Source organism: Beta vulgaris, chromosome 3 (assembly GCF_026745355.1).
Source record: "Beta vulgaris subsp. vulgaris cultivar EL10 chromosome 3, EL10.2, whole genome shotgun sequence".
Classification (NCBI taxonomy): domain Eukaryota; kingdom Viridiplantae; phylum Streptophyta; class Magnoliopsida; order Caryophyllales; family Amaranthaceae; genus Beta; species Beta vulgaris.
In genome coordinates, this window is record NC_079204.1 from 56,226,435 (window position 1) to 56,298,523 (window position 72,089).

General features: G+C 35.1%; 4 protein-coding genes across 6 annotated transcripts; 2 read left to right on the forward strand and 2 right to left on the reverse strand.

Moving 5' to 3' along the window:
- The first annotated feature begins 8,909 nt into the window (after positions 1 to 8,909).
- LOC104889715 (uncharacterized) lies at positions 8,910 to 11,602 on the forward strand. The gene is made up of 2 exons (XM_010675009.4): positions 8,910 to 9,184; positions 11,097 to 11,602. Exons 1-2 carry the CDS (start codon positions 9,062 to 9,064, stop codon positions 11,379 to 11,381), a joined length of 408 nt encoding a protein of 135 aa, XP_010673311.2. The 5' UTR covers positions 8,910 to 9,061; the 3' UTR covers positions 11,382 to 11,602.
- Positions 11,603 to 17,358: 5,756 nt separating this feature from the next.
- On the reverse strand, positions 17,359 to 22,611 carry LOC104889716 (uncharacterized). Its single transcript, XM_010675011.4, has 10 exons — positions 22,159 to 22,611; positions 20,777 to 20,936; positions 20,456 to 20,517; positions 19,991 to 20,150; positions 19,784 to 19,904; positions 18,944 to 19,025; positions 18,745 to 18,848; positions 18,211 to 18,289; positions 18,070 to 18,120; positions 17,359 to 17,760 (listed from the first exon to the last, which is right to left on the reverse strand). The coding sequence occupies exons 1-10, from the start codon at positions 22,450 to 22,452 to the stop codon at positions 17,677 to 17,679; spliced, it is 1,197 nt and encodes a 398-aa protein (XP_010673313.2). The 5' UTR covers positions 22,453 to 22,611; the 3' UTR covers positions 17,359 to 17,676.
- Positions 22,612 to 29,835: 7,224 nt separating this feature from the next.
- Positions 29,836 to 33,280, forward strand: LOC104889717 (ras-related protein RABA5d). The gene is made up of 2 exons (XM_010675012.4): positions 29,836 to 30,429; positions 32,641 to 33,280. Exons 1-2 carry the CDS (start codon positions 30,099 to 30,101, stop codon positions 32,952 to 32,954), a joined length of 645 nt encoding a protein of 214 aa, XP_010673314.1. The 5' UTR covers positions 29,836 to 30,098; the 3' UTR covers positions 32,955 to 33,280.
- A 1,933-nt stretch (positions 33,281 to 35,213) lies between these two features.
- Positions 35,214 to 53,136, reverse strand: LOC104889718 (DNA topoisomerase 3-beta). Of its 3 annotated transcripts, XM_057393213.1 has the most exons (16): positions 52,927 to 53,136; positions 52,758 to 52,814; positions 51,248 to 51,351; positions 50,841 to 50,934; positions 47,093 to 47,192; positions 44,212 to 44,455; positions 43,596 to 43,661; positions 42,106 to 42,268; positions 41,864 to 41,983; positions 41,017 to 41,096; positions 39,673 to 39,951; positions 39,317 to 39,485; positions 38,138 to 38,266; positions 37,835 to 38,047; positions 36,711 to 36,890; positions 35,214 to 36,241 (listed from the first exon to the last, which is right to left on the reverse strand). In XM_057393213.1, the coding sequence occupies exons 1-16, from the start codon at positions 52,945 to 52,947 to the stop codon at positions 35,615 to 35,617; spliced, it is 2,646 nt and encodes an 881-aa protein (XP_057249196.1). In that variant the 5' UTR covers positions 52,948 to 53,136; the 3' UTR covers positions 35,214 to 35,614. The 3 variants fall into 3 exon arrangements, with proteins under 3 accessions (XP_057249196.1, XP_010673315.1, XP_057249197.1); XM_010675013.4 differs by lacking the exon at positions 43,596 to 43,661 and having other exon boundaries at positions 52,927 to 53,135; XM_057393214.1 differs by lacking the exon at positions 52,927 to 53,136 and having other exon boundaries at positions 50,841 to 50,929; positions 52,758 to 52,781.
- Between the last annotated feature and the right edge of the window lie 18,953 nt (positions 53,137 to 72,089).

Sequence of the window (72,089 nt, forward strand, 5' to 3'; positions counted from 1 at the left end):
TCGAAATTTCTTTTAAAAATATCTTCTAACTACTTGGATTACAAGTTATAAACTTAGGCCCAGTATATAATTTGGGCTAGAATTTATTTGAAAACCCCATAATTTAATACAAAGGCCTATTTGAAACCTTTATAATTAATAAAAGCCTTTTTAGTATATAAAACCTTTTAAAAAGATATAACTAATAACTTACTAAAAATACGGAGTATTACAGAAAGGGCCAAGGGGGTTTCGAACCTGTGAATAAATTGCACATTTGCACCTTCTCATTTTTATTACGAGACACAAGACAACGGTGCATGATAGTCTACATTATTACTCCCTCCGTCCCAATTTATTTGTTACATTTACTTTATCACAAAGACCAAGGAGGGAGTGGGGATCATTGCCATAACAAGAATTAACAAAAAAAGTAAATAGGTAAATTGTGGGACCTATGTACTATATATGGAAACATTTACAAAAACAAGGAGGGAGTGATGACAAATTTGTAAATAAAGTGTGGGACCTATGTATTATATATGGAACTATTTATAAATGTAGCAAATAAATTGAGACACATCTTAATGGCAAAATGTAGCAAATAAATTGGGACGGAGGGATTACAGGACAAACAGAAAATATAACTCACACTTGTGAGTTGTGAGTTCTGTCACGTAGAAGAAACTTAAGGTGAAGTCTACATCTATCTCTTTTCGAATTCGCTGCCATAAAAAAGATGTGTGGCTCTCTCTTTCTCTAACACAGTATACTACAAGTAGTGTTGGTATCAGTGTTGACAAGTCGTCTTCCTTGCATTGTCCCACATATTATGTAGAGCATCATTCATTCATTCATTCATTCATTCATGTCTCTTCAACTCTTCCTTACCATTTGCCAAACCAGAACATTTTTCAGGATTCTTTTGGTGTGGCAGAGTAGCACACGTTTGTCTTTCCTCCTTCACCTTTAACTAATTTAAAGTCTTTGTCTCATTCGATGTAACTTTGTGATCTATGAAATGGAGTACTAATTTTCGTTTCTAAATACGTGTAATTTGACTTTTACACTTGTTAATACACAATTATGACCATTAATATCGCAAATTAAGTATTTGTAAAAGTTATAAAAAGTTGATATTATATAAATATGTAATGAAATAAATCCAACAATATTTTATAGGAGCATTTTTATTTTTTTACTATATAACTAGTGAAAATGTACGGTCAAAGTGAGGTGTGTGAATAGTGTAAAAGTCAAAATGTTGCACTTAAAAATAAACCGATGAAGTATTTTTTTAATTGTCTAATATAATTCTAGTGGGTGGATTATTCGATGAGTAGATAAATCAATCTCTATATTATACTCTAATTAATACATCTCAATGAGTACTTTATTCATATCTAATTATTATTATTTTTACTAATACACAAAAAAAAAAAATTAAACGTGTATTGGCAAACATGGATATTAAAGTAGGAAGAATAAAGAAAACGAGTAGTAAGATGAAGAGACTCAATTAGTCATTAAATTAATAATGTCTGAAATCATTCTACCCTATATATACACTTGATTATCGTTAGAACTTAGGCTATGTTTAGTTCATTTGAAATTTTCTGATATGAACTTATCTGATCTGATCTGAACTTATTTTCTCTGATCTGATCTGATCAGATTACAAGATTTTATCTTTTAAAATTTTCTCAATATATAATAAAAAATATAGTCATGTGGGGTCTTGTTTGATTCGTCTCAATGAGTACTTTATTAATATTCAATTATTATAATTTTTACTAATATGTAATAAAAGACATTTAATAGTAATAATGATTTTTAAATATAAGCATGATCTGAACTGATCTGATCTGACTAGATCTGAAATAAACAAAAATAAGGTGAACTGAACATAGCCTTAGAAGATTAATAATACACTTTTATTATTACTCCTAAGAAATACAATAATGATTGAAGAAGATTGGTGTACACTCGAGTCTTTGTATAACGTTATTCTATTTCATTGTTTGAGGTTGACTTGGAGTAAGGCCCATTGAAAGAAATAGAGTCGCACTTCTAATAGATTGGATTGTCCTCAGTGTTGTTTCATAACATTTTTTTAATTTTATGTTGTTGAACTTTCACCTTTGATCATCAATATATAATAATACTAAATTACTAATTAACATCATAACAATTTTTAAAAGAGTCTAACTTGCATACTTGATGGTTGGTTATACTCATGCGAAGTGCAAGTTTAGTAGGGTCTTTCATTTTACCAACTTTAAAGAAAACACACTTAAAAGTTGTACTCATTCCGTTCCTTATTTGTTCTTCCTAATTTGGCTTTTTTTTCTCCCTAAAAGTATTTAAACGCAAGAACAAAAAGGAACAAAAAGGAACAAAAGGAATATAAGATACTTCACATAAACATGCATGTGAGATTTCATTTTTAATATGTAATCACTATATTTATAAGATCAACTTTTATTTTTTATATCCTAATTAATAACGAATTTAAAATATGTCACGACATAATGATACTAATCATATAAAGAAACATTAATTTAACGACTACATTAGAACAAAACACAAATTTAAGAGATTGTACAGCTGGAAAAAAGGCTATTCATCTAACCATCCCCACAATCAAAGACGACGATATACATTAACAAATCTAACCTTTTTTATTTTGAAACCTTAATACAACTAGGCAAGGAAATAAAATGTCGTCATACCTTTTTGTTCCGTAGAGAACCGTCAGCTAAATAGCCTTACTCTATACGAAACACGTAACACGTGGCCAAAGAGGAGCAATTACTAACCATCCCCACAATCAAAGATGACGATGTATGTCAACAAATCTAACCCTTTTATTTTAAAACCATAATACAACTAGTCAAGGTAATAAAATGTCGTTATACTTTTTGTTCCATAGAGAACCGTCAGCTAAATAGCCTTACTCTATACGAAACACATAACACGTAGCCAAAGGAGAGCAATTACCGATTCATAAGGTAATAGCAATTACCCAAGGGCCAAGTGTGAAGTGTCCACTAGTCACTAGTCACTAGTCAGTACTCAGTAGTTTTATGTTAATTGTTAATGTTAAGTGTTAACATCAAAAGCCCAAAACTTCTGCCATTCTTCTCTACCTTCAAAGTTCAACGGCTTCATAAAAAAGAAAAAAAAACTTCAACTTGAGAGAAAATGGAAAAAAGTGAGGAGAAAAACAGTGTAAGTCTTGAAGATTTGAAGTTAAAAATGGCGGATTTTGCTAAAGAAAGAGATTGGGATCAATTTCATAGCCCAAGAAATCTCCTTTTAGCTTTGGTAATTTACTACACTTTTGCTACTAATATTTTCAAAAAAAAAACCCACCTTTATATTATAAACCCTAGAAATTCTTATTCTTGTTATTATAATTTTTTGGGTTATTCAACGTAGAAAGATTATTTCTTTTGAGTTTTTCCCCTAACCCTTTTGTAGATTTCTCCTGTTATATGCATCAAAATTTTTGTGTATTATTTTAGAGGATTTTTTGCTGTAAAGTTTTTATTTTTAGAATATCATATTAAATGAAGCAAAACCCTAGATTAATGTGATTATTGGAGGGTAAATATTTGATAGAATAAGTAAGAAACATGATTTTGGTAATTTGTAAATGTAAATTATTGGGGTTTCTGGTTTTTTTGGTGCAAATTAAATCCTGGGAAACTTACAAAATGATGAAACATGTTTATTGTAGAAAAATTAAAGGGAAAAACTATTGGGTCAAAATTAATTATTGGGTCTCTGGGTTTTGCCTAGAAAGTTGATTGCTCTTTTGGAAACTGAATCTTCTTTAAAGGGAAAAGGAGAAAGGTAAAATTTTGAAGAAAAAATGTTCTTTAAAGAGTATATAATTATTAGGTTAGTTTGAATGGCCAGTTTAACATGAATAATTTGATTTTTTGAGTGTTTAGATTTAAAGTTAGTTGTCATAAGTTTGGAAAATCAAGATTTTGAGAGATGAAAGTTGGGAGATTGAAGTTAAACCCCACAAATTGGCAAATTAGTGTTCCTTGTTGTACTTTATAAAACTAGGTAGTACGCGAGCCATACTCGGTTGTTCTAAATAATCTATGTGAAAAGATCGAGAATTAGGCCCTGTTCTTTTGGACTTATTTTCAGTGCAGTTCAAACACTCTCTCATGTTCAGCTTTCTCCGAGTTGAGTTTCAGTTTAGTTTCTCTCAGTCCAAAAGAACGGGGCCTGACTACCCTTAAACTCTATCTTTCAATGTAGTTGTTCAAACAATTTATATTAGTTAACATAAATTTTTATTTCAATGCAAATGCTTAATTAATACTTAAGATTTCTATTTACTATTAGTTCCATAGTCAATTATATGATACACCTTAATACTTTGGAGGGAAAACTTGCTTTAGTGGCTTATGTTTTACTAGTAGAGTAAGATAATAGTGAGCAGTAGCAATGCAATGCTACTAGCTAATTTTCAGTCTCATGCATAATGATTGAAGATTTATTTCTTGAGAGGAGATAACACATATACACTCCCACTCATTTTAGATTTTCTCTTATGACTAAAAATTTCTCCTATATTTCAATGAATTTGAAACTCTTGGACTATGTTAGGTCCGTTGATAAAAATTTAAGACTAATTTGGCTAGTAACTAGTTCCAGCCGACAAATGATCACATATATATATACACTATTCATTTGTGACTTTAGGGTTCAAAGCTATGGATGATTGTCTCTTTTCACTCCTTAGTGAAGTATTGGAATATAATTTGTAAGGGTTATGATTTAGCTAGCCCTTTTTTGAACATAATTAAATCAAATAGAATCAAAGCTGTGAGAGAAATTAGATGTACTTACTTAAACTGAAGTGAGTTGATTAAACTAAAATTGTGTCCAAAACAATCAGGTCTTAGTTGGATGTGATGATTTTAATTGGCCATGTTTGGTAATGGCTTTTTCAGCTTTTCGCTTTTCAAATTGGTCAAACAACTAAAAAAGATGTTTGGTTTTTTGTATTGGCTTTTGGCTTGTTGTCTCAGAAACTCTCTAATAAACAGCCAACAGTCATAATTAATTTTACCAAATACTTTTGCAAACACCTGACTTAAACAACCAATATAAAAAGCTAATGTTTTTAACCCGTCAAATCAACCAACTAAACCAATCAAAATAAAGACAACAACCAATCGTCAATTGCTAAACAAACTCCATCATAAAAGAATAACACATAGTAGTAGTGAATGAAACAATTGCACAATTGCGCAATTGCACAATTGCAAAAAATTTGTCTAGAAGGGGCTCAACTATTCCCCATTTACTTTAATAAGTCCCAACTATGAATTATTTACTGCATGTTCCAAGTTTCACATCTTGTGACTTTTATAAGTCCCGGTTTACTTAAAACCTGTTAAGAAGGTTAAATTTTTTTAAATGTGGGACCCACTTCTTCTCTTTCATTCACTTCTCCTCCACTGCATCAGCGGCCGAAAACAGGGGTTGAGCCACCCCTGTCGCCGCCTTCCTAACCTGACCTATAATCTCTCTCTTCCTCTCTCCACCCAACCCACCACAAGCCACACCCCTCATTCTCTCTCGTTCACCCTTGCCCTCTCGCCTTCTCCTTCACAAAAGAAGGCGCCACATAAGGCCGGAAAACAGGCCAGAGCCACCCTTGCCGCCACCTTCCTAGCCCCTCTCACTCTCCCGTGAAAGAAAAACTCAAACACCCACACCCTTCTTTCTCTCTCTCTCACCCCATCACACCTTTCCTAACCTGACCCATAATCGCCACCTTCCCAGACCGATCTTCCTAACCGGTTGGTGAACCCTCGCCGATGTCGCACTGACGCCCAGCTCCCCTTTTTCCTTTGCCGGAGTTTTCTTCCCCTCTTTCCTTCGCTCTGTTCCCCGATTCGTCTGTGTTGTCTGCTGTTATGTTCGCTGCTGCGCTGAACCGCCCGTCGTGAAGCCGCCGCCCTACTGCCTAGTCTCGCGTGTTCCATTACCACTCGCCGGACTCTACTCTTGCAGCCATGGTAATGAGATGGAGAGAAAAAGAAATGAAATATGGGGATGTAAAAACTCACGTGCTCTCATTAAGCTGTGAGCATGTGACATTCAACCTGATGCTATAGCAGGTTGGTTACCTGTTGGGTCTTATAAAAGTCACAAGATGTAAAACTTGGGTCTTATAGGGAATAATCAAAAGGTGGGACTTATTAAAGTAAATGGGAAATAGTTGATCCTTTTCTAGACAACTAATCCTTGCAAAAATTGCACCTACTCATTTATTATTACAACTTTACAAGACACAAGACAACGGTGCATGATAGGGGCACCCCACAAACAGAAAACATAACTCACACTTCTGAATTCTGTGACGTAGAAGAAACTTAAGGTGAAGTCTACATCTATCTCTTTTCGAATTTGCTGCCATAAAAAAAGATGTGGCTCTCTCTTTCTCTAACATACTACTACAAGTGTTTTTGGTATCAGTGTTGACAAGTCGTCTTCCTTCCATTGTCCCACATATTATGTAGAGCATCATTCATTCATTCATTCATTCATTCATGTCTCTTCAACTCTTTCCTTACCATTTGCCAAACCAGAACATTTTTCAGGATTCTTTTGGTGTGGCAGAGTAGCACACGTTTGTCTTTCCTCCTTCATCTTAAACTAATTTAAAGTCTTTCTCATTGGATGTAACTTTGTCTATGAAATACTAGTTTTTCATTTGTAGAAATAAGTATAACAGTTTGACTTTTACGTTTGTCAATACACAACTTTGACCATTGATATTTTTAATTATGTAGTTGTGAAGGTTATCAAAAGTGGATATTATGAAAATATGTAATGAAATAAATCCAACAACGTGTTATAGGAGCGTTTTTGTTTTTTCACTATATATTAGTGAAATTGTACGGTCAAAATGAGGTGCGTAAATAGTGTAAAAGTCAAAGTTTTGCACTTAAAAATAAGCAGATGAAGTATTTTTTAATAGTCTAATACTATAATTTTAGTGGGTAGATTATTCAATGAGTAGATCAATCAATCCCTAATATTATACTCTAATGGATTGTGAGAAGTATATATATAGGGTGAGATTCTCACAAGCACATTCTTACGGGAGAAGTTGAGACCTACTTTAAAATGAGCAAAAATTTTTAAAATAAGCAACAAAGACATAGAATGAGTAAAAATATAATATGAGCAAAAAATATAATATGCCACAAAAAATATAAACAAGCAAACAATTTCTTAAAATAAGCAGAAGTGTATTATAAAAAGCAAAAAGTTGTTAACATGCATGAGCGGAGAGGGGATAATTCTCACAAATGTTCACTATAATAATAGTTTTCACACAAACCTAAAATTCTCAAAAAATATATAAACCAAAACTTATGTACTGTTGATTTGATGTGAATATATAATACTCCCTCCGTTTTCTTTTGTTCTTTCTATTTAGAATCTTGATATTATTTACAATTAAAGATAATTTTTTAAATTATTTTCAGCATATGATTAAAAAATATAGTCACGTGGGGACGTGGAGTATTGTTTGATTTATCTCAATGAGTACTTTAATAATATTTAACCATTATTATTTTTACTAATACACAAAGAAAAATACTTAAGATCAAAAACGTGTATTGGCGAACGTGAATATCAAAATAGGAAGAAAAAAAAAAGGAGTAGGAAGATCAAGAGACTCAATTAGTCATTATATTAATATCTGAAATCATTCTACTCTATATATACACTTGATTATCATTAGAACTTAGAAGGTTAATAATACACTTTTATTATTGTAAGAAATACAATAATGATTGAAGAAGATTGGTGTACACTCGAGTCTTTGTATAACGTTATTCTATTTCATTGTTTGAGGTTGACTTGGAGTAAGGCCCATTGAAAGAAATAGAGTCGCACTTCTAATAGATTGGATTGTCCTCATTGTTGTTTCATAACATTTTTTATTTTTATGTTGTTGAACTTTCACCTTTGATCATCAATATATAATAATACTAAATTACTAATTAACATCATAACAATTTTTAAAAGAGTCTAACTTGCATACTTGATGGTTGGTTATACTCATGCGAAGTGCAAGTTCAGTAGGGTCTTTCATTTTACCAACTTTAAAGAAAACACACTTAAAAGTTGTACTCATTCCGTTCCTTATTTGTTCTTCCTAATTTGGCTTTTTTTTCTCCCTAAAAGTATTTAAACGCAAGAACAAAAAGGAACAAAAGGAATATAAGATACTTCACATAAACATGCATGTGAGATTTCATTTTTAATATGTAATCACTATATTTATAAGATCAACTTTTATTTTTTATACCCTAATTAATAACGAATTTAAAATATGTCACGACATAATGATACTAATCATATAAAGAAACATTAATTTAACGACTACATTAGAACAAAACACAAATTTAAGAGATTGTACAGCAGAAAAAAGGCTATTCATCTAACCCATCCCCACAATCAAAGACGACGATGTACGTTAACAAATCTAACCTTTTTTATTTTGAAACCTTAATACAACTAGTCAAGGAAATAAAATGTCGTCATACCTTTTTGTTCCGTAGAGAACTGTCAACTAAATAACCTTACTCTATACGAAACACATAACACGTGGCCAAAGGAGAGCAATTACTAACCATCCCCACAATCAGAGATGACGATGTATGTCAACAAATCTAACCTTTTTATTTTAAAACCATAATACAACTAGTCAAGGTAATAAAATGTCGTTATACCTTTTTGTTCTGTAGAGAACCGTCAACTAAATAGCCTTACTCTATACGAAACACATAACACGTAGCCAAAGGAGAGCAATTACCCATTCATAGGGTAATAGCAATTACCAAGTGTGAAGTGTCCACTAGTCACTACTCACTAGTCAGTACTCAGTAGTTTTATGTTAATTGTTAATGTTAAGTGTTAACATCAAAAGCCCAAAACTTCTGCCATTCTTCTCTACCTTCAAAGTTCAACGGCTTCATAAAAAAGAAAAAAAAAACTTCAACTTGAGAGAAAAAAAAGAGAGAGTGAGATGGAAAAAAGTGAGGAGAAAAACAGTGTAAGTCTTGAAGATTTGAAGTTAAAAATGGCGGATTTTGCTAAAGAAAGAGATTGGGATCAATTTCATAGCCCAAGAAATCTCCTTTTAGCTTTGGTAATTTACTACACTTTTGCTACTAATATTTTCAAAAAAAAAAACCCACCTTTATATAATAATAAACCCTAGAAATTCTTATTCTTGTTATTATAATTTTTTGGGTTATTCAATGTAGAAAGATTATTTCTTTTGAGTTTTTCCCCTAACCCTTTTGTAGATTTCTCCTGTTATATGCATCAAAATTTTTGTGTATTATTTTAGAGGATTTTTTGCTGTAAAGTTTTTATTTTTAGAATATCATATTAAATGAAGCAAAACCCTAGATTAATGTGATTATTGGAGGGTAAATATTTGATAGAATAAGTAAGAAACATCATTTTGGTAATTTGTAAATGTAAATTATTGGGGTTTCTGGTTTTTTGGTGCAAATTAAATCCTGGGAAACTTACAAAATGATGAAAAATGTTTATTGTAGAAAAATTAAAGGGAAAAACTATTGGGTCAAAATTAATTATTGGGTCTCTGGGTTTTGCCTAGAAAGTTGATTGCTCTTTTGGAAACTGAATCTTCTTTAAAGGGAAAAGGAGTAAGGTAAAATTTTGAAGAAAAAATGTTCTTGAAAGAGTATATAATGATTAGGTTAGTTTGAATGGCCAGTTTAACATGAATAATTTGATTTTTTGAGTGTTTAGATTTAAAGTTAGCTGTCATAAGTTTGGAAAATCAAGATTTGAGAGATGAAAGTTGGGAGATTGAAGTTAAACCCCACAAATTGGCAAATTAGTGTTCCTTGTTGTACTTTATAAAACTAGGTAATACGCGAGCCATACTCGGTTGTTCTAAATAATCTATGTGAAAAGATCGAGAATTAGGCCCTGTTCTTTTGGACTTATTTTCAGTGCAGTTCAAACACTCTCTCATGTTCAGCTTTCTCCCAGTTGAGTTTCAGTTTAGTTTCTCTCAGTCCAAAAGAACGGGGCCTGACTACCCTTAAACTCTATCTTTCAATGTAGTTGTTCAAACAATTTATATTAGTTAACATAAATTTTTATTTCAATGCAAATGCTTAATTAATACTTAAGATTTCTATTTACTATTAGTTCCATAGTCAATTATATGATACACCTTAATACTTTGGAGGGAAAACTTGCTTTAGTGGCTTATGTTTTACTAGTAGAGTAAGATAATAGTGAGCAGTAGCAATGCAATGCTACTAGCTAATTTTCAGTCTCATGCATAATGATTGAAGATTTATTTCTTGAGAGGAAATAAGACATATACACTCTCACTCATTTTAGTTTTTCTCTTATGACTAAAAATTTCTCCTATATTTCAATGAATTTGAAACTCTTGCTGAAATTGGGAATTTGAGCTTTATGGATGATAAAATCTTGTAGCTTGTTTGGTGGATCTTGTATGAAACTTTTCATTCTGATATTGATCATATTTTTACTCTAATTTATAAGAAAAATTATATCGTTCGAGATAGTAGTCTTTTATTTCATAATTTTTACTAATACAGAATTGAACTAATTTGGTAATAAATAACCGCAAATTGGACGTTTTAGTTTGATTTGGTCTAAAAAATTTTGGTTTGATGTGGCATGAGTCATTAAATAAGTAATGAGCTCCTAAATAAGGTAAACAGAAGATAGCCTATAGTACAAAAATTACCCATGTATCGGACGTTATCATGTCAATATTATAATTTGAACCTATGTTACTTAGACACAGATTGAGTGTCTACTCGGATACGGGTGTCCAAGTATCCGACTCGGCTATTTTGTAGAAAAAATTCAAGTTTTTAGGTAAAGTGTCGTGTAAGACACGACACGACACCCGTTTTTGAGGTAAATGAAGGTGTCATAGTAACACTGATTTGAACCAGTAAATGTAACAACTAAGCTGGATGTGGGGTAGTACACTTGTTTGCTAAAATGACGATCGTCGATTCGTTCTTTTTTTCCAGGTTGGGGAAGTAGGAGAATTGTCTGAGATATTTCAGTGGAAAGGGGAGGTGCCAAGAGGATTACCAGGTTGGAATGAAGAAGAGAAGCAACATTTAGGAGAAGAACTATCTGATGTGCTACTATATCTTGTAAGACTCTCTGATATATGTGGGGTTGATCTTGGTAAAGCTGCACTTAGGAAGCTTGAACTAAATGCCCTTAAATACCCAATTAACCTCTCTAAGGGATCTTCTAAGAAGCTTAATTACAATGCTGTTGCTAATCACAGTCTTAATGAAGCATAATCTATTCTCATTTGACTCTCACCTTATCTCATCTGTCCTTTTTAGCCCATCTTTTTTTTGCCTTTTTTGACTGACCCCTTCCTTCTTTTCCCTTTTTGGGTGGGTATTTTAGTAATTGTGTTTTGTGGTCTGTTTTGAGTATAGATTCTACTATATGAATCTTGTGTAAAGTATAATACTATGATCTAATTGTAATTCAGGATTCCTTTATTTCTGATTTATATGGGTATCCTCTTTTAGCATTTTTTTGGATATACTCCCACTGTTTCAAATTATCTGTTATATTTTGACTTTTACGCTTGTCATAGCATAATTTTAACCATAAATATATTTATACAAGTATTTTTTTAGCAAAATCTATCAAAATGCGCTGGCACTCATCCAACAACATTTTAGGTAACATATTGACCTTTGTATTGTATATAATTGTAAAAGTTAATTAGATTAATATTACCTTTATTTGAATTAGCCCGCGAATAGCGAATTATGGTCGGTTTTGGTTCATTTTGGCTCATTTTGAGCGAATCGGCGAGAATTCAAAAGACGAATCAGATAGCGAACTAGATAACACTGTTTTTCGATGTTGTGTGATTAGAAGCTCAGTTAAATCTTGTCAAAGCTCCACTTGAATGTTATCTTTTTGAGGGACCACTTGAATGAATCTGACTTAAGCTTGAACTTCAGCTTAACTGGTTAAAAGGTTTTATTTTTGTTGGGATCTTCAAGAGCTCTTCTTGTAGATACTCAACATAAGACAGCTCCCATGACCCCATGAGCCATAAGCCACAGAATTTGGCAATCAACCTTCTCCATGTGACATGTCATGTTTCACCCTCTTTTTTGGGACCAATATAAGATATGACAGATTTTGAAGGATCATCTTGGAGAATCTTCACATTATTAGGAATTTTTATTTAGTAATCTTTTTAGTATCTTGAGGAAGGATAATGTAAGATTTATCTCAAAATATTGTGGTAAGTATGAGATAATAATGTTATAAATTTTGCAAGCAGAATTGTTAGTTTTGCTATAGCTCCTCACTTAAACTTGAATTACTTGAGCTTGGTTTGAACTCAAACTTTGACGCAAGCTAGATGTTTCAAGCTCAACCCGAGCTTGGATTGGGGTTATACTTCGTCTTATATCATTATAAGATTTTTTAGTAAAAACACCCTTATGTTTGGTGATTTTTAGAACAATCCCCCTTATGTTTTTTTTTTTTGAAATGCACCCCCAAACGTTTAATAAAAATTTTGGTTGCACCCCCAAAACCTAACTTCCGTCAAATTCAAACGTTTGTGGGGGCTTTTTTTCCATTCTTCCTCCTAAATGTTGTGTGAAATGACATTTATATCCTTGGGTAATAAAACCCTTCAACTAACCTCTTCATCTCTCTCATTCAATTCCTTCGTTCTCTGAATTCATCTCTCTCACTTGCTTCAGTCAGAAATTTTCAACCTTTGGCTTATTGTCTTGAATCCTTGCTATTTCACTCTTTAAAAACGTTACTTCATGTGTCAACAACCTCTTCTCCAGCACCAGTTCATTAGTGACCACCTTCTGCCACTCCTCCTGGTTCTTGTCAACCCATCCAAAGAATCCACACCCTTCTCTTCCAGTATGAACATCTGAGAATTTGCAGGCATAGAAACTCCTCCGAGGATTGTCATGCGTCCATGACCTCAAAATCTTAGCAGGAATTCGACAATTGCAGTTGGTTGCCATAACCCTAATTGAACAATTAACCCAAATTAATTGTAGCAAATAAACCCTAGAATCGCAAAATTGCCCAAAATTTAATGCCTAGAAATGAATGTAACACTTACTTGATTTGAAGGATGTCAGGAATTGTCAATTGAGAGTGGAATTGCAATTTTCTGTTCGAAAATTTGGATTACCAGCTTCAATTTGGGGATGTCGGAAAATGACCATTGTGAGAGAGGGAATGTCCTGATTTGGGGATGAAGTGGTTGTTATATAATAGCTTAGGTGGGCCCCACAAATGTCTGAATTTGACGGAAGTTAGGTTTTGGGGGTGCAACAAAAAAAATTATAAAACGTTTGGGGGTGCATTTCAAAAAAAAAAACATAAGGGGGATTGTTCTAAAAATCACCAAACATAAGGGTGTTTTTACCAAAAAATCCATTATAATATTGTTCGTGTTTCCTTTTCTAATACAACATTTTTCTTGATTTGCCTAAAAATCTTTTGAATTAGTTTTTTTTTTCCCTTGTTTATTCAAACACAAAGGTTGAATTGTCATATATTTAATGCTATTTCACCCCTTATTCTCCATCCTATTTCCTATAATTGATTTTTTCTTCACAACATTAAATGTTTATCATTTCATTTTCAACTTACCCTAATTTCGTAGAAAATGAGAAACAAACACTATAATATAGGCCGGAGGGACTAGCTTTCATAGGGTCAAGTTAAGCTCGACCTCGGCTTTGTATGTTGTCACTCAAGTGATAACTACATAAAAGCCTACATTAGGTGTTTAGCCATTTAGGTTGTAAGTTGTAAGGGCCTGTTCTCCCCAGCTTATTTTCAGTTCAGTTCAGTTCAGTTCAGTTCAGCTCTTGACAATACTTTTACTCTCACATATCACTATTCATTTCAGTTTAGTTCAGTTCAATTCAGTTCAGTTCAGTTCAGATCAGTTCAGTTCAATTCAGTTCAGTTCAATTCAATTTAGTTCAGTTCAGTTCAGTTTAGCTGTTTTATGCCGAAGAGAACAGGCCCTAAACCTTAAATTGGCAAACTTCATACCAAAATTGGCAATAACTTTTGCACTCACTCCAACTACTACACTGTTTACTCAAATCTTAGCAACAGTAACTTTTGGCAACTGTTTAGAAGAAGCACAACAACCCAACTGTTTAAAAAAAAAAAAAAACAACTTTTTTTTCTTTTCTTTTTTGGTGACGAGAAGTGAATGGCCAACTCGGGCTATATGAGTGAAACCCACATTCCATGTAACCAGGTTAATATGAACTCTGGAGGCAAGGAGATAGTTTCTGTTAAATATGGGTCTGCGCCGCACCCATCACAAAGAGAAAGAGTCCACTTTACAACACAAAGGAGGTTCCACCTTAAAATCATATGGCGATAAGGGGAGTAACCCCTTTGCATTATAAAGTGAACCCATCTCTCTTATTTAATCAATGTGGGACACTCACATGTGGTGTGCGCTATACATCATAGCTTCAACACTCCCCCTCACATGTGAGGTCCCTTTTTCAATTGGCCCAGAGTAATTAACGGTCCCAGTCGTGGGCCTGACTCTGATATCATGTCAAGGGACCAACTCAACCAAAAGCTTAAGCTTTTGGTTGAGTTGGTCTTTTGACAATTACTCCCCTTATCGCCATATGGTTTTAAGGTGGAACCTCCTTTGCATTGTGAAGTGGACTACTCTCTCCTTGTGATGGGTGCAGCCCAGGCCCATATTTAACAGTTTCTCCCACATGAATACATTGTTATGGTGACAAGTCTCGAACTCAAAGCCTAATATATCACATGTGATGTGACGCTTAAACCATCCTACTCTTAAACCATCCTACTCTGGCTCGGTAGGGTAACAACCCAACTTATTACACTTTGTTTTGGGATGTGATGTGCATGAACACAATCTGGGGTGGCGTGAGCGTGACTGTACAGGTACAGTATCATGGCTGTGAGCTGTGTTGAAAATCCCTACTCTTTGTTAATGCACAGTAACAATCTCTTATCAGAGATTTGGTTGCAGTTTTTTTTACTTTCTTGACTTTTCTTTCTGTACTCTGTCGAATCAATTTGTTGTACCTTCTTAGTTCTCCTAGTGAGATCTTTTGGAGTTGATATATCCAAGGGAGTTGATATATCCATACATAATTTTTATATTCTCTCTGTCCCGATTTAGTTGCTACATTTGCTTTATCACAGTTTACGAGATACAACTTCAAACATCAATATTTTAAGTTACATATATAAAAAAATTATAAAAATTATATATTTGGAAAATACAAATTGGGATGAATCAAAGAAGATCCAACATGACTATGTTTTTTCTTATATATATGGAGTAAAATATAGTCAAAGTTATGACGTGAATAGTGCCTACGGTCAAAATGTAGCAACTAAATTGGGACGGATGGAGTAATATTTTAAAAAAGTTATTATTTGGTTGATATAAAAATATACGGAAAGTTGAACTTTTTTGTAAGTAAAATATAAGATGATGTTGTTTGAGTGACAAATATCAAATACTTCCTCCGTTTAGTTTTACTTGCAACGGTTTGACTTTTACACTATTCACCAATTCTACTTAGTTTACATTTGGTGATTTATAGTTAAGGAAAAACATATTCATGTGGGATCTTATTAGATTCGTCTGAATGTATATCTTCCGAATATATACTTTTTATAATTTTTATTTATCGGTAATTAGACTTATTGATGGTTGAAAATATGCATTGGCAAACGTGAAAGTCAAACTGTTGCAAGTAAAAAGAAACAGAGGAAGTATGTGGGAAGTTGCACTTTTTTGTGGGCCCTTTCATCTCCTTTTACATGACTTACTTCATGATTTGGGTTATAGAATGTTCAAACATGAATTGGATCATTCTATGACCCTGTTCAAAATATGAAAAAACCATCGATTGAATGCTAAGTTTTTTTTGACCTTGCCGGATGACCCAATTTTATGGCCAATTCTACCATAAGTGGACATTCTCTTAGATAGCAGTTTCTACGTTTGGTTTACAAATTTGTTTGCAGACCAAGGCTATATGATGAGGAGTTACAAAGTAACAAATATATTTGTAGTACTAATAATTTGATTGGCATTGTCTTTTTAGAGGTCTTTTATAAGGTAATTTTCCGTGGTGTATTAGGAAAACAAATTTTTTATGGTGTAGCAATCCATAAATCATTGCTTCTTTTGTAAAGAGAACTCAAATGACATGATAAGTTGTTCAGAAAAAACTTCTAAGAAAATTGGGGACAAAAATAACAATTTCAATGAAATTCAGGTAAGAGAATATTATTACTTAGTAAAAGGGTGAAAGATCAAAAAGTTTGTCTACATATTTTTATAATTACATATAACTATAAGACTTTATTATGTTTATTTTGAAACATTAAGCGTTGATATTGTAGTGGATTAATAGTTAAACTCCCACATTTCATTTCAAAGGTCATATGTTCGTATTCTAGTAACTACAACTGTGCATATTTAGAAAATCCTCCATCTATGACGATTATTCAATCATTACAACTGTGAGCGATCACTCATTTCGTCAGTTTTGCATCTCTTCGGTTGGTTTATGACGATTATTTGTCATATAAGGCCAGATGTTTCTGTGTTTAAATGAACTCTAATTAATTATCATGTACTCTCTCTGTTTTTATTTATTTGCTACATTTTTCAAAAAGGATTGCTATTTTTTATTTGCTACATTTCCTTATTAGGAGACTTGGCCCACCAAAAAGTAATCGTATTATATTTGTTTCCCTTCTTTTTCCACCAAAAAGTACTACTTTTTTCCCTATTCTCCACCCTATTTAATGCTAAAGGGGTCAAAAAGTACACTAAAAAAGAATGAAAATGACATCTCCTAAATTCTCGTATAAACCAAAATGTAGCAAATAAATAAAAGCGGAGGGAGTATATGTTTATGAAAGCAAAGTAAAGAAACTCTCTCAATTACAAAAGCACAAAGTCATTGTTCATCACACAAAAACCATTCATACACTTGTTCTCATTTAACAATTATCATAGTGACGTGATCATCGTTGTTTCTTCTTTGTATCTCGAGAGTGAATTTCATGTAACCCATGCTCAAAGTAAGGGTCGGAATATTACTTTTCGAATCGCACCTAGAAGATTGTTCATTGTTATTTCTAGTAGTTAAACTCGTGATCCTTGTAACTTGTTGGTAGTAATCCTAACAGTTATCATCCATCCTAAATGCAAGAGTAGAGTGGGAAAGATAACAGAAAACATATCATTTCTATTAGAATATGATGCAATTTCTAGTCATCAGTAAGGGCTGAGACATTAAGCAGCTACTTAGCTACATTTGCTCTCTTTTACCCTGTTTGTTTTTCCTTCTTTTTGGGTATGCCATATCACCATGACACCATCTATAGTTCTATACCAATTAATCATCTAAGACCAAAGAAGAAATGAAGTAAGCAGATGTGGGAAGGATCTATAGATGCACAAAAGTATTACATGCTCATATCTGTACTGTACACCGGCAAAAACATAGCTCTGACGTTCCTGGATGAAGACTTGGATATTTCAAATCACGGAACGCGTTCAAGAACCCGTTGTAATGCTTTTTTGATACCTTCCTGATCAAGTGATGTTGTCATCTGTATTTCCTGAACCTAAACCAGTGAAGAAGGAAAAAGCTTCAACAGAGAGTTGTAAAATATGAGGTGCTTTAGTATTGGGGGGGCTGGGGAGGGGGAGAGAGTGGACATTGTAGTTATATCCCTATCTCAGAGATGAGCAAAAGAATCCAATCTCGGGGCATTTCTTCCGAAAAGACGCCACACCCAAATTAGTCAGGAAATGTCCACAAAATCCGTGTATGTTAGAAACATAAATACTGCCCATGAGTTGGATGCCTTTTTGCCCATCTCTATGGAGGGGGTATCACTCCTCTGTGAGGATGAAGTTGCCAATTCACACACCTGCCTTCCGGCACGAGCAAGTAAAGTGTATTGGTTATCAGTTGCTGGTGCCTGTCAATAACATTGAAAACAGGCTTAGAAAATGATATGGAAAGAAAATGGGTGAGTATATTGTAGATGGTATGAATGAGAGACACTAACATTAGAAAGCCAGAGTTGTAGATCTTGTGACACAACCCGTTTCTCAAAGCCTTGCCGTCTGATTCTGACTTCACTTATTCTGCATAAATAATGTCAGAAAAGTAAACCTCGAAGAATGGTCAAAAGTCGAGAATTCAGTAGCAGGAATGAATCCGTGCAAAGAATCAGGAAAGACAAGAAAAGAAAAACCATTTGTAGAAAACTAGGTCATGGTGAAGTTGTTAATGGTTTAATGTTGAGGGTCGGAGTATATTGCATGTTTATGTCTAGAGTTCTAGACTCTAGACTGACCTTTGTGCCTCATATGAGCCAGGCTTATCAAACTCAACTTCATGAGTTTTGGATTAACTTAAATAACCAATTATTCGAGCATCAACTATCAAGCAAGCAAGAAATTGTCACTGCCTAAAACCAGAAGAAAACCATTCGCTGTAAAAATGTAAAATGCTTGCACATTTTAGAAAATTTTGACAAGTTTCAGATGTTGGCTTCACACATATTAGAGTATATAAAATCAGGATATGGAAGCAATACCCCTCTTCCATTAATAACTCCTTAAATATTTCCTCAAGCCCTGGAAGTGGTTGAATATCAAAGCTTTCACTTGTGCTTGTAGAACCAGGACTTGTTGCGCCATCCTGTTTAGAAATTCAAATAGAACTCCTTTCTTAGATTGGTCGGAGGCATTTTTAACCCCTGAGTGAAGGGAAAAGTGATTTGAAGTTGGACATACCTGAGGAATCACTTTGTCCAAGGTCTCGAGCAATGGGTCTTCCTCCAGTTGCCTGATTGACAATGTGATTCTCGATTTTTCCCTGCATTTATCTTCTATAAGATTGGAGCAGTATAGTGGAGTTAACAGATATAGCATGCACACACATGGGGTAAAAAAAAGGTACAGCAACGTCAACAACCACTCAATGCGGATTCAAGCAGTCATCAGACTAGGTCCAACTTAGGCTCTGTGCTCCTCACCTTCTTTGCACTAAATTCAGGGAAAATGATTTCAAGTATGTTTAGACAAGTTAAGTTCAGATCTACCTCTCCAAATAAAAAAGTTAAGTTTGTAGCTAATAAGTTCAAATAAGTTAAGTTCAAGGCCAATAAATTCCGATCAATTTGGATCAGGGCGAATAAGAGCTATCCAAGTTCAAACTACAATTACAATTAGTTCTACTATGTTGAGTTGAGGGCCAATAAGTTCAGATAAGTGAAGAGCAGGTAAAGAGAATGCTGCACTCTTAGGCAATGTAACTGATGAATGATGACAAGTCTGGATTAGTAGAAACAACATTTTTCAAAGATCAGCAGAGACAGTTTACGGAAAGATAATAGAACAGAAAAAGGTTTATAAATGTTCACAGACAAGATTGTTTTCTTCCTATACCTTATGGTTACTCTTCTCCATTCTCATTTCACAAAATGAATGATCAACAAGCAAAAAGATGAACGGTTTGATCGATGACCACAAAACAAGGAGATGCAAGATATTGAGGACTGCGATTTTCAAATTTTAGTGAGCTACCGACCAAGCACACACTTTAAGCAGATTGTTTTAATTAGCGGTTTTTACCTGTTGATGTTAACAACCTTAGCCCTCACCATATCACCCTCCCTTAAAACATCTCTAACATCTTGAACATAGTCCCATGAAACCTCCGAGACATGTACTAAACCAGTAAGATGGTATTTTCCTGCATTTATAATTTACATAGATCAGGAAACCTAAATATTCCATGAGAAAACTATCACAGTAACAAAAGATTCAAGCCATTCATACCATCAGGAAATCGCAGATGAAGAAAGGCACCATAATCCTCAACCATACCAACCATCGCCTCAAAGATGTCCCCCTCATTAATCTTCTCAGAATACTTTGACCAAGCGGCCTCTTTCTCAGAAAAAATCAACTTCTTGCTGTCCTCATCTGCCTCAATCACCTGTTCCAAAAATGACAGCGAAATGTATGATAAAAGTAAAACCTCAAAGGTTTTTAGTACCAAAGCTATTTTCATTCTGCAAATTAAGATATAATGATGCAATATTAAAATGAAATTCAGAGTCACTGAGAAGGTTCTACACGGACTTCTACTAACTTAAGTTTTGAGGACCATTTTTTCTTTCTACTTTTTTTTTTTCTAATGCTGCCAGAAGAGCATAAAAACTTACTCATGGTTGTATTTTGTAAAGAAAGACCAGATCCAAGAACACAAAAGTTTCCAATTGAACTGCTTATATAAGTTACCTTCATGTCGATGACAGACCCAATAAGTCCTCTTGCAATTTGTTGTATTGTCTTCTTTTGCTCTGCATCAAGAGCCAGCATAACAATTAGCAAATTTACCGTTCCTGTTACTAAATCACAGTAATATACAAGCAATTATCCAAACAAAGATGAAAACTTAATGCGATAATTTACCAGATTTGTATGGGAAAGTTGTGCATTCAGAGTTTACATAATTAGTAAGTCTACTAGAAAATTCATACAGCTGTAATTAGAACCACAGGCCCCTTTCTTTCATGAAGTGTCCTCTACATATCACATACAAGAAAGGAAGTGAAGTACCTTTACAAGAATATGATGGGCCCAATAGTGGAAAAGGAAGAAAACCGACAAGCGAATAGAAACGCACTAACAAGCCCCCATTGTTGAAGCCTTCAACTCTTCCCTCATAGATGGATCCTGTTTCTTTGTATTTCTTAGCTGCCTCCCAGTCAGCAGGCCTCTATTTCTTCATGGCAATAGATGCATTAGGATATAGAAATAATACAACCATCCAACTCCAATGGGAAAAATGAAGCTTCAACATTAACAACATATATATTACCCCAATGCCTCTAACCAGGCCACAGGGATAGTCTCTCATCCCAAATACAAAGAGATTATTTCAATTGACCCTTAATCTAATGCACATCGACGTATGCTACTTTTACAATATACAAGAAGCGTAGAGAATAGAACGAGCCATTTTATTTTATACCATTACTCCCTCCGTCCCAATTTTGTTGCAACATTTGTCTTTTCATGGTCTTCAAGAAAAGACACCTTTGACTACTTAAACCTTAATTTACGTGTTAGTAAAAATTATAAAAGTTGATATTGTGGAAAATACACATTAAGACAAATTTAGCAAGATCACACACTACAATCCTTTTTCTTATATATTAGTGAAAAACTGTGAGAGACCATAAAAAAAACAAATGTTGCAACTAATTCGAGACGGAAGGAGTATCATACAAAAGCCTAAAAACAGTAGAGTTTTGACTCAAATGCTAGTTAACAGCCAACACCAAGCTTCCTCTAAAACTAATTTCCATAAAATGCCCTGTAAAATTCATCCACTAACACAAAACTCTAGTAATTCAGGATTTCAGACGAAGTTCCAAAATTCAGTCAGTGGCCTTTTCCAATTCTCAAAAACTAAACAATACCATCCTTTTTTCTGATAGTTGGTATATCCATTTAGACTAAGGGCACGTTCTATTCACCTTAAAAACTTAAGTTTAACTTACAGATAAGTTCCGATAAGTTCAAATAAGTTTTAACACCTTATAATATGAACTTCAATACGGGCATGTTCTCTTCGGCATAAAACAGCTGAATTGAATTGAATTGAAAGTAAAAGTATTGTCAAGTATTGTCGAGAGCTGAAGTGAACTAAATTGAACTGAAAAAAAGTTGGGGAGAACAGGACTACGTTCCAAACTTCCAATACAGTAGAAATTCTCAAACAATAAACTTTGCACCCATTTCAAACTTTATAAGGCATTATTACAAACTTTTTAGAAGTGGGTATACTAAAAATACTTACTTTAGTTAGCAATTTCATTGTAAAATCAAAATCCCACCTCCCACAAATAGAAAAATGCAATCTTTTCCATCAATTATCACCCAACAAAAGCTAAAAAATCCAAAAACTTAAAAAATGAAGTTGAAATAAAACTCACCCGAATTGGGCGAGTAGGTTCAGATTCAGGAGATAGAGAAGATTCATCCATATCTTCATCAACTTTAGCATCTGAAGAAGCATTAATTTGAGCTGCATAAACTGGGTATCTGTTAATTCCAGATTTTCGGTTGAAATTCAAGAGATTATTATTAATAATACATGGGATGTAATTGTATGAAACATTAGAGAAAGAACATGAACTAGAAGGTAATTCATTAGCTGAAATTTGTGAGTGAAAACAAAGATTTGTCAATGAACCTACTCCTAAAGATGAAACATTGAAAATTGGCATTTCTTGAATTTTTTTTTTGGCCTTTTTTTGGTTGAAAATTATTGATTTTCTGGGTTTAGTGGGATAATGCCATTAAAGAAGTGAGCTTGAATATGGTGTGGCTTTGATTTTCAGAAACTTCTTTTTTTTTTTTTGGGTGATGAACAAAAGATGATGTGTTTTTTGTTTATGTGTCCTAAATATTAATTTTTCTTGAGCTATGTGTCTCTTTTGTGCCCACAAAAATTGGGTTATGCCCAAATATATTGAGTTATGCCCAAATATTTTGTGTAAGTCATTTTAGGTTGAGTGGATGTCCTTGACTTGGGTTGATCCACTTGTGAAGTCTTATGGATTATCCATTGTTCATGGATGTGAATTCAAGCCCTTTTCATTGCTTAACACTTTTATGTATTTTTAGTTGCGATTTCGTTAGATTGATCTCGATGTTCATTTTCGATATTATTTCATTTTTGGTATTATTAATTAATAATTTAGGTTCTTAGTGATACATAATTGAAAAATATTAATGGTTAAAGTTATATATTGGATATTGTGTGAAAGTAAATCCTACTTTTCATTTAATCATGCATTTCAGCTGATCTCAACCGGTATTATAACTATTTAATCTATCCTCCCATATTTGGTATGGGATTATTTGTCCCATATCATAGTATTTTTGTAATTTGACTAGTAACTTGATACAGCATAACATTTACTCGATATGATTAGATGTAGCTAAGATATGATATAATAGCTAACTGATATGATAAGATAATATTAAAATATGATATACTAGTCATCTAAACATCAACTAGATTTCAACTAACAATACCCAAATAAAAATATATGAATTTTTTTTAAAGAAAAAATTATAATTTTTTAATATTAATTTTTGTCATAAAAATTACTGAAATGCCGTGATATTAGACCATATCGGGTATAAAAATATCATTGCTCATACTCGAGTCATTTCCCAATTATTCAAGCACCGCTAGGCTTTAACTATTAATTCAATAGTTATATAACTATTCTGGACGACTAAATCTTTTGTAGTCATATTCATACTGTATTTGTTTACATTAAATTATTTTTGAAAGTTGATCAAAGGTAAACATAAAATGAATTAAAACTACAAACTCTATTATGTTAAATAAGTTTTTTTAAAAAAAGAACTATGTTAAATAAGTTTTTTTTTTGATAAATTTGAATGTGAAAAGCGCATCCATAATATGTTCATTTAGAATTATATAATCATTCATGCCTAATATATAAAACAAGGATGTTTAATAAACAAATATACATAAGTTTAAACAAATGTACTTAAGTTTAAACAGATGTACTTAAATTTCTAATAGAATAATAAGGACACAATTATTAAAGAGTTGATGATGAAAAATAAAGAGTGAATTTTGATGACATTTTCTTTTAACTTATGTGAATATGTGATATAAATTTGATGTTAGCCCCAATAAATTTGTTCTATTAACCTTTATATATTGGTTGAAACTTGTAAACCCTAGTAGCAACTTAAAACTTTGAAGTTCACAAACATCTATTGCCAAACAAGATCTATAATCATGTTAAGATATGTATCTTATCATGTAAAATTTCACATATTTACAAGATACACCAAGATTTTACATGATATACCATAATATGGCATTAAATTACCTACAAACTTGATTTTCACCTTTCTCATAACTTTATAAATAATGTAATTATTTGCTCAATGTCGAAACAATTTACTTTATTTAATACTTCTTTTGTTTATAAATAGTTGCACTATTTCATGTTTACACGCTTGTTAATGTATCATTTAAACATTAATATCTCCAATTATCAATAAGTAAAAATTATAAAAAATTAATATTAAAAAATACTTCATCCGTTTCTTTTTAAGTGACACATTTGCATAGTGTTTACTATTCACAGTTTAAACTTTAATTAGCTTTGGTGATTTATATTTTAGGGAAAACATAGTCATGTGGGATCTTGTTAGATTCGTCTGAATGTGAATTTTTTTAATATTAACTTTTTATATTTTTTACTTATTAATAATTGACGATATTAATGGTTAAAATAATGCATTGGCAAACGTGAAAACAAGAAATGTGTCACTTAAAAAGAAACGGAGGAAATATACATTAAGAGGAGTATAACAATATCTTATACGGTTTTTTCACCATATACCCCTGACAAATTTTTTTTTGCACCATATACCCTTTCAAGTTTCCAAATTCACCATATACCCCTCACCTACTGTACAATAGCATTAATTGCCCTTTTTGTTAACAGACGTTAACTCGCCGTTAGTGTTTTATTACAACTTTGCCATTAAGATTGGGCGCCATTATGTTGGGAGTTGGAGGATGACAGTTGACAAAAAAAACCACGCCCCTTCATCTCTTTCTTCTCTAACTCTATGTTCTACTAGAGCTTAGGCATCCATTGAAACCTAAATCCTCTTACCCACTTAGCGAAATTTGAACACTACTTTGTGCGCAATTGTGAGAGGTTCATCCCTGCACCAAAATTTCATCTTGGGTCTTCTTCAGGAGAGAAATAACGCGAATTTTCTCAGTTGCGAAAGTTGGTTGGAAGTTCAAAATTTTCGAGGCGTCTACTTTTCGTTCTAAGTAAGTTCTTTATCCCTTTGTATGTGTTGTTGAACATTGTGTTTTTGGAATGTTTCTGGTTAGGGTTTAATCAGTTTTAGGGTTTGTTTGTTGCGGTTTTTATTACAAGTATTTCTTTGCATTTTTTCCCTTTTTTTCCTTTCATTCAAATGTTCTATGCTTATGTATGTTGGAAATATGTTGGTTTTGTTGTTTTGGCTAGGTAGGATGGGTTCTGTGTGGTTGCTTTTGCATTATAACAGTAAGGATTTTGATGTGAGGGTTCAAGACACTGACTTGTGTCACTTGATGGGGTTGTATGAGGATGTAATGGAGGAGTCAGCTAAGCAGGATGTGTATCTCCCTAAGGCATTTAGGTTACTTGTCCATAATCCTAGGACTAATAGAAAAATGGAGATTGAGAGTGATAAGGACTTGGAGAGGGTTTGGTCTTTTGGTAAGGTCACAGACACCATTGAGATGTGGGTAGAGGAAACAAACAATCCTGGTATAGTATTTAGGGCATATGTTCAATTAAGGGAACAAGCTGAGAAGGAAAAACTGGAGAATATAAGGAGAGTTCAAGAGATTTTAAGGAAAGAACAGGAAGAGGAAGAAAGGAGGCAAGCAGAGGAAGAGAGAAGAAGGAAAGAAGAGGAAGAGGAGAGGGAAGCTGAAGAGGCAAGGAGGTTCTGTGTTGCAATTGAGGTTCCCATCCTATCTGTGGATGATGTTAGCATATGTGAGTACATGAGGGTGTTTCAAACTGAGGGGGCTGATGAGTGTTATCCTGGTCCATCTCAGCCCACTGCCTCACCTAGTAAACAACCAACAACAGCACCTACACCTACCAAACAACCTACACCACCAACACCTTCACCTCCTTCACCACCTAGAGCTCAAACACCACCTCCACCTCCTTCACCTCCTAGAGAACCAACACCACCTCCTTCACCTCCTAGAGAACCAACACCAGCTCCACCTCCTAGAGAACCAACACCAGATCCACCTCCTAGAGAACCAACACCACCTCCACCTCCTTCACCTCCTAGAGCAACAACACCACCTCCACCTCCTTCACCTCCTAGAGCAACAACACCACCTCCACCTCCTTCACCTCCTAGAGCAACAACACTGCCTCCTCAGTCACAAACCCCCTCCAAGAAAAATAAAAGGGTTAAAACCACCCCAGTTAGGAGACCTAGAACTAGGAACCAAACTCAAAGCCCTGTCTCAAACACAGAGGAGCCTCCAGTACCACCTCCATGCCTGAACATAACAGTACAATTCCTGCAAAACCAAAAAAAGCACCTAGGTCCAGACCTGAGGGCTTTAGGGTACCCAAAAGCACAGCCAAGAAATTTGGGACCTATGTGCCTAAGAAGAAGAGCAGTGGAAGGGAGGGTACAGGGAGGAAGAAGAAGCTTCCAGTGACAGTAGTTGATGAGGAGAGTGATGATTTGGAGAGTGATGGGACCTACTATGAGTCAGGTGAGGGAGAGAGTGGTGATGATGATGATGAAATATGGATGAGTGAGTTTGTAGTTGAGGAAGATCAGATTGAAGCTGATGAGTCTTGCATTGACAAGACATTTGAGGATTGTCTTGATGGAAGTTCTTCAATGGATAGAGTTTACCAAAATGGAAAGGTATGGGTTGACTCCACCTTTGGGCACATAAAGTTAGAACAGTGGTTGATATTTCCAACCAAAGCACAGTTCTTGGAAGTCCTAAGAGATTATTGCATCCAAGAGGGGTTTGCAATAACAGTGGACAAGGCTGACACAAAGAGGTTCACTGCCTCTTGTTCAATGGATGGATGTAGTTGGAGGATACATGCCTCAGTGATTGCTGACAAAATCAGTTGGGCAATCAAGACATTGAAGGGGGAGCATAAGGCATGTGGTAGGTTAGAGGAAAATCCTATGGTGAGCTCTACATGGCTGTGTAAGCACCTTGCTGACCACATAGCTGCAAACCCTGATGTACCAGTGGAGGGGTTACAGAAATTAGCTTTGGAGAAGTTTAGGGTGAGGGTGAAAACAAGGTTGCTATACAAGGTCAAAGTGATGTCAAAGGGGTTCTTATATGGGGGATTTGAGGAGTCTTATGGTTTGTTGCCAAGGTATGCAGAGTTCATCAAAGAGACAAACCCAGGCTCCTATGCCCTTGTCACTTGGACTGGGAACACTGCATCTGTTGCCCCAAAGTTTGTGGCTTGCTTCTTCTCTTTTGCTGCACAGTTCAGGGGATTCCTGAGAGGGTGTAGGCCTATTATAGGCATTGATGGGGCTCACCTAAGTGGATATTACAAGGGTATACTACTGTCTGCCTTGGGTATTGATGGAAATAATGAGATATTCTTGATTGCTTATGGAATTGTGGACACTGAGAGCATTGAAAGTTGGACCTACTTCTTCAGAAATCTACAGATTGTGTTTCAACAAGAAGGGTGTGCAAGAGAGGATTGGACCTTCATCAGTGACAGGATGAGGGTGAGTTTACTATCTGTTTTGCTTTTATACACATAATGTTGTCAACTGATTTCCTAACACATTAAATTCTGTTGGTTAGGGTGTTGAGGCAGCTTTGCATTCAGTCTTCCCTAGGGCAACAAGAAGAGTTTGTTGCCAACATCTTTACATGAATTGCAAGAATGCTGGCTACAGTGGCACAGCATTCCACAAGCTCTTTTGGATAGCAGCAGATGCATACAACAAGTATGTATTTAACAAGGCTATGAAGGACATACAAGCATATAATGTTAAGGCAGTGGAGTATCTGGATTCCACCACTGAGCAATGGAGCAGGCATGTGTTTGACCACAAAGTTTGTTGTGACCATAACACAACAAACTTTGTGGAGAGCTTCAATGCATGCACCAAGCCTTATAGGGATCTCCCTGTTCTTACCCTATTAGAAGGTAATTTATTCTCTTCTTCATGATTTTCTTTAGTGTTTACATCATGCATGGAACAAGCTCACTTATTATGCTTTTTCATTCATTCTAGCTATAAGGCATTGGTCAATGAAGAGACTTGGGGCTAGGTTTGCTAAGGCTGCTGATATGGAGGCAACACAATTGACTGATTATGCACAGAAGATTTTAGCAACTAGGGCTGATGAATCCAAGTTCTGTTATGCAACATCTTGTGGGGGTGGTGAATTTGAGGTGAGGGATGGAAATGTATACTTTCCTTGCAAGCTCACAGATAGGACATGTGAGTGTGGTAAATGGCAAGGGTGTGGAATTCCATGCAAGCATGCTGTGAGGGTGATGTTTCATGAGAGGCTTGAGCCTTCTGATTTTGTGTCCCCTTACTTCAAGGGTGAGGCTTACAAGCAGACTTATGGGGAGCACATTCACCCTATGGCTGACCCAAGCCACTGGCCAGATTACAATCTGCCAGTCATTACCCCCCTTCTATCAAGAGAGGTGCTGGTAGACCTGCCAAACAGAGGAAGAGGGGTCCAAATGAAGCACAAAAGGGTCAGAGGCACAGTAGTGTTAAGTGCAGCAAGTGCAAAGAGATTGGACATAATGCTAGGACTTGTGGAGGTGGTGCCACAAAAAAAGCTAGGAAGGACAAAGCCTCTACTTCAACTGCCCAAGCTTCACAGCCTAAACAGAAGAAAAGAAAGGCATCTGAGGCTACCACTACTTCAAAGCAGCAGACAAAAGGGAAGAAGACTAAGAAGAATTGAAGATTGAAGGGTTTTTTTTTGTGAATTGGGGCAATATTTTTTGCATAGCTACTTTTTGTCAAACACTGTTATATGATCAATGTGAAGAAAGTTTTTGTAAAGCTACATTAGTACTAAGTAACAATATTTCACTTAAATATTACAAACATTAGGATTACAAACATGAGTATTCCTACTTTTATTGCTACATTAAGTAATTTTTGTTGTTGTTTCAACTTTTTCTTCAATTGCCTAATTCTTCCTTCATTTTTGTTATTAACAGAGCTTTCCCCCTCTTCCCTACTTCTTTCAGTGTGCTTGAATCCTACTCCATCGCTGCTGCTATCTTGATCATAGCTTCCTTTGCACCATCTAAAATTGTTGCATGCGTCACATTTGTAGTACAACCTTTGAGGATTTCTTGCAGTTTCAGAACTTCTTATTGCATATTTTCTCCTACAAATGCAATAAGAGTTAGGGACCCTTATGTATGAATTATTGTAATTTGAAGAGCATGTATTTGAAGGAGAACTCATGCTTGATGTGAAGGGTTTCATTTGATATAGGAATGCCTTTATATAGAACCCTGGCAGGCCTTTAATCTTCCTAACGGCTAGTTTTTTAAACTGGAAAAGTAGCCGTTATAACTGCCAAAACTTTTAGGGGTATATGGTGCATTAAGTTTAAGAATAGGGGTACATCATGAAATAAGTTTGTCACTAACGGGACCTAACGTCCGTCAACAAAAAGGGTAACTGGATGTATTTTTTCAAAGGTGAGGGGTATATGGTGAATTTGGAAACTTGAAAGGGTATATGGTGCAAAAAAAAATTTGTCAGGGGTATATGGTGAAAAAACCGTATCTTATATGACTATGTTTTTCCTAAAATATAAATCACCACAAACAATCAAAGTACATGATCTTATATGAATAGTAAACACTAGTAAATGGTGCAACTATTTCTAAACGGAAAAATAGAAAAGTACTATTATGCTTTAAATTAATATTTTTTCCCTTGTAAGTTGCAAGAAGATTGCCTAATTGAGTAGTAATTTTCAGGCAACCCAAATTTGCGCCTGTAAATGTACACAACATCAATGTCAATCCCTCCAAATGAAAAAAGTACTTATGTAGCAACCCCAACTAAAAAGGTCCACTCCTCTGTTTCTCTTCTGACACCCTCTCCACCCTCTCTTTCCTCTTTCATTTCTCCCTCTTTTCAAAATCTAACAGAAGCCCACTTCCCCAAATTCTTCACTTTCCAAAACCCAAATCCCAAAATTCTTATTATTTTCCCCTAAAAAGGTGAAAAAAGAGAAAGAAATCCTCTTTCCTCTGTTTTTTTCCCAAAAAAAGGGGGAAAAATGTCATCTGATGATGAAGCAGAGGAGTACCTCTTCAAGATAGTGATAATAGGAGATTCAGCTGTTGGGAAGTCAAATTTATTATCTAGATATGCAAGAAATGAATTTAACATGCATTCAAAAGCAACAATTGGTGTGGAATTTCAAACTCAAAGCATGGAAATTGAAGGAAAAGAAGTAAAAGCTCAGATTTGGGATACTGCTGGCCAAGAAAGATTCAGAGCTGTTACTTCTGCTTATTATAGGGGAGCTGTTGGTGCTCTTGTTGTTTATGATATTACTAGAAGAACCACCTTTGATAGTGTTGGTCGTTGGCTTGATGAACTTAACAGTAAGTGGTACAATTTTTGTTTTGGAATTTTGTTTTATGGGGTTGCTTTTTTAGTTGATTGACTGATCTGGGTTGTTGATGAAATTGTGTTCTTTTGAGGATTTGATTGAATTATTTTGAATTTTTTGTGCTCTTTTATCAGATTTGAGCTAAGTTTGTATATGGTTTAAGATTTTGGGTTAGCATTTGCTTCTGACTTGATGAACTTGGTAGAAAGTTGACATCTTTTTTTGTTGATGGATTGATTCTTTGATGGGTCTAGTTATATGATTTAGCACTTGGATCATATTTCAAATTGAAGTTGTGTTTTTTTTTGAAGGATTGGCTTGAATCTTTTATGGGTTTGTTTATTATTTAGCTAATTGATCTGGGATATTGAGAAAGTTCTGTTATTTAGGACTTGTTTGAAGAAATTGACTCAGATTCTAAGCAGGGAATTATTTATTTGGTTTATTGTTTTAATTGTTAATGGAATAATGTTCTTTTGAGAGATTTGCTTGAAGCTTTTGAATTTCAGATATTTTGTTTTTCGGAATTTAATTGCAGCATGCAAGTGGTTGTGGTAGGTGTCTTTTGCTGGTGTTGTTTCATCTATTGCTTTGTTTCTTAGTGCTGGGACTTTTTGGTAATGGTTGTTGTATGATTTGTATCTGCATTAACTCAGTATAGTTTGGAGATTGATGAATAATAGTGGTTGCTACTTAATGTCATGATGAGCAGTGGTGATCCAATTTGTGTCTCAGTCTGTGCTACTCTTAAGTCTTAACTTAGGCACTTGTGTCAAACATGACTACATCAGTATATAGTATATGTCCATGTGTTTAACTCGCGTATATGGTGAAAAAACGGTTGTTTTTGGTCCAAATAAAGTGTCAATTATGAATACGCATGTTGGAGTATTTAGGATTTTATACGGGTATTTGAGATAAAATGAAGAATTAAAGTAGTGAAACTAGAGGAATAGCATAAAAGTCCGTCGATGTTTTTGATCATCGACAACACCACCTTTATGACTAACATTTGCTTAGTGTGGTGGTTCTCTTTGGAAGTTTACTTTTAAAAAACTTTAATGGGGTGTTTTGGAATCTCTTGTTTGTGGAGATTTGGAACTTTTAAATGGGTGATAGTAGAAGCTGCTTTTACATTCCTAATTCTTCAAAGAGAGGACCTTGAATATTTTGGTTTTGATTTTTATGACATTTTTATCATCATTCATACACTAGGTAAATCTTTAAAGATACCATTTACCAATTTATCTTGTATTTTGCTATTATTGGTGTTTATGTTATTTCATCATCTATTTCATGTGACCTTTACCTAGTACTGAGGACTTTCAAGTGGTAAAGGTCCATCTAATCACTCTTACTTTAGGCTGATTTCATTAAAGCAATGTGTGTTTCTTATGTTCTGCTATAAGCGCCCTTCTTTACGTCTTCTTCATTGATTGTCTACCCCTACTGATGGACCATCATGCCAACAGTGTGAAAGATGCTTACATCTCTACCCCAATCAACTCAAAAGAAAAAGAAGGAACATAAATAGTATCATAAGAGAGCTAAGAGAGGATTGCTTATATGTTATCCGGACTCTTCATTTCACCTAAAATACTTGTGTCAAACCCAAGGTGCTCTTTAATAATAATATATAATTGGTGAGAATAATTTCATTACTGCCATCTCTCAGGGCCCTAATACAACCAAATCCCCCACCCCTTTAAAACGATTAGATCTCATGACCTAGGTCATTGGAGATACCCCTCGATCTAGTTCCTAGATACTTGAACATGGTCTTGGACACTTCATGTTGAACCAAAAACATAGAGATTTTCAGAAAACAGCCGAGTCCAACACTTAGGACTTGTAAACATGTCCAACATGATCACCAATAGTCAAAGTACCATAGGAGATATGTTATCAACGAGTCTCATTCAGACTCTTAGGTTTCAGACTTGTGAATACTAGTATACTTCTAACTGGTCTGATCTCCTGCACTGCCTCAAAAGCTAATTGACATTGATGTCAACAATGCCATGACTGTGAGATAAAGGATACTGGAAGATCATCTTCTTTTCTATCAATGTGTATTGACATTAGTTTAGAAGTTTATGCAACATATATGATCTCTCAAAAACCTGTGTGTTAAAGCTTAGCTACTTCTTGTTTACAGAACAATCATAATCCTTTTTCTCAACCCTTGTGGGTTCTTCTGCAGCTCATTCTGATACAACTGTTGCAAGAATGCTTGTGGGAAATAAATTTGACTTGGACGACATAAGGGCAGTGAGTGTCGATGAAGGCAAGAGCCTTGCTGAAGAGCACGGGCTCTTCTTTATGGAAACATCCGCAAAAGACTCCACCAACGTAAAGACAGCTTTTGAGCTGGTGATCAAGGAGATATACAGCAGTGTAAGCAGGAAAGTTCTCAACTCAGACTCTTACAAAGCTCAGTTGTCTCTTAATAGGGTAAGCCTTGTTAATGATGATAAGAAGCAAAACCAAGGCTATACTTCTTGTTGTTCTAGGTAAATTTTCGCGCGCACAAACGTTCCGAACCCAGAAATTTATCATTGAATCACTGAACTGTGTTTTTCCTACAGTCAGTGTTTTTTTTTCCATTTTATCTTTGATTTTTTCTCCTATATCAATATCAATATCAAAATTTTGTACTTGAACAATTATAATTTCTGAATCATATTTGAGTGGTATAGTGAAAGATCATGACACCCCTCAGCTTAAATTAAAGGGGGTGATTCTCAACCTTGTTCTTGCTCCATCATGAGAGATCACATTATTGTATTAGTATATGATCAATTTTTAATGATTTATTTCGAGTTAATGTTCTTTTACATACAGCTAATGAGTGTAAGGGAACCACGTTTTTGTTGGCAATTATTGTGTGTCAGATTGGTCTCTTTCATTATTCTGACTTCGATGTTGAATGTTTGTGTTGATTTTCCATTCTTTTTTGTTTATTCTTTTTGGTTGGCCTCCTCTTATTTTATACTCCCTTCGTTTTTTTTTTAATTTGCTACGTTTGATAATGCACAACAATTAACGCAATGTCACTTTTAAGCTTTTGAGAGGGTCCATGTTTGGCCATTTAATGTAGTAAGAAAAAAAGAAACGGAGGGAGTACTACAATAATGCTTCTAGACATAGCAAAATTGTTTATTATTAGTAAATGTTCTTTGGTATACTACAAAATATTCAAATGGGAGTGGATTCATTGAAAATACTCGGTATTTCTAAGGCTATTTATTGCTAATTTGGAGCTCTTTTTATTGTGCAATTTTTGCATATATGGAGGTTTTAAATGAGCAATGAGCCAGCCTTTGGTATACCATGCTGACGATTCACATAGGTATATGATAAAAGTATATTCATTTGTTCTTGTATTAGAAGTATTTTTTTTTTTTGACAGGGTATTAGAAGTATTTGTATGGGTACTAGGAAGTGTTAGTGTTAATACAAAATTTTCTAGTACAAAAAAACACTATTTAGCACTAATATTGCATGTTAGTGTCCAAAATACATCATACAAAAATTATTAAAAGAGACGGTCTAATTTTAATATAAAAGTAGACCTAGTCACTAAATGAATTAAACTAGTCACCGAAAGAAATTAACCTAGTCACTATTGATATAAGTCTCTTTTTAATATTAGACTTACCATTGCCTGATTTTAATTTAAAAGTAGGCGGTCTCTTACAAGACAAACTCTACATCATAATAGTCAGTAGATGAACACTCCTCATGTCTTCTAGCCTTATTGAGATATATAGGAACACAAGTCAAATTTTTCGTCGCTGATTTGTATGTTTCCTTATGAAGTGAACCAATCTCAGCAATGAACATATAGTGCAAACTTGGGCATAAAAGTCTTGAAAGAAAAACTATAATTGGCTTCATTTTCATCAAGTAAAATAAAGGATCCAGGACTTGTTGCCAAGTAGGCTCCATATCGAAGTTACAAAAGTGTTACTTATATAGACTCATGTGACTAAAGTTAAATTACCTAAATTTAGTCAAATAGCCTCACTCATTCGAACAATATTTTAAAATCGCATGTTCATTCTAAATTACACACCCTTATTTACGTGTGGTTTCTTTAAAACAAAACACCATCAAGATATGCAAATATTGAGACTTTATTCATCACCATTCTTTAAAGTTCACACCAAGCACACATAAGTATTGTCGTTGACCTCTAAAAAATAACATGCATTCACATTACATGCTTTTTTAAAGAAAAAAAGCTAACTAGCATCTTTGTTTACATTTGAACGCATGCGTTGTTCTCATTATGCTAATTATACAAGGTGTAACTTTCATTATACTTTCTCCACTAATCACTATGCTTAAATATATCAACATCCAAGAAATCAAGCATTCAATAGATAGAGACAACATAACATATCAAAAATTATTATAAGAGACGGTCTAATTTTAATATAAAAATAAACTTAATCGCTAAATAGATTAAATTAGTCACCGAAAGAAATTAACCTAGTCACTATTGAGCTGATTCTCTTTTTAATATTGGACTTACCATTGCCTAATTTTAGTTTAAAAAGTAGACGATCTCCTACAAGACAAACTCTATAAATATTCCCTAATTATCAATCATTTCAATTTTATTTATTGCGCAATTTTCTTTGTTCTTTCCCCTAGCTTGAATTCACATTTTTCCATGGAGTTGACAAAAACAAAGCCTCGTAAAATTCATCTCCAGATTCAAATCACGCATTAAATAAACAATAAGCAATTAAACACCAGCGCCCAAAGTTCAAAAAGCTAAAACATGTGGATATATGAGCAACCCAAATTTGTGGTAACGCAAACAATCTGTGAAGCTAAGCAAAGGTAAACAAAACATGTATTGATTCTAATTTCTGAGCCATAAGCAACCAAAAGAGATTATCAAAGTAGAATGAAAAAGATTACAAGCAAAAAAACAACCTCGTCGTCATTAAGAAAACAAAACTTGTACTTGTGCACCAATCTAGAAGAGCAAATCCGCGTTCATGTGAATTAAAGAGCTCATAACGTCTCGTTTGTGACTTGGGGTTGGGATTCCATCGTCTTTTCCCTGCACCAGCAGGGTTTGGTCCACTGGAGTGTACCGATAAAATGTGAGGGTATAGTCTAGCTAAATCACCTTACCGACAAAAAAAAAGTACAATATCTCAGAAATCCCGAAAACTCATCTTGGGATCAACATCTTTCTTCCCACCTCTTCCCCTCCCTCTTCCCCTTCCTCTTCCTCTCCCACCAAAGCGCCGAAAAGAAGATTTCCCATGCTTCATCTCGATCAGTGAATGAAGGAGATCATCGCAAAGAATACATCCTGCATGCAAGGTAGCTCCATCGGCCAACGGTGTGTTATTCTTATTGAAGTCGACTTCAATGATAGTAGAGTCACAGTCAGAACACCGTTCTTTGGTTGTTGAGATCCGATGAGCGCCTTGAGGTAGAAAGACGAGGCAGTTACACATGTTACAATAAAGGCGCCACTTCGGAGCACTAACAGGGTCTAGGACAAGTGTACCCGTGCACTCTGGGCAAGCACAAACACCTTGGGCTATCAGTGAATGCCGACATGTAGGATGAGGGCAGAGGAAGCAAGGCATTCCAGCACCTTTTCCTAGCTTGCCTGGACCAGTCTTGGCTGCGCCAAAGAGTTTGTCTACACCTTCGAATGGAGGATTGTTGTAGCAGTAAGGGCATAGAGGGAATGACTTGCCTTCTGGACCAGGCATTGAGAAAAGCAAGAGCTCAAAGTTGTCCAAAGGACAAATCAGCTCTTTGTACAGCTACAAGAAAAGCAAGCATGGAAACAGATATAAGATAACAATGTAGAGGACGAAGCACAGGTTTAAAAGAGTAATGAAAATGACTATCAGGACACGGACAAAAAGTTAATCAATTAAATCGCCCACCCAAGCCTGAAGGAAGAATGCAAGGAGCATGCTACGCTTCAACTTTGTTTGACCAATTGCTTTTATGAGAGAAACAGGTGCAGGGCCAGGAATACTAGGGTAGAGATCTCATACATCCAACTACGAGTCTATGACTCAGGTAGTGCAAGTTCCATGTATCATAACTTCATAGTTCGAGAAATCTTATGTAAGTTGGCCGGGAAAAAAAAAAAACACATGTTGACACCATCCCTTGCCGGATCCCAACTTCACATCAATTAAAGGTCTAATTACCTAGCACAAAGAGAGAGAGACTCTGCAACAGACCAAGTACACTGCACAAGGGAAAAATAGAAAAAAAAACCTTAATTGAGCCTTTTTGCGGAAGGTAGTAGACATCTTCGCATGTACCGCAATAGAGACGAGGTGGTTGTGAAGAAATATGCTTCATATACCTTGCACACTTGCCACATTTACTCAACGCACGCCCTGTCTCTGATAGAGGAGAGAATTGGGCTTCAAATAGTGCATCCATATGTTCAATCTGCACCAAGATACAAAATCCAAAGATATTTTTTGATAGTCACAAGCTTCTACCAAAGAGTTTGAATTAGACAGTTTTCCTAACAAAAAATCCACGTCGTTATACCTTGAAACTGACTTGTCCTAAATACTTGACCTATTCCAAAACTAAATAACCCACATCAAGATTGACAACAACAATGTGAAAACCTTAATTCCCATAGGCTGGCGTTGACTGCATGAGCCAAGAAACCCAAATATGAGTATATGACACAACTCAGATATAAAATTGACTAATATTGATGGAATTTTATGATAAACTAAAAAAAACCCAAATATTACCAGACCCAAATAGAAGGGAAATTCAAACCAAATTACTCATTGAATCCAACTTGATCTCAACAGCTGTTAGCCACTCTACACATGATCCCTACATGTAGCAACAAATATACAGGAAATTGCATGGATCATACATCTTACAAGAAAGATGATGGTTCCAATCTCACACAATCCCTATAGTAATATTCATATTTGTTAAAAATTAACTTCAATTCTCTCCCCATACAACAAGCAAAACGGGATAATTTTTCCTCCTTTTTTTTAGTATGCTTGGCAAAGGCACAAAAAGGTGATTCCCATAGATTACTCTTTGGTGTATATGATTAAATTGTAATACGAGAATGTTCAGAAATGGCCTCTTCCAAAAAGGCTAACTTGAAACAAGATTGTCAACTTGCTTGGTGGAGCCTTTTTCGGGTTTTCCCTCCTTCCCCTAGGACCCCAACCCTAGGATAACTTGGGACCCCATCATAAGTCACCCTAAAGTTGTTAACTTTTTCATTTCCTTTTCCCCCCTTCAACTTACTCAATAGTCTATAAGTGGATATTCCCAGTTGGATAAAGATTTGCCATGGGTCCTCCCTTCAAATGCAAGGATGGTATGATTGGGAAGAAAAGAGCACGCACCTGCTTAACAAAATACACGTACTTCTGCTTAAATTGTTCCAGAACATGCTTCACAACCAGTGAATGATCTGCTTGACCCTTTGCAATTAGAGTAATCTGATGCTCTATAAAACTCCGAATGTCTGGCAGACAGAGATCTGGATCAGTGCATTGGTAACCTCTAACAAGGGTGATACCTAAAGCAGTAGGAACCAACCTCCGCCCACTTTGTACCTGGAAGTGGAAGCCACATAGTGGAACAGAAATAATTCATATCAGTTTTTGGGTGCATAATGGTATCAAAGAGATCCCTAGAGAACAAACCTGCACATAATTGCGCTCGCATATGTTGTTGATGTGTACAGGAATTGATGCATCTGTGCCTATTCCATGCTTTTCCATGAGGGAAATGACCTCACTTTCTGTGAGAAAATCAGGGGGTGAAGTCTTCCCCTACAATTCCATAAAGCCGTAAATTAATGTGACTCCTCATACGACAAATAAATAATCAAGCTTACCCAGGCACAAAGTCCAGATCAACCTAATTGTAAATGCAAATTCTTCAAAGACCTTCATATCAGAAATTAAAAGTAGAAAGAAGGTTCTCTGCGCAATTTACGCTCCATGGGGAAATGTCACATGTTAAGCATTCAACATATTTGTAAAGATTTCCTGTCTCCTATTCAACTTTCATTATCACTCATTAAGAAAGGCATCAGGTAGCATCATTTGCTAAGCTTTGCCATCACTTCTTTCCAGGCAATTTTTAGATATTAGCATCAGATATAGATTTTTTGTGTCCTTCACTAGTATTTGGTACTCCATATCATCTATAAAAGGATTTACATCCTTTACTAGAATTCGGTACGATATATCAAAGCATCATAACTTTTTTTTTACATCATTTATCAATATTTAGTTCTTTGTACCACCTAGACACCTACTAATATTTTGACATTGTGAATCGGTTGTGTTATTTATTAAAATTTTGATACTCATATATGAAGAACTAGATTGCTGGTATCTTTCATTAAAACACATATTTTTGTCTGTAAAATTTGGATACAAACTCCAATTTTGTAGATTAGAAATGGATTCCATTTGTAATAAGTGATAAATCTAGCAAAAGCTTTTAGATTTGCTGCTATATATCAGGGTGCACACTTATCATCACATGCTGAGCTGTCGGACCCAGCACTTCACATCAAGGGTTATAAAAAATCAGCAAATATGTTTGATATGTAACTACATAACCAGCATCCATACACAAGGCAAGGTACATTTCGTAATGCATATACCATGATGGTTAAGGAAATAGAGCATCTGCTTATGAGTTATGACACTTGAAATTTAACTTCTACAAGCATATAATTCCCAGCCTACACTTACTATCACTAGTTAATTATGGCTTTCTTTCCACTGTGATGGCTTAAGAGTTAGATTTTCAACTTGCCCTAAAACGGAATGGTGCATATCATAAAGCTTAAGGTGTTTGAAAATTACCTCATACAGTTCAACTTTTGATATTTTAATTTTTTCACCCTTTGCAAAGTCAGGAAGCTTTTTCTCACTTACAGCCAACCAATGTGTAATGGAGGTGAATCCTTCAGTGATGACATACTGTCCTGTACAATGAAACGACTCCCCACCACTTGAAAATTCAACTTTTGTCCTGAAATAAATATAACTCATTACGTGGAAGGCAACCAGAGATTATAACAGCAACATGTTACGAACTTTGCAACATGACAGATGTGTATATGTTGCTAGCAGATTGGTCAATATGTTGTACCACGCTAATAGCAATATCATGCATGATTCTAAAAGCACTTAGGAGTGTTCCAAAAGTGTTTCTGTACCTCATATATTTGCAGTCCGGAGACACAGAGGCAATAAAATGCTGACAAACATACTGATACAACTTCCAAGCATCGTAACCTAGCATTTCTTCAGAAGCAGAACGCATTGGGGTGATGGGAGGATGATCGCCTGCATCAGTTCCTGATCGAGGCTTATGGTAACCATCAACCAATAAGGTCTGTATGAAACCACCCCATAGAGGATTATTCTTTTGTGCTTCAAGTGCACCTCGGAAGTCGAATGAAGAAGGGTAAGAAGTACTTTCTGTGCGAGGGTAACTGAAAAAGAAGCATATAAGAATAATCAAGACACAGAAAATCCATTTCAGAACTAAAGAGTCTGCCACATAGGACTATAGGAGTACGAGCATACCGCAGGAGATGTCCCCTTCACTCAACAACTTTAATGGACAAGACAAGCTAGAGCTCCCAAGATAAAGGGTCAGCACAAAAAGCTCTGACCCGAAATACTTATTTAAAATAGTATCGTAAGGTGTTGAGACTTATGAGAGCACAAGACAGGACTCCCTAAATATGAACAGTAGAACATGAAAACGACATACAATCCTATTGGTTGATGGTACAACTGATCTTAACAAGAGGTAAAACTGCATGTGTTTGGACTTTGGACCCCAAATTCACCAACACTCAACTTTTCATTGTATAAATGCTCTAACACCTCTCAGTTTTCTATCTTTTACACGAGGTTCCAACTTCCAACCACTATCATAAACTATCAGTATGCGCTCTTGAACACGATACATTTTATTTTTCTATTTCGTTGGGTCCATAATACTTTCAATTTTCTTTTATATCTCAAACTGTTCTCAATTCATATTGACATCGAATTTACAAACAATGGCAGTTCATGTAGTTATGCTCCATATAAACGCCAATAATGCATCAGTGAATGAGCACGTATAGTTCGTGTACCAGCATAACTACACACTGTGAAGCAAGTCTAAGATCAAGACAGCTATTGACATTTCACATAATTCTCTTCTCTGTTTAGCACAATACTAGCACAAAGCCGCAACAAATTGAAATCTAGCTGATATTATGTACAACGTACCAAAGATGAAAAATCTGAGGAAAGAAACCATAATAGCCACTGTGTCAATAAAAAGACAAATATAAATACCTATTCCCCGAGCTTGATAGTTCTTACTGTATTTTGTATTAATCTACACTTGAAAACTACTTATTATATACAATTATATAGGAAAAAGAAAAGGTAAATAATGAGCATGAAGCAGAGGCTTGCTAGTAAATCCACAACAACATCAAAGTTTACAACCACAAAAACACACTGCCAGGGAATGGAGAGAATGGATAGTTGATAACCTGATGAAACCTTGAGTATACAGCCTTTCTGCTATCTGCATAGCCATTTGTGGCCCAAATCCCAACGCACTTGAAGCAATCTGAAAAGGTTGTAACAATGTGGTAAGACAATGCTCCAAAAAACGCACTATTTAGTCTTTACATGAAATACAGGAAAAACTATACCTACGGAATTCTCACTATCTCAGGTTCATGGACCCAATTCACTTTAGTGGGATCTTTCATTACATTTTTTTCCCACTAAGAACACTTCTCTAAAACTATTTGATCTCCCAATTAAGTTTGAATTCCACGTCAGCATAATAAAGCATGGAAACCCTTTTCTAGGAGTAGGCAGAGAAAGGTGGAGCACACTTGGTAAGGACCACAAAACTCTTTCATACAGTATTTTAGCTAAACATCCTCAGTCCTAATCACACTAATCTCAATTCTAGCAGATATAGACAACTTGCCATTCCAAAACAAAATTAAATCACAGAAGTCAAAATGTAGTTGAAATCACAATTTATCAAGATACATATGAGAAGGAAACAATACAGTCGATGAGGCCTCCTCTCCAAAGTGTACAACATTTCACTATAGAAAAATTATATAGGACTATACATTCAGATGGTAATTTCTGTCTGCAAAAAGAATGTTCTTTAAAAATACATAGATTAATAGACCCAACCAGTTACCAGGTCAACTAGAAATCCCTCCTTACTCTAGATAAAGTAATTTGCCATCAAGAGAGGGACGAGCCTCTAAAGAACACTATAGCCCTTCCATAAGAAAACAACATATTTGAACGACACAAGCAATATCATGTAATTCTCTACTCGAAATGCAGGGGACTATCGGCAGAAACCTTAAGAAGATTGACTGTGTTCAAACCCGCCGGCCGACTCTTGTGCTCCTGCTTCTTAAATACATTGATTATTTCAACAGTACCAGCATCCATCACTAATTTTTGAAACATCAAGGAGACCTGGATTAAAGAAAAATTCCCTGTTATTGTCTGTTGTGCCTTACTTGCAAATTAAAAAGATAATGAGAACGTCAATTCACAACTTGCCAGTTCAGCATAAACATAGCAGGAAAGTTGCTTACATCTAAGTCAAACAACTTTTCACGGTCCCACTCCAACTTGAGTTCATAACCCTTGTGAACAATGTAGGGATGCACGATCCAAAACTTCTGGGGCTTGAAAGTGTTGATATTCAAATATCGTTGTACACAAAATCCAAGAGTTGGAGTTTGACATGGCCCATAACTGTAAGCAGCAAGTTTCACATAATGATCAAGCTCAAAAGAAAGCTCTGGGAGCATAAACTAAACAAACAAAGAAATCACAACAATATAAAGTTCTGACCCCAATCAACATATTCTATTGCGATATCAAACTCCTTAAATAAAAAACTATTTGCAAATTAAGTTCTCAACCAGTCAACTCATGATCTCACGGCTTCTCAAGATCAACAAAATCACCATTTAAGGGGGAGAAGCAGACCAGACACTTCCAACCATTTCACAGCATAATATGTAGCATGCCAAGTTCTAGAACACAATGAGAACATATTGCTTCCATGTTTACAGTCTATTATTCTAGTTGCTGGACAAAAGGCAGACTCCTTAAACCACAAAAGGCCAAGAAGCACAAAATTTTTATTTTTCTCTTGCTGTCCCAAAATAAAGTACAACAGCTCAATTTTGAAATCCCGCAAAATAACGTAAAGCCATGCAGATAGATTCTGCATGTCCCCTTAAAAGAATTTGATCAATGAAGATAATACATGTTTATGTAAGGGCAATGTGAAGGGAGCATTCTTTGAACAGAGGGGTTGCACATTTCTACATTAATAAAATATATGGCGGAAAACAAGATAGTAGAAATAACTTGCTGGAGAAAAGAAGTAGAGATTAAAACGAAGAAAAATTCAAAACTCCTCACCCCCAAATAGAAAAAATAGTTTTCTATTAAAGATAAATAAATGAATAAAAAAATCCCAAACCCAAAGAATAAGAAAGTTCCCCAATCAGGGAAGACATACTGAGTCTAGAACTTTACAAACTACACACAAAGCAGAAACTCAAATAAAGCAACATAGAGAGCAACATACAAGCACAACTCTCTGACAACAAACAGCATCCAAGACAGTAATAGATCTAAATAATTCTGGAGAGTTAAACAGCACAACAAAGTCAGAACAATTTGCTCAGAGGAGTGAACTCCGCGAATCTGGAGATTTGATTATGAAAATAGACTAGAAAAAGGTGATGACTGATTGTCTTGGGATCTAGGTAAGGATCTAGGTAAAGAACAACAAAGCGAAGACAGTAGCATTCGATGAGAATCCCCATAAAGTCATATTTAACTGATTTCCATCTCCAACAAGCAATATCAGGCATTTAAACATGAATGGTTGCTTTTTAAATAATACAGTTTCAACAATCTTGTACTAGGGAAGACTTTTAGCTACAATATTTATTTAATCTCTGCTAGATATTAACACTTCAATACAGCTGTTGTTTGAGCAACAGCATTTGGAATTTCTATATGAGAACGGCCAAATGTGATATTGTTTCTGGCATATCCTTACAAGTTCAAAGTGAGACAGACACCTTTCCAAAGATACCTAACTTTGAAGGCCAGTTGATGCAAAGACCTAAATAAGCGCATGAAAAATAGAAGTCATGCCACACAGCAGATTTGCAAATCATTGAAGTCGATAATAGATTCTTTAAATAGAAGCCAATTATAAACAGCGTTATATAAAAAGTGAATGACGGATCAGAGCAAAAACAAGGTGGGCAATGCAAATCTATTGGTAGCTAGAGTAGCATATGGAATATAATATGTTGTATCAACAATAATTCCCTACTTGGGTGGCCAAAGAAAAGGCCATATTGCAAAAACCTGTAGGATACTTGTGGAACAGCCTCCAGCAGTCACCAGTTGCAACAGTGGTCCTTGGCAACAGCATAGATGATTACTTGATTACCATCCCCTCCCTCCCCTCCCTCCCCTCCCCCTCCTCCCAATCTCCAACTGAATAATAGAACTAAACACAAGCTAGAAACATGAAGATGACATAATGAATGACATACAAAGAGAAAAGGTTGGATGTGCTTGTGAACAAACTATGCATAAACTCATGACAATATGGGGAAAGATAATACCAACAAATGAACTACATCAAAGAGAAGAGAACCAACGAGATAACTCGAGAGTCCAAATTTCCATATTTGCCCTGAAAGTAACTTGTCTGGAAACGAGTAAATGCAACTCCAACTTTCAAGTCTATCTCTTGCCGAGCATCCACTGCCAAAGCCTCATTTCTGTTTGGCTCAACGAGTGACTCCATTGCCTTTGAAATGTCTTTCTCGGTCACAGAGGAAAATCGAGCACGATAAACTCTTGATTCCCCCTCTTTAAAATGAAAGCCAGTGCACTCAATAACTGCAAGGCCGGAAACTTACATCACTGTCTGACGAACAGAAATTCAAGTTCAAGTAGCTAATAGACACAAACCAAGTCAAAAGCTCAGCTACTATCGTAAAAAAAAAAAAAGCATCCTATTTAACAACGAAAAGAACTTTATAGCAAAGAGGTCCAAAGTTTCTCCAATAAAATCAAAGGCAAAGAAAAGAGTGCTAGATTCAAACACTCAGAGTAGGTCAAGATACTGAATCAAGGAGCCTTTCAAAGATTTCAACGAGTATAGCAGATAGCTTCCCGACGTCAAGGTTTCAAATTCCTTTTTTTGAGGATTTTATATCGATGGAGTCAAGTATAAGGTTGTGATCGATGCTTGATATTTCTTGATGTTGTAGATTACGAGCCTGAGTTACTTTATCCTTAGCCCTCCTTTTGTAAATAAATTATATCTCATTTACGGCCTTCTGATACATATATCAATACCTACCAGAACAAATAGAGGCTCAGGAAGCAAAGAAGGCAATCCTAATTCATGTCATGCAGTAAAGCACCCAATAGTGAAACATAGCCACAGAACCTTATGATGCATTCCAACCACAAAACTTCCCAATTTCGCACACTTGAAAAACATAATTTGAAGTGTGGGACTCTTTCACACAAAACTAGAAGCTCCGTGAGGAGATCTGAGGTAATCAGGTCCTCCATTGATTGACTGGGCATTGACACCCCTAACAGCAATAGATCTACAATGGATTCCCTAACAAAGGATGTAAGTCACAAAAAAAGAACACACAAATTCCGATGGAAGACCCAAAGATCAAAAAAGATGCAGTACTGAAGTCGATATTGGTTATTTGCCCCATATACGTCACAGTGTCACTAAACCCAAAATCACAAGGGCAATCGAAAAAGTCAGCAAGATCTAGAGGTATGTATCCTCTAACCATCTAATGGCAACATTTTTTTGATGAGCATCTAATGGCAATACTAAAGTTGCAATAGCTAACATTAAACCAGAGTTTGATTGTCCCATTAAAAGCAATAAATTATGCTCAAATATATTTGAAACATATCTTTCTGACTTTTAAACAGCATTTTAGAGAATCCTCTATTCAATACTGATCATCAACCCATAGGCCATAACAATAACGGATGCATATCAAAATAATTATTAAAGGCTATAGGTCTCATCTGTGAGACTCTAGAATCCTAGGTAGCCGACGAAAAATCTCCAATTCTAAGCTAAAGTTGCATGTAAGAATCCCCAGAGTGTAAAGGTCACCAGTATCAAACAGGAAACTGAGCCTTTCATTAATTCCCAGAATGTATAAAGTCATGGCACGGAGAGTAGAGAACATTATACATGCGATGGAAAAACTTGAGAAGACAGATGGTGCCCTCTTGGGTCCCATGCAATAGTCTAGGATGCCCATGATGGCTGTTTTAAAACATATCTGAAATCAGATCTGAATAGCTGATAGAAAAGCCCTTTTTGACTATTGTAATACACCCAAAGGGACCTCTCTATATACAAAGAAAAACTTTTAAAATATACTACCTCTGTTTTTCAATAGAGGTACCATATTGATTTTTGACACTATTCACATTCTCTACTTTGACCCTCTTGTATTATGTATGGTTGTATACATAAGAAAAAAAAAAACATAGTTATATGGGATCTTGTTACGTTCGTCTCATTAAATATTTTCATAGAGACAAAGTTTTACAATTTATACTCGTGCATAATTAACAAAATTGCTTAAAGTTGTACGTTGACAAATGTATATATATATATAGGAAGAGGATCACGTGAAAACCACTCCTTATGCAAACATAAAATGAGCAAAAGCTTCTTAATATGAGTAAAAAGTTCTTAAAATGAGTAAAAAAACATAAAATGAGCAACAATTTGTAAAATGAGCAAAAGTTTCTTAAAATGGCAAATATATAAAACGAGCAAAAGAACATAAAATGAACAAATGTTTGTAAAATGAGCAAAAACATCCGAAAATGAGCAAAATCTTCCTAAAATAAGCAGAAGTTTCTTAAAGTGAACATAAACATAAATGAGCAAAAACATAAAATGATTAAAAAAACATAAAATAAGCAAAAATTTGTAAAATGAGCAAAAAAAGCCGGTTTTCAGTTTTCAACTTAAGGTTAGTTTTCCGTGGCTAGTCCAATGGAATATGCAATCCTAGACGTAAACATACCCAAGGTATGATTGCCCTTAGTAAAAGCTGCAATCTGCATGCTAGACCTCTTTCATAGGTCTTTAGAAAATCTTGATAAAATACAACGAAGAGTTCCTCTATATTAATTTTAGTCTTGATTCAGCACATATAAGAATCTCAATATCCGCTGCATGCTAGACTGAAATCATTATCATGGATTCAGCTTAACAAAAAGTAATTTCCAACTAGACATCAGATATCAACTACGAAATCAGAACTAACACACATAAGAATTTGGAAACAGTTAGAATACAGCAATTTTTCCGATAAAAAATTGTATTGGTCGGTGTACCCTACTTCAGTAATATACAAACAAATAGGACCTGTTCACCCCCATTCACAGACAGGCAAATGTTTAATCAGGAAATGCATCTTTGGATCTTCTTGTGACCCTAAACTATGACTGGAGACTGGAGATGTGTACCTTCAAAACATATATTTTCACCTTCTCGGTCACAATCCAGCCACAATACAAGATGAGTACAACCGCGAGCTTCTTGACTTAAATGCCTCCGAATATGTGCCTGAGCATAAAAACGGAATTTCTCAGTAACAGCTTATGCTACAGAAACAGAAAGAAGATAGTAAAATATCTAAGTAACAACTAACAAGTCTGACAATCAAGATGCACTTAATGCCCTCTAACACTCGTCCAGGCTACCCTTCCTGAACAAGTAAAGCTAAACAGATATTCTACAATTAAACTTATAGGCAAAGAGTACCTTCAAGTTTTTACTACTTTTTTGTTTTTAAGTTGCAACAGTTTCTTATATTGGATGTTCATAAAATTTGCAACATAAATTTCTTCGTTTATTGATTCTCTCTTTCTCTCTCCTCATCAAATGAATACCTTCTCCATCTCTATCTCTCTCCTATCACATTATTCTCCTCAAATATCGTGCATCCCCCCTATGTTGCATCTTAAAAGAAAACAAAGGAAGCATTTAGTACTCCCTCTGTTTTGGTATAAGTGGCTAAGTGGAACACTTCTGTTATACTGGTCAAATTTCCCAAACTTTGACTGCATTTATTTACCAGTATTTTGAACATATTATCATGTAATATCTTTCGAAGATTTAATTCAACGTGTATTTACAATATATCACTTTACATAAATTTTACTAATACAGTTGCAGACATAAATGGCCAAATATGTGCGGTGGAGACCATGGAAAGACAAGTGTTGCAATCATAAAAGACGAAAGGAGAATTCAATAGTATGCAAACATTTGTCAACAGATGCAACCATAAAATAAGTTCAATATTCATTTTCAGAAAACATTATGCTAAATAGGTTTCTACTAAAGACACTCACACGTCTAACTGAGTATATCACAATCATTCCATACTCCACGGCCCGACATACAACACGATGTGGAAAACTGGGAAAGGTGACTGGCAACTTCTTTCTTCCTTGAAGAACGCTTTACACTTGCCCAGTAAGTCAGTAACATTTAAATGAGAAGAAAATTAAGTTTTACGAGTTTGTTTGTCTCAATTAAACACTGTCGTGTCTGTCAAAAAACTAAGTTAGAAGAATCTCTGGTGCATGACACCCATAGCTGTCCTCTCCTTCATAACAACTAGGTCTTTACAATAATGTTTTTCCATATATTTGAGTAATTAAGCTCGTCACTGAATCCATAAAGACATACTGCATACCTATATCTTAAACCACGCCCCAGGTACTGCTTCCATATAATACTACAATTGAATAATAGAAAAAAAGAAGACAAAATTTGCTGAAGTTTCTTTTCGCATACCCTCACCTACCCCACCCCTAGAGCAAATTAAATAAATAAAAAAAAGAAAACATTATAATACTGTACAGCATGATATGTAAAACCTGATATTTCATAGTATTATATAGCATGAGATGTACAACAATTACCATCTGTCCATTTCTTACAGCCCCTGTTCGGAAATTTCAAGCTTTATTCATCATATAGAGGCAAAGAGGGAGTCGATCAACGTAAGCATCATTATTCATTGAGATGTATAGTTTAAAGAAAACAACTTTATACCCCCATACTCTGTAAAGGACGTCAGGATGTATGGTTATAATTTTGAATCAATTGCATTAAATTAGTATACTATGAGATGGATGAATGATCATTATGCGCTTACGAAAATTATCATGGCATATAATTTTTTAAAAATCTAATTAGTAATACAAGCTGATACCTAAACAAACCTACTATGGAAAAAAATATAGGAATTATAGATACTTCCTCCCTCTCCCTCTCCCTCTCCCTCTCCCTCTCCCTCTCCCTCTCCCTCTCACCCTCCCTCTCCCTCTCACCCTCCCTCTCCCTCCCTCCCTCTCCCCCATCATCTCATATATTCTACTTATATTACCATCGCCACATATCTTAATAGAAAAAACTACATTATCCTATGCCTAATCCACATTCTACCCTCAATATTTGTCCCGAACCCTTTTATGAAAACTCCCTCTCTCTCCCCCTCTCCCTCCCTCCCTCCCCCCATCATCTCATACTACTTTTATTACCATCACTTCATATCTTAATAGAAAACCCTACATTATCCTATGCCCAACCCACATTCTATTCTCAATAATTGTGCCGAACCCTTTCATGAAAACTATTTTGACCAATTTTTTCAAGAGTCAAGACTAATTTTTTTTATTCCCATCTTTTTGACACATATGAGCATAACATATGTTACTAGAAGTTTTTTTTTCAAACTATAGTTAATAGTATAAATAAGAGACATAAGTTACAAGAGAAAAGCAATAGGATAACAGAATGATGTAAGAAGTCAAAGTTATTGGAGCTAGATCTTTCAAGCTCTAAAGACTAGCAGTGCCACTTTTTCATGTCATGAAGCAACTGGCAAGAAAAAAACCTAACTATTTAACAGAGGCTAAGGTTGGCTACATCTTTCCTGCTCCACCCAAAAAACAATCTATCTAACTCCGACATAACTAATGTGCCTTTAAATTTCATATGCTTCATATTGGTGCCAATCCTATAGCAGCATAGGGAACTCAAAGAAACCACTCGAATACAAATCTAGCTCTTGAACATATTTAACCTCCAAAACAGATGAACCATCTCCACCCTTCATTGATTCTTATCACTCAACAATGAGTTAAAACCGATTAATAATTTCATCCAATGTACAGTGGGACAACTCTTTCTCTCCTAATGCCCGTGATCACAACAGGACCCAGAACAAGAAGGTAGACTAAAGTCAATAATCTTAAGTCAGGAAACGATCTTTTACAGTTTTGGTGGTGTTAAATGCTACGGTCATAAAAAAAATAAAGAGCATAATTAGCACTACTGTGGCATCTGCATGGTTCAGCGGTGAGTGGTCCATATTCAGCATTTTGGAAATGTGGAACTTTTTAAGTATAGGAATGATTTAGAATCTTCTCCAAATCATCAAAATAAGAATTAAAGTAAGAGTAGGAAAAAGGAATTTACGGGCTGGATTTTAGACTTTAAGAGGGTGTTTGGTATGGAAAACGTAAACGGAATGGAAAGGATTTGGATGAGGAGGGGAAATGGAAATAATAACCGTTACCTTTGATTGTTGTTTGGTATCCTAGTGGAATGGAAACAATTGAGAGGATTATGATTGAGGAAGGAAATATGATTTGTTTCCACTAGTTTGATAAGGGTAACAAATGGGGGGGATTATGTTTCCCCTTGAAAACGGTATTTGTTACTTAACACTCATACCAAACCATTAGAAATGGAAACACTTATTTGAATCCATTTCCTACATCAAAAATTTCCATACCAAACACCCTCTAAGAAGACAGCAATGTAAATATGTAATAGTTGTATCTTGAAATTAGTTTTGCAGAACAGAACCACATGATCAATCAGGATATAACCTCTATTCATTCTCTAGATTAATCATCTTTTCCTTACCCTTGCTTGATCCTTCCAAATATATTTGGGCTTTGCCAACAAAAAATCAGAAATTCAAGACAATACCCCAGACTCCAGTAGAAGTCAAAAATAAGAATCATACTTCAATGGCATACAAATACAGGCAGTGATACGTCGGGAATTATCAGAGACAACGTGATCTTCAAAAGATTCAAAGTCTTTCTCCATTCAAAACCATGAAAATTCCTTCAGACGCAGTGTGCTAAAAAAAATAAAAGATGAAGTGGCAAGCAGAACATTCTGCACCTTTGGATTAGACTCCGATTTAAGAGTGGGAGCTTGAAAAAGATCCAGAGGATCTGTTGCATTCCAGTCCTGGAATGTTGCAGGAAAATCTACACTAGAACCATAGAAATGATCATCAGCGTTAAGAAATGCATTGCAAAAAAACTTGAGTAGCTGAGAGTTAAGCATTTCAGGCAAGTCAAAAATTTTAACAGAACAACTTATGACAGTGAACTACATCAAGCTAGAAATTACTTTTAACTTGCACATCATAAAATATTTTACAAGTTGCATTAGAGCTACACATGTATAAAAAAAAATCGAATAAGATAAACTAAGAAGCCAAAATGACAGAAAGGAGCGTACAGATTATAGCATAAACAAATAACAGAAAAGCCATAACTAGAAAGAAAAAAACAGAGACTGACCTGAATACATGTCCAATCACTGAAGTTACTTTAATATGACTGTGAAGACCCAAAAACTTCCCATCAAATTCATGCACCTCAGTACTTCCTCTCCTTGTCGACATCTGAAAAATTAAGAAAGGATTTCCAGGGTCAATAATGCACACCCAGTGGTCAGACACAAACATTTTGAAAAAAAGACAATAGAAAAAAATGACACAGCGAATCATGGACCTCTAAGGCTCCAACCCCTTGTTTAGAATAGCAGCAGATAACCACTATGCCACAACAGTGTTCTCTTTCCAGTACTCTTCAACATTGATTTAAAATTTCCTCATTGAGCAAAATGTAAGAGCATGCTTGGTATGAGATTTTTGAGTGTTGGAAAAGGAAAAAAGAAACCATTTCCAACATGTTGTTTAGTATGAGGGATCAGGTAATAGTTTCCTTTCTTGAGGGCAAGTATTTTCACCCTAACATAAATTGGTAACACATTATGTTACCCTGACTGCATGATTGGATCAACTCATGGAATGGAAGGAAATGGAATCAAACAGAGTGGAAGAATGGAAACAATTATTGCCACCTCTATTTGGTGTTTGGTTTTACCATGGAAAGGTACCTTATAAGTAATTCCTTTTCTTCTTGTTTGGTACAACAACAATGGAATCAACGGCGATAAATTATTACTTAGCAAAACCTTATGTAGTAAATAGCATCATTATCACATATTATAATATATTTTAAGCTAGTAGTGCTTACAAATACTGTAAATTTTTCTACTCCAAAAAGGGGGGGAAAAACACACACACTTGAGATACATAACTAATTAGCAAACCACAATATGTCACGGTTAAAAAAATCTAAATTCTGTGTAGGTACACAACAAAGATTCCACAAGGAGGAAAAAAAGGGAACCAAGTATGTCATAATTTATTTTACAACATTTTTCTTCTTTGCTGCCCATCTCTCTCGCCCGCTTACTTTTCTATTATCTCGTCCAAAATTGTATGACATGGCAGTGGGCATAACGTGCGCTGATGACGTGGTAATTGGACGGTGGTGACAACACGATAACAGTGAGGTCTGGTGCTAGCTATGATGATAACCCAGACCATGAGGTCTATTTCCATCACGAAACAGTTCCTGTTACTTGTGGGAGACGGAGAGTTTCAATTGGGAGGGAATTGGCATTAAGGACAGACAAATTGGGAAACCAAACAACTCACAACAGAATTGCAGTTGCCACTCCCTCGCCGCACGACTACATATAATGAAAGAAACATGGCCTAAGTGTTTTCTCTCCATAATGGAACCAAACACCCAATAAACGCAACGATTACTGTAATCACCCCTCACTCTAATTGATTACATTCCCTTTCTATTTCACGAATCCAATCAAACACACTATAATATTCAAATTTTCATCCCCTAACTTCCTAAAACAAAATGTTCTTAAAAACCACAATAATCATAACAAAAATGGAGCTCAAAATGGCATAAAACAGACAAAAAAAAACATAAAACTCACTTGACCACGAGAAAGAACTGTTGCAATTGAAATTGCAATACTAGGCTTCTCCGCAACCTGCAAAATCAATCATCACATTTCACAAACATAGTAAATCTTCTAAATCACACAAATTAATTTCATTCAACCAACAAAATTACACAGAAAGAAGCTTCTGTAAAACACTCACCATGAGAACTTTCGGAGCCATGGCGGGAGCAAAATTAGGAGAGAGAAAATGAAGAATTGGAGTTCAAATTGAGTAGAAAGTGATTCGAATTTACGAATTTCTTCAGTATTTGTTTCAATTGAAATGAAAAAGAGGGATTTTCCAGAAATTGCGATTGAAGTACGAAATTTTAGGGCTTGATGTTTTTTAATTTGGCGGGGGATTGGGGAAGAAGTTTAAGGTGAAGTATAATTGGGCCGACTTAGATTAAAAATATAAGTATGGGCCATGGGGCTATATAGTATATTTTATTGTTAAAACATGGTCCATTGAATGCTATATGTGGGACTTGGTTACAATGTTTCATCAACCTCATTTTCAAAGACACACTACTACACTAGTTAGTAGATCCGACCTATGTCTCGAGTAAAAAATAATTTCATTTAATAATATTTTACTTTATAATGATAACACTTTTTTCGTTTCAAATTACTCGCTACACTTTGACTTTCACACTTGGTGATGCACTATTTTGACTATTAATATCTTTAATTATGTATTAAAGTATAAAAATTTGATTTTCTGAAAATATAAATTGAGACGAATCCAACAACATATTATATTATAACATTTGATTTTATCTAATAGTAAACAATGCATGGTCAAACCTCATTGATGAATAGTGGGATTTTCAAAGTGTAGCGAGAAATTCGAAACGGATAAAGTACTAAATACAAACTGGTTTAGTGGTTGAAGTTTTTAGTATATGAACGTGAGGTCACGAGATCAAAACTTATAGTATCCAATTTTTGATTTTTTTTTTTGTTGTACATGGATTACATGAACTAAAACTTACTGAGGAGAGCGTCATCTGGCATGATTCTTTGCTTAGGAATGCCTTTTAATATATTTATATAGGTACGTTCTTTTAATTGATTTTGGTCTTTTAGGCTCTTTTACAAAATTAGGTTTCCATATTTGAATTTAAGTTTCAAGAGTTATAATAATTATATATTGATATGGGTTGTATAATAGTTCTTCATAAAGAAAGTGGAAAATCTGTAAACCCCTGTTTTTTAAACTTATTTTCAGTTTGGTTCAAGTTCGGTTCGATTTCTCTCTGTCCAAAAGAACGGGCCTAAGAAAGGTTGCGAGATAAAATGAGAGACCCACCACATTTAAAAAATATATATTGTTAAGGAAAAAGCTTGGTATTTTAAAGAAGAATAAAGGGGGAGACGACTAACTTTTGAAGGGTCTTTTAGAAAGTTAAGAGAAAAAAGAATTCCACTAATGGTATGTATGTAGTGAGTATTGCAAATTTCTATTTTAGAGAAGTGCAACAAATATTTTGAAACAGATAAGCTATGAAAATTATGAAAATGAGAACTAATGCAATCAACATGAGACGGAGAAAGCACTAATTGATAAAAAAACCGACTATATATATATGATAGAGTATAAATCTATTACTGGGGCCTCAAGCTGATGGTTGAGGCCCCAGGAATAGATTTATACTCTATCACGCCCCCTCACGCAAGAGCCCTTTTGGGCTTGAAGTGTGGATATCGATGCATCAAAGGCCTCCCTCATACCTGGCGCTAAATATTCCACTGAGAAAGGAGGGGTGGATGAGATTCGAACCCGTGACCTTTATGTCACGCTGGCTCTGATACCATGTCAGAGGACCAACTCAACCAAAAGTTTAAGCTGATGGTTGAGGCCCCAAGAATAGATTTATACTCTATCAATATACATCCATCATGTTCCAAAACATGTGTATCTTTATGGTAGTATCTCTCCATGTCCATAAATCATCTATTGATTGAATTGCAAAAGATATTAAATCAATAAATCATACTCCCTCCGTCCCAAAATATAGTTCCCATTTCCCTTTTTTCACGGTAATTTATGCAAGTAAAATCTAAGAGGGATATAAAAGATTTTTTGTTTATTTAAATAAATGTTGTATGAGAAAAGATGATTTTAAGAGAGAGAGTGGAGAATAATTGGTGAAAGAGCATTAATTGTAACATTTTGGTTGAATAAACAAAAAAAACAAATTTCAAGAAGAAAATAAATGATGGGACACGGTTTTTCTAGACAAATTACGGGAAAATGTAAAACTAAATATGGAAATGGGAACTATATTTTGGGACACCCAAAATAAAAATGGGAACTATATTTTGGGACGGAGGGAGTATTAATTTAGAGTAAAACAAATTGAATAGGTACGAGTACAGTTAGTCTTGCATGGATCTAGTCCATACTAATATTATTGTGGATCAAAGTTGTCCATATGACATAGTGATTTTTTTTTCATATAGTGATCTTTTAAAATCTTAAGTTGCACTAATCTTTTATTGTCTAATACATTGACAACTTTTTTTTTTATAGTTACCACTTCTTACATTAGTTTATCGTAATGAAATTTCATTTTATAACATAGTAATCTTTTTTTTCCTCACATAGTCTGCAAATTATAATGTGCTCCCACGAGCACAGTGCACACCATGCACTCAGTAAGTTTGTTCCATTTCCGATGAGTAAATGTTTCATTTCAACAAATGTTCATTTTAAGTTAAGCATATTTTTCAGCAAAAAAAATATGTTATATTTTCCGTAAAAAATATTCTATTTTCAATAAACAAATGTTCTATTTCACTAAATATTCGTTTTAAGCTTATTTTTCAGCATAATATTATGTTCTATATTTCATGGATCTGTTTTATTTCGATAAGCAAATGTTCTATTTTTAAAAAAATGTTATTTTAAAACTTATTTTCCACCAAAAAATATGTTTTATTTTCCCTGAAAATATTTTCTATATTTGATAATCATATGTTCTATTTAAGTAACTGAATTCTAGTAATGTTCCACTTCCACAATAAAATGTTCATTTTTGTATTTCGATTATGGTAAAATTACACTTCAATAGTAAAATGTTCTTTTTCGTAAATGAATTCTTGTAATGTTCAATTTCAACAATAAAGTGTTCGTTTTCGTAAGTGCATTTTGTAATGTTCCACTTTAATAATAACAAAATGTTCGTTTTTATATTCGTAAATATTCTATTTTTGCATTGTGGGAGCACAGTTCTCATTATGCTTCCGGGAGCACAATGCACGCATTACACATAGTCACCCTTTAGGCCTTTACCATCTATACAACTACACCTACTCCTCTCTTTTATATACAATGATCCTTTTTTTTCATAAATCTCATGTACTAGTATTGAGTACAGGATTTTGAAATTGTTAGATCAATTTAGAGTAGCTAATATAATGTACCCCACTCAATGTAATGCTTGTAAAAGATGCATAACCCCTCAACTAACTTAACTTGTCCCAAAAGTTTTTGACCCTTTCCTTAAAATTGACTTTGCCGACAGTTAAAATAATTTCAAACAACAAAATTCCCCTACTTTGCCTAGAAGCAAAAGAAAATAAAAATACCCCAATATACAACTATCATAAGATTTAAATAAATAAATAAATAACTGACAAACATTTCTGACATAGTGATATAAAAATTAGACAAAGCAATTAAGATATAATTAAATAATTAATCAAAATAATGAGGTTTAGTCTAATCATTAATCTCCCTAACATCTAATGATTCCACTTAAACTTTTTTTTTGTTTGTATTATAGTATAGCATGGTTGTAGTAAGAAACTAGTAATAACAGTAATCAAATGATTAAACTGCAATGTTAGGTTAAAATCAGTCCATTATAAGCAATGATTCTTTAACCTCGGGTGTTGTACCCTCTAGCCAACTAGGTATCACCACGTAGCCAAATAGAAGATTAATTAGTAGAATAAAATCCATATTAGTCAATTTGTTTTAAGATGTGTGCTCTCAATGATTGATCATCACGTTAGATCAAAGATTCAAGTAAAGACTTTTCATTTTGTAATTCAATTGTTTTTCTTTTTGTTTTGGTTTTGGGTGTAGAGGCATGTATCGCATATTTGTATATTTGACACAATTAAATAGATGTAGACTATGTTTAGTTCACCTGAAATTTTCTGATCTGAACTTATCTGAACTTATTTCTTCTGATCTGATCTGAACTTATTTTTTCTGAACTGATCTGTACAAGATCTTATCTTTTAGATTTCTCTCAATATATAAGAAAAAATATAGTCATGTGGGGTCTTGTTTGATTCGTCTCAATGAGTACTTTATTAATATTCAATTATTATAATTTTTACTAATATGTAATGAAAGATATTTAATAGTAAAAATGAGTTTTTAAAACTGACTGATCTGATCTGATCTGAACTTATTTTTTCTGATCTGATCTGATTAGATCTGAAATAAGCAAAAATAAGGTGAACTGAACATAGCCGTAATGCGAATGCTGGCTAGCTTACTTGCTAACGTATTAGTAAAATTAGTGTTCAAAGTTTAAGATTAAATTTATAATTTTTAAAAACTCGATTTTTTTATACAAAATATTGAAAACTTCTTACGTTAGTTTAGCATAGTTGTTGAGATAGAGATTTTTTTACATTGGATCAATAAGACTAATTTGAATCACTACTATCAATTTGTAAAATTGTAAGATTATACATATTTTCCGAAATAACAATAGGTGTCGCATTTAACCACGCAAGAAATTTGAATCAATCATTTGCTTAAAATTGAAAGTAAAGCCTTCTTTGACTTTATGTAGTCAAGTTATCAAAATGTTAATAATAGTAGTAGCTTATGTGCAAGATTATTGTTAAATTTTGTTGGAATTTAGATTAGGCAAATGTCGAATTTAACATCAAGATTATATGGAGTCTTAGTTTAATTAGACGATATACAATTGGTTAGACCCCTTATTGTTGTAAAGCAAAGGAATATATATTATCATTAATCAGAATGATAATAAATTTACCCCAAATGCATATTGCCCCTATATGCATCATATTTAGGGCCTGTTCTCTTCGGCAAAAAACAGCTGAACTGAACTGAACTGAACTGAATTGAACTGAACTGAACTGAATTGAACTGAACTGAATTGAACTGAACTGATCTGATCTGAACTGATCTGAACTGAACTGAATTGAACTGAATTGAACTGAACTGAACTGAAATGAATAGTGATATGTGAGAGTAAAAGTATTGTCAAGAGCTGAACTGAACTGAACTGAACTGCGGTCTGAACTGAACTGAACTGATCTGAACTGAACTGAATTGAACTGAACTGAACTGAATTGAACTGAACTGAACTGAATTGAACTGAACTGAACTGAACTGAACTGAAAATAAGCTGGGGAGAACAGGCCCTTAGAATATCACTCAATACTCTTAGGGCCTGTTCTCCCCAGCTTATTTTCAGTTCAGTTCAGTTCAATTCAGTTCAGTTCAGTTCAGTTCAGTTCAGTTCAATTCAGTTCAGTTCAGATCAGTTCAGTTCAGACCAGTTCAGTTCAGTTCAGTTCAGTTCAGCTCTTGACAATACTTTTACTCTCACATATCACTATTCATTTCAGTTCAGTTCAGTTCAATTCAGTTCAGTTCAATTCAGATCAGTTCAGTTCAGATCAGTTCAGTTCAGTTCAATTCAGTTCAGTTCAATTCAGTTTAGTTCAGTTCAATTCAGTTCAGTTCAGTTCAGTTCAGCTGTTTTTTGCCGAAGAGAACAGGCCCTTAATTATATTAATCTACTAATGGCTCCAATTCTGTTCGGCTCCCATTACCACAATACAATGTTGACTCTAATCTATTTTTTGGTGACGATGTATTATGTTACCTATACTTTGTAAACATACAAAACTTTCCAATAATGAAAAACTCAATAGTCTATCAATTGATGTGATAAGGAACCCTAGCTCACAGATGAGAGAGTATTACTAGTATAAATTAATACTACTAAACGAATTACTAGATTTTTGACGAGATAAACAATGAAAATTGGAGCTCACAACTAACAAACATCTATTGCGACCAATGGTGCCAAAAAGGCTCAAAGACAACAAATTTGACGGAGAAGGAGAGGGCCGGGTAAGATTTGGATTGTTGGATATTTGTTGACGAGCACATCATCGACTTAATAATGCAAGTATAATAAGCATATATGACGTTCTAACTTATTACTCAATATCACACAATTCCTCATTATAAGATTATATTGTTAGATTAATTTTAAGATCTTAGAACAAATCATATTAAAATCTAACATTTCATAATTTCATTTAAGTAGGATCACAATAAGATCCTAATAAAGATTGTGATCGATAGCATTATTGATGCTGTAGCATAGTTAATATAGAGTCAGACGATCGCAATATTAACCACCTTATATATTTTTAGAAAAAATCACAACTATAAGATATATAACTATCACTCTAACTATTACATTATTTGTCTTTTTTTCTTCTAAAACTATTTACAAATAGCTAATTTAAAATGACATGTAAAAGAGACAAAAAAAGGTTCCATTAAGTTTGAGCTTGACTTTCCAACCTACATAGACCCAAATCATAGTAATGATTTGTGTAAGTAAATCTTTGAAAATATTACAAGTTACAACACTTTTTAATTTAAAGAAAGTGATGCACTTTACAATATTATTCTACCTTCAAATTCATATTTAATTAAGAGCCCTTGTTTTTTTTAATCAACTAGCATATGTATGTATACCGACATGGTGAAGCATATTGAAGAGAAGTTGGGCGGTGGTGTGTAGCAACTAGCTAGCAAGTCAAGCAAAGGAGGTGCTATGGCCTATGGTACATAAGTATGAGGGGTGGTTGGATCTTGACAAATTTAATAATCTGATTTTGCATGAAAATGCAATGCATTTTAACTGTTACCTCGTTGGTTTGTTCTCTAAGAATCGTGTGTGTAACTAGACCAAGTAGTTCCTAAAATATATATATTTTTTGGGGGGTTAAGGGTTTGGTCAAATATGAACACTTTATATATACCCTCTTACTTAAGATGTTAAAAAATAGGATTATATCTAATCTATAATATTATTTCGGTAAATACGACGGCTGAGAATGCGGGAAGGTGTTAAGGTTGTTGTTTCGCTATAAATTAAGAATGTCTTGGCCTAGTGGTTAAGATTGAGGTGTTGTGAATGATAGGTTTCAGGTTCGAATCCCCCTCCCCCTCTTTATACTGCTTCCTTTTGATGCACGGGTGGATCTTCAGTATTTCACTTCGATCACTGCTTCCGTGAGGCTAATCAAGTAACGGACTTCATGGCGTATCATAAAGGTTATTATTCGATTTGGACACTCCATCACTAGTTTAAAGTCCATGATCATGGACTCCTATATATCATCCGTAAGAATGTGCTAGGTTGATACCATATTAGCCTCTTAGCCTAGTTTTCCTCTCCTTATATAAAAAAAAATATTCTCCATTTTTTAAATTAGTATTATGTTGTTCGGGCTAGACTCTAATTCTCAAATATAATAGTAAATTAAATTTTATAGAGACATTATTGAAGATATTTAGATATAGATACGAAAAGAATGAATAATAATTTTAAATTTTTGCCATAATATATATTGAGCTACGAAAATGAGATTTATATAGGAACAAATAGTATATTTACTAATACCCTAGCCTCCCTTACCCTTTCTTCATCAATTAGGGGGCTGCCATGGATGTTTTCATCCATGGTAAGCCCCTTTTTCCCTTTTATTTTCAGTTTTTAGTTCATTTTCTTGTTTTGTTCAATAAATTAGTATCTCTTTATGAGATTTTCTCAAACCCTTTTATGGGGTTTTTAGTTTCTGTTTTGGAAATCTCCTTCTCCCCTATGGGAGTTGTGAGTATGGTTCTTTTGTTTTTAGGTATGAGAAATTATTCTCATTGGTTGAAGTTCGAGATTCAACCTGAAGAATTAGGGTTTCACAACTTCTGTAAAATTATGGAAGACTATTGGAGTACGTTCATCCCAAAATTTCCGCATCTGCAGATCGTATGCCGAACCAGAGCGAACTCACAGATTGCATTGCTTCAGATGAAGATTTTTATTAAGGCAAAATTAAGTCAAATCTGCGATGTTTACATTTCTAGGGTGATATGTATTTCTATTAGAATTTTATGTTTTTCAGAAATGACTTGTAAGTGCCGTTTGGCGAAATATTAATGAAATCCCTTTTCTTTCTTTCAAAAAAAAAAAATAAATTGAGAATAAGCTAACCAACAAGTCGAGTAAGGAAATTTTGAGCTAAGTACATGTCATTTTAGGGCGATGATAATCCTTTTTTTAATAGTGTATTTTTTCATTATATTGTTTTAGATAATTAAGGATTTGATCTTTTTACCCTGACATAGATATTTGCAAATGATAAAATTGCTCAGTTGGTCTTGCAATAGACCGTCTACTTTTAATTTAAAACTAGGCACGACCCAAGCCAAATATTAAGAAGAGAACATGCCACCTTTTTTAATAAACTGACTAGTTTAAGCTATTTAGGGGCCAATTTAATCTATTTCGTGACCAATTTAATCTATTCAGTATTGATATTTTTTTCACCCATTAAGTAACTAGTTTAATCCGTTTGGTAAGACTACCAAGTTATTTTTTGAAATTGTGTGTTTTAGTTCGAGAATCAAAAAAACAAAGGAAGGAGAAGAGAAGGAATGACTAGAATAGTATTGGGTTAGAGTGAAATGAAATATGTTTGTTAAGAAAATTTAGTATTTAATTCGTCGAATTTTATATTAAAATTAGACTGTCTACTCTAATACTAATTCGTGAAAATTGCTTCATTAGGCCTATCATGTTTATAAATAACAAGGCATATACTCATATCCTTACCACTTACAAGTGTAGTGTCATACTTGCGTCATTCTATGTTGAGCTAATAATCCCTAAAAGCTTTTTATACACTTTAGTTAGCTTAACTACTTTTCCTCTTTCGGTTATTTTCTTTTCAAAATTCCTTCCAACGAGTAGTTAATTATAAATTATAATTTCTAATTTTTTTTTTTAGAATAAGATAAACGATAGTATCTCCAAATTTTATTTTATTTTTCGAAGGAAAGTTCTAAAGGCACTTAAATCTCATTCATAGAAGCATCTCTAACAAAGGTTCAATATAAGATAGAAAATTAAGCAAACCAAACTTGTTTACGGATTACTTAAGATAAGCAATGAGCTAATTCATAGGCAACCTTTTACCATCTCTCAAAATTTATAGCAATCGATTAGTTAAATTATACCATATTAAAGGGTGAGATGAAGTTTATTTAAGGAAAAAGGAAACATTAACATAAAAAAAAATTATAATGCATCATGTTTCATGTCCCCATTGTAAAACAAATTTCCAATCTCCTAAAAAAGTAATTTCCTAATCATTGCCCACCAAACATTTGAAGATCTTCGCAATTGATGAACCTTGGATTTTACAAGCCTAAAAGAATGAACACGGTGTGATCAATTTAATTCCCGAAAGTAATACACATATTAGAGATTTTGTAGTACGTTAATAATACTCTACATTTTTATTTCAAGTTGATCTTTCATCTTATAATTAGAAAGGAGCATCTATGATTTAATTGTTTGTTTTTTTTTATCCATATGAGCTACAAAAGTAGTACCAAGTACAAATTAAAGAAGGGGAGGGGAGATTCGAACTTGTGACCTAGCGTTCACATCACTTCAATTTTAACCACTATGCTAAGACATCCTTAATATGATTTAATTGTTTCTCGTATAACCGTTTGGCAATTTCAACTAAATATTCCTCTTATTTTAGTTGCAATATAGGAGACGCATTTATTAAAGTAAATAAAGAAATAGAATCAGCATATATGTTATGAAAGGGTTATTTTTTAAGTCAAAATGGATTACATTTTAAGTTAATGGGTCACTTTGGAAAATAGATAACCTTATATTTTAAAAGGGCCATTTCTATTATAGCAATCCCTTTACGACAAAAATTTATATCTGTCTTACTATAAATATTAGGATTAATTGAAATGAATAGTCACGACCATGTGCACCTTGACAAAAACAGTCCCAACTAACTACAATTTATCATTATTCAGTCTCAATTTTGGAATGTATTATACAATGGTAGTCCCAACATGTTTATAACCTGCTGTAGCAAGTAAATTTTGTTAAAATATTCCATTTGGTACCATTGTACTTTTGGCTTTTCCATTTGGTACCACTATTTTTCAGATATTCTACATGGTACCACTATAATTTGAATTTATTCTCTATTGTAGCATTCAACTAAGTAAAGTGTTAATTTAAGTTAGAATAGGTTAGAGTTTTACTTTGATTTACATGTTTTAATTTGCGTTAAGGTTTTAGTAATTGTTTTAGTCGTTAAGGTCAAAGTTGAGGTCATATTTGACAATAAAAAGACATAGAATATTATGATCATTTTTATGAAAATTTTGACTGAAAAATAGAGCTTTAAGGGTTAAAACGACACCCTAAAATCTTAATTTATTAAATTTTTGCAAATGCAAATAGAAACATGCAAACTCAAACAAAATCGTATTATTATTCAACTATTAACTAACAATTTACTTAAAAAAATGGTATGATAAAGATTAATATTAAATTAGAGTGGTATCATGTGAAAGTTTAAAATAACAGTGGTACCAAATGAAAAAGCCAAAAATTCAATGGTACCAAATGGAATATCCCAAAAATGATTTTTCTCTTTCCTCCTTCCTTCCTCCCATGCTCCATCATCCTCCTCTTCCCTTTCCCACTACCCCCTCCCCCAACACTTCCTCTTACCCATTCCTAGCCACCCTACGTTCCCCACCACGTCGCCAACCACCCTTTGGCCCGTCCCCCAAACCTCCTCACCTCCCCTAACCCTCTCCCCTTCCCCGCTACCCCTCCATCACCCCTGAAACTCCCTCCTCTGCCCCCGCCACCACTCCCTCCCCTTGCCACCTAAAACTCCTTTTGCGCCCTTAAAACCCCATCCCTTGTCCCCGAAACCCCTCCCATCCAAAGATGAGTTAGTAGTAGTTGAAGTAGTCTTTTAGAAAAGTTAATAATATTAACCTCTTGAGGTAGTATTATCTTTTTTGAAGTAGTTTTAGAGGTCAAACAAAGTTCATTTTTACGACTTACATAAAAGAATCGTGTTGCTGTACTTTTATTATATTTTTTACAATTTACAAAAAAGCAAAATCATACTATTTGGATGTAAACTTTGTTTTGAAAGAAGGTGATGTAGCTCACTGGTAAAAATGATGATATTATAATTACATGGCCAGGGGATTGAAAATTGGTTCTTTGATTAGGACCAATACAACTTCGCAATATATGCCACTTCTTCCTCTACAATCAATTTAATCCAATTAAAATCAACTTCTAAAATTTTATTAATCGTTTCAAATAAATATGTTTACATATAAAGAAAGTACCTTCATCATTTTCGCCACCGACTAATTCGATAAATAGGGTTTTTTTATTTTTGGAGAGTGAAAAACGAAACACCAAATGCAAAAAAGTTAGATTTTATTCATACATTAATAGTGCATGGTTGGATATCATATCATACCTAAAATTTGACTTTAAGGAAATAAATTAGGACAATTCAAAAACAATGGACTAAAGAAGAAAACATAGATTAAATTTATTTCAATGAAAGAAGAAAAAACATAGTAGAAGAAAAAAGGCTGGCAAATGTCATAACTCATCAGAGTTAGTCACCACCAAAACCAGATTCGTAGTTGTACGATAATTTTATCAAAGGACAAAGCAGCACACGGTTTGACAGCCTTTTGTATTTATTCTTTTTTCTTTCTCTGATTTTCCCACTTTATTATTATGTGTTCAAGTAGTAATTGTACCTTTTTAATTGGTGTATTTATTTGCCTTTGGCAGTTTCAATACCATCATATTATCATTATTCTCAAATCTCAACTAAAAATAATTAAATCGATTAGTTTGTTTTCTTCTTTAATACTCCCTCTGTCCCATAATATAGTGCTTGATTCCATTTTTTCACGGGAATTAAGGTAAATAGAATCTAAGAGGAAAGTAAAAACTATTTATTATTAAAATAAATATTGTGTGGAAAAAGGTGATCTTAGGAGAGAGAATGAAAGATAATTGGTAAAAGAGCATTAAATGCAACCCTTGGGTTGAATAAACAAAGCAAAAAAACTATTTTCAAGAAGCAAACAAATAATGATGACACGATTTTTCTAGGCAAATCACAAAAAATTATGGAATTAAATATAGAACCAAGCACTATATTTTGGGACACCCAAAATGGAAATGAAGCACTATATTATGGGACGGAGGGAGTACTACATTTAGTCAAGCTTTCTGTTTATATAGTCTAAATTCTAAAGCATTAGATATTAGAGCAATACAAATGTTGTGACGCGAAAAATCATTAGTTGATTGTATGACTTGGATTGGTGATACGCATAAACTAGGTTTTTTTTTTTTTGATAAGTTGGTTTGTTTTATTTATTATCATGTCATTTGTGGATAATGACATATCAAACTGAAGCATTACAACATTGAGTCAGCATACTAACATGATTTATAGATCATCATGATTGAACATAAAGAATTATAGCCATGCGATGAAGTCGTTTTCTCTTCGAAGACCCCTTTTTGCTAGAAAATCCGCCACTGTATTTGATGCCCGTCCTTTGTGAGTAATCTGAGCTTTTAATTGCGAGCTAGTAGCATGTCTTATGAAGTTCAACATGAAGTTCAGATTCCAAGGGCCACCATCCTTTGCATTACACCATCTAACCGCGTTTTTTGAGTCTGATTCAAGAATAATTGTGGCGGAACTGGTGACAGGGGAGGATAGGGATATCTGGACTGCGCGGTAAATTGCGAAAACTTCCGCGGAGTTGATCTCCAATGGTGGGATGGGACATGAGAAAAGGCAAATGAAAGAACCCGAGTCATCTCGAAGTACTCCACCTACTGCACTGAGGTTACAGATAGGGTCAAAAGATGCATCAATGTTCCACTTCAATACGGTTTGAGGGGGTGGACTCCATAATGGACGATCTCCGGGACTATGAAGCTTTGGGATTTTCCTTGAACCGGATCCACCTTTGAGACATAAGGGATTTTGCAGTACATCATTGGAAGAGTATGGGAAAGGTTCTTGCCAACCTTTTATCCACCAGTGTAGGCGAAGTAGTACCAAATCTTGCAACTGTTTGGGGGAACTGGATAAGTTCCTGAAAATTCTGGAGTTTCGGTCTTTCCACAGTGTCCAAAGTATGATGAAGAAAACTGCTTTCCACACCTTTCTGAAGAAACCATCAGCAGTTCCGTATTTCCATTGTAGGAAGAGGTCTTTCAAGGAGGAAGGAAGGACCCAGTTTAAATTCCAGAGCCCGAGCCACCAATACCACAATTCTCGAGCAAAATCACAGTGTATGAATAAATGATCGCCCGATTCTATGTGAATGTTGCAGAAAACGCAGCTTGCATCATTTACTGAGATGATCCCCAATCTCGATAATTTTTCGCGAGTGTTCAATTTTCCCAATAAAGCGAACCAGACAAAGATTTCAATTCTATGAGGGACTAAACCACTCCATATATTTTTCAGACTGTCATTTGAAGCTAATGGGGAGAATTTATCCAGTTCTCTAGTGAAGGATTTTACAGAGAAAATACCTGATTTATCCGGAAGCCATATGAATTTATCCCTGCTATTTGGATCCAAAGTGACCGTATCAAGAAGAAGGAGAAGCTGGCTCAACTCGCACGAGTCTCGGGGTCTCAGCCCACGAGACCATTCCAGACTCCAGCGCCATATACATCCATCCCAAAAGCCCATTGAGGAGATAGTAGCAGTTGGGCTACTGCTAATCCGGAATAATCGAGGGAATTGGGCCTGAAGAGGGGAAGACCCAATCCAAATATCCACCCAGAAGAAGGTGGAAGAACCGCACCCAATCCATTTCCTCAAATTACATTTCGCTAACTGTTTTGCAGAGGGGTGATTATTAATTGCTGAGCAGATGCTTCTCCAAGGCCCACCACTCGTGGGAGATGTGAGATCCAATATTGTTGTGAGAGAGGAATACCCGTATTTTTCGCATATAATTTTGCGCCATAGAGCGGAATGATCACTAAAAAATCGCCACCACCATTTGAAAAGGAGTGCAAGATTACGGTTTATAAGATTTCCCACACCCAGGCCTCCAAATTTCTTAGGCAACTCTATCAAATCCCAGGATACCAGTGACATTGGTTTGCATCCGGTTTCCCCACACCAAAAAAATCTTCGTTGGATCTTCACAATTTTGTCAATAACACCTTTGGGGATTGGAAATAGTGACATATAGTATAATGGAAGACTGGATAGTGAGGCCTTTATTAGAGTTATTCGGCCCCCCAAAGACAACATTTTTCCTTTCCAGCTTGCGAGCTTTTTTTCCATTCGATCCAAAACAGTGTTCCAAGTGCTCAAGGAGGAGGACTTCCCACCAATAGGGAAACCAAGGTAAGTGAATGGGAATTCTGCTTTTTTACATTGCAAGGAGGCCGCGGCAAATTGCAGCCAAGAGTGGTGAAGGTTTATGCCCAAAATGTTGCTTTTGTGGAAGTTAACTTGTAACCCCGAGGCAAGTTGGAAGACTATCAAAGTCTTCTTGATATTCATAAGTGAGTCAATATTATTTGGGCAGAAAATGATGGTATCATCTGCATACTGGAGATGTGAGATTTTTGAGCCTCCTCTTGCTATTTCAACCCCTTCCCATAGATGCTTGGAGATAGCCTTTTGGATTAGAAGGTTAAGCGGTTCCACTGCTAGGTTAAAGAGGAAAGGGGAGAGGGGGTCTCCCTGACGAAGTCCCCTTTGAAGCTTGAAGAGTGGGGAAGGAGATCCATTGATGAGCACCGATGCCGTTGCACTTGTGACACATGTTCTGATCCATGAGCGCCATACTGGTGGGAAGTTCATTTGGCATAAGACCCACTCCAAGTAGCCCCACGAGATACAATCGAACGCTTTGTGAAAGTCCAGCTTTAGCACCACCACCTCTTTCTTCGATTTTTTGCAAGATTCAATCAACTCACTAGCAATAAGCACGCCATCAAGGATTTGTCTTCCTTTGATAAAAGAAGACTGATACGGCCCAGTGATATGATCCATAACTGTTTGCAACCTCCTTGCCAAAAGTTTCGCCACAATTTTATACAAACTTCCAACCATGCTAATAGGGCGAAAGTCTTTAAAATCTTTTGGTTGCTGTTTTTTGGGAATGAGCGCAATAAACGCACTGTTGCAACCGTGAGGAAGATTTGATGTTGCCCAAAAATCCTCTACTATTTTGTAGATGTCGTGCTTAATAATATCCCAGGAGCTTTTGATAAACTTAAAATTGAACCCGTCCGGGCCCGGTGCTTTTTGAGAGTCGCACGAGTTGACAGCCGCATCAATTTCCTCTGGTGAGAAAGGTGCAGTCAGGTATGAACCATCTGCGGCAGTGAGTTTTTTGAAGTTCAGCCCATTAAAAGTGGGCCTGCTGGGGTACTCTTCATGGAAAACCTTCTGAAAATATGCGGCTGCCTCTTCCTTTATTTTCCCAGGTTCCACAATCAATTCACCATCAATCTCAATGCTCTCGAAATGATTTTTTCGCTGTCTAATGGTTGCCAAGGTGTGGAAATACCTCGTGTTGCGATCTCCCTCCTTAATCCACTTGGCCCTAGATTGTTGAGCCCAATAGGATTCACGACACTTTAGCCAGTTCCATAAGTCCACTTGAGCAGCATCCCTTTCCTGCAATTCGTTAGTACATAATAATCTAAAGTTTGCAATATTGTCAAAAAAATGAATTTTATCTTCACATTTCTTGATGTTTTCATCAATGACACCAAACTCACTGTGATTCCATTGTTTAAGGTCCTCTTTGAGAACCTTCAATTTTTCTGGGACTGAGAGATTCTGATTCTTTTCCCAAACCTCACAAATGATCTTCATGCATCGGGAGTGAGAGAGCCAACAATTGAGGAAACGAAAAGGTTTAGGGCCCCAATTTTGGGCGGTGGAGCAGGCTAGCAGGGGACAGTGATCGGAGATGGATCGTTTTAATAGTGAGAGTTTTAGGGAGGGGAAGGAAGTTAACCATTCAGGTTGAACAAACAACCGATCCAATTTACTTTTGGATTGGCCACGGAACCACGTGTATATTCCATTTGCTGCAGAGATTTCCACGAGTCCCAGATTGTGAATGAAATTTTGGAACTCATTTGTGCCATGATGGGAGATGAGTTGACTGCCTCTGTCATTTGGTTCAAGTATTTCGTTATAATCACCTATGATGAAACAAGGGTGCATATTTGAACTACAAAAGTCAGTGATCTCAGTCCAAACCAATGACCTTCCTTCTACAGTACATGGATTGTAAAGGTTTATGAATGTGCACATCATATTTTGTGGTGGGATGGATCCAGTCAAACCGATCCAGTATCTTGATACATTGCTTGCCTCCATCGTAAAAAAACTCGATTTCCAGATTGATAGGAGACCTCCTGAGTTTCCGATTGATGGGCTAAAGGTCCACTGGATATCACCCTCGCTCCAAATCGATTTCAGGGTGTTGTTGGTGATGCATTCGATTTTTGTCTCCTGAAGAAAGACAAGATGGGGTTGATGTTTCGAAATAAGCTTTCGGATTGAGCTTCTCTTAACTCGGGCACTGAGGCCTCTAGTGTTCCATGATATAACTATCATTGGTATCATATTGAATGATGATGAAGGATGAGGTGCGGTGTTCATATCAACCCCTGCTGATCCTCAAGCCAGGCAGATTTTTGCCTCTTGAGAATGGTGATGATTCTATTATGTAGCTCGGATGGTTGACCATTGAAGGTTATGCCCAGTTCTTCGGCAAGTTTCATGGTATCTTCGGGAGTGATAGAAATAGGCTGGTTTGAGGAAGGGATTGTTGGAGGGGGGGAGTTTATTTGAGCAGTAGCATTTTGGTTTCTGATTCTTTTAGGGGGCTTGGATTTTTTGTATTTTTTTCTTTTAGCCCTTTCTAGCTCAATGGCAGATTTGACATTTGGAGGTACGTTATGTTCGAAGCCTGGAGGAAACAAAGGTCCAGAAGAAGAGGATGATGAGGTTTTTGGTTTGGGCCTTCGCAGGAGACTGAAACTATTTGATGTGGAAATTGGATGGGGAGATGGGGAGTAATGGGCTTGGTTTTGGGAATTAGTGGGCTGCACTTTTGGCGCTGATTGTGGGGGGCCTTGTTTTTTTGGTGATGTGGATGATAAGGTAATTATTGGAGGGGAATTTTTATGGGTGAATGGGATGGTTTGCTGGATGGGTGGGGCCATCGTATTTATGGGATTTGATTGGTTCTGGCAGTTTCCAATAATTTTGGAAGATGGGGAGACTCCAGCACATTTAGTGTTTGAGCTTTTGGGGCTGGCAACTACATTAATGTTTGATTGGACAGGAGTCAATGGGGAGCCGCCATTTTCTTGGGTTGGGTGCAAACTTGGAGTTTTTGAAAGTTTTTTACTGGATTTGGAAGATGAAGATTCCGGCGTGATAAGGATAGCATCCTCATTATCTGGAGGTTTTGTTTTGCAGGTATTAGGCTTAGATGCACTGAAGGGGCAAGTTTCGAAGGTGTAGACTTTGTGCTTTTTGCCATTAACTTCTAGGGCAAGTTTCGCATTTATCTGGAACAGGCAATCGGTGTATACTAGGATGCTTGCATGGTCATACTGGGATTGTACAACTGAGAGCACTCTCCCATAAATAGATCCAATATTGTAAAAATTCTCGTAACTCCAGGCCGACAATGGAACACCAATTACTTTAATCCAAGTTTCGCGCCATAATGATGAAGAAGATTCGTTGACATCCTTAAGAACATGAAACCAGTTCCCTAGCCAATCACTTTCCATCATAGCAATTTTATCTTCAATAGATGAGAAAGTAATCAAATGCAACATACCTCCCATGGGGTGGATAGTAAGGCAGTTGACTCCTGCTGCAAAGATGCTCTCAAGTATGGAGTGTGATGGGGATGATGACAGTGCTACTGCAATGGCACTCCTATTGAGGATTTCACTAATTTCCGGGTTCGATGCACCTTTGAGAACTGCGAAGCAATCATCATCGGGGTCTGTTGCAATTAAGTTATCTCTAACATCCTCCGTATCTTGCCCCAGGGTTCTTGAACTCATGCGACGTTTGCTAGTGGGGTTAAAAAGATATTGTTTTTCATAGAGGTTGTTATCATTCAGGTCTTCTAGAGAGGCATGGGGTTTCTCTCCCATCGGTGTCGGGGATTTTGGTAATGGCGGATTGTTGATGTTCAGGGGTTCCCTAATTTCAGGGTTTGGGTGGGGGGGTACATTTGTGATGGCAGGCGTTTTTGAGGTATGATGGGGTTGGGCTGCTTCCCTGTAGGATCTATGGTCTCTTTTTGCTGGGATGTGGTTAGGGATAGGCTTGTTGGTAGTAGGCTGATGGTGGAGGTTATAGGGTCTTGAGGTCGAAGATGCAGTGCTGGTTCTATCGTATTTGGCCGGCTGAGTGAAGATGGTTGAACCTCCAATTTTTCGTCCATTCATCCGCTGAATTGCGCTAAGTAGTGAGGTCTGGTTTGCATATTGGATGAAGGCAAATTTGTGTTTCCAGTTTGGCTTTATATTCTGGGTAATGAATATGTTTAGAATTTTCCCGAACGGTTTAAATAAGGATTCAAGGTCGTTTATGGTGAATTTGAGGGGAAGGTTTGAGATGAAAATGGTTTTTGAGGCTATGGGGGTTGTTTTCCTCTTCTTGCGACTCACCGTCTTCCAACCATGAAGATCATTCTTTCTCTCTCTCTCTCTCACTCTTTCTCTCTCTCTCTCTAACATTGTTTTTTTCATACGCATAAACTAGGTTACTAATAATGCATATATGAAGTTATGATGAATCCTATATATGTTGCGTGCATGTGAGTTGTTGTATATTAGAGAAAGAGAAGAGAATGTTCTACAATATAACTAAGTTAAAGGAGCCGCTCCTACTATGTCAATTGGTTTTAGTATGAAACTTCCTTTGAGTTTGTATGTGGATCGAACTCTCTTCATACTTATTGGGTTGTCCATGTCTATTTTCACTTCTATCAAATTTATCAAGTTACAAGACTATTGATAACTTATATTATATATGCTAAGTTTATAAGGTGGCTATTGTTAGGGCCTGTTCTCCCCAGCTTATTTTCAGTTCAGTTCA

Coding starts and splice junctions, on each gene's coding strand:
- LOC104889715 (XM_010675009.4), top strand. CDS start 9,062: ATGGAAAAAAGTGAGGAGAAAAACAGTGTAAGTCTTGAAGATTTGAAG. Junction 9,185..11,096: donor GAAATCTCCTTTTAGCTTTG/GTAATTTACTAC, acceptor CTTTTTTTCCAG/GTTGGGGAAGTAGGAGAATT.
- LOC104889716 (XM_010675011.4), bottom strand. CDS start 22,452: ATGCCAATTTTCAATGTTTCATCTTTAGGAGTAGGTTCATTGACAAAT. Junction 20,151..20,455: donor GGTCTGTCATCGACATGAAG/GTAACTTATATA, acceptor TTTTTGGAACAG/GTGATTGAGGCAGATGAGGA. Junction 18,121..18,210: donor TACAACTCTGGCTTTCTAAT/GTTAGTGTCTCT, acceptor TGTTATTGACAG/GCACCAGCAACTGATAACCA.
- LOC104889717 (XM_010675012.4), top strand. CDS start 30,099: ATGTCATCTGATGATGAAGCAGAGGAGTACCTCTTCAAGATAGTGATA. Junction 30,430..32,640: donor TTGGCTTGATGAACTTAACA/GTAAGTGGTACA, acceptor GTTCTTCTGCAG/CTCATTCTGATACAACTGTT.
- LOC104889718 (XM_057393213.1), bottom strand. CDS start 52,947: ATGGCTCCGAAAGTTCTCATG. Junction 39,952..41,016: donor TATACTCAAGGTTTCATCAG/GTTATCAACTAT, acceptor CTTCTTTTTCAG/TTACCCTCGCACAGAAAGTA. Junction 38,048..38,137: donor GCGAGCGCAATTATGTGCAG/GTTTGTTCTCTA, acceptor TTCCACTTCCAG/GTACAAAGTGGGCGGAGGTT.